Genomic DNA, 72,089 nt, shown 5'->3' with positions numbered 1-72,089 from the left:
TTATTTGGTTCATAAAATGAGAATTTCTCAAATCAACTTGCTGCAGAAAACCTTTGCACACCCCATTTAAAATTAACATTAACAAAATAAAATATAATACATATTATATTAATTTTATTTTTAAAATTATACTATCTTATATAGCAATACAGCACACATGTTAAATCACACTATAATATAATGACTTGATAAAGTTTCAAAAATAAGACAAAAGGGAAAATTACAGGTTGTAAAACTTTTTTCCTCTCAACAATTAAAAAATATTTTTTCTAAGAAGGCAAGTGTAAGACAAGTATTCAATGATTATTCATTCCTGTTTCCTATTGTAGGAGTGGTCAGTGGGATCAAAGGCAAACCCTTATTTTATTTTTTATATTTTTATTGTTTTCAATTACTATTTCTAATGGGATAGGAAAAGAAGAATTTGGATTTGTGTGTAGGGATTTAGGGGGAATCTGGGAGGAGTTTGGAAAGGGGATACTGTGATCATAATATATTATATAAACAAAATATATTTTCAATTTAAAAAATATTAGATAGCAAGCCCAGCTTTTATAATCAGAGCTTCAGAGAAATTCCAAAGGTGAATTCTTGGGGTGGGGGCATGCAAAAATGCTTCTATTTTAATATCAAAAGTTGAGTTTACTAATCCAATGGTGGTATGTTAGCATAGTTGAAAAGACAGGGGGATAGCTTTATATTCTCAGTTATGACTCAGCAAAAAGCCATACGGAAATCTGTTTTCTGAAGTCCTTTTGTGTCTCCTTTTATCTCATTGAAAAATATTAGATGTATTTATATTCAAATCTCCTTCATTGCTTCTGTCTCACATCATCTGCCACTTATGCCCATTGTGCCTTTTCTATGGGCTCTTTATCATGGAATTTAAGTATTATAAGGTTTCTTACCTATTTTAAAGTTTGCTGTATTGGAATTTTCTTTGTGTATATGAACCCTGTAGCTATCTTTGAGAAGAAACATCAGCATGATTCATCTATTTGTTCAACTACTGTGTCAACACCAAACACTCTGTCTTCTGACTTCTATTGTTGTCTACAAAGTGTCCAGCAGCTTTCTTCATGCTGACTTTGTTAAGAAAATGAAGCAAATATTACCTTGTCTGGTTCAGACCAAGGCTTGCTCCTAAGAGATGACTCCATGCAACAGATCCAACTCAAGAGACTTATTAGGATAAGCGGGAGGAGATAAAAACCATCTTAGAGTGGGGACATAAGACAGAAAGACATATAGACTGAGAGAAAAACAGACAGACAGACAGACCAGAATGAGGGAGAGATAAAAACCCTCTTAGAGTGGAGACATAGACAGAAAGACATATAGACAGACAGAAAAACAGATATACAAACAGACAGACCAGGAGACAGAAAGAATGAGGGAGAACAAACTAGATAGTGAGAATGATGTGGGAAGGCCAGGACCTTTTAAAGGGCGTGCCTTTCTGATAGGGAAATAGCAACTTGTACTGCCAGTGGAAATATACTGCACCTGGTGGCTGCTGGCACTAAGTTCCTGAAGGCTGGGTGGTCTGCCTGCAACTGATTTACAACAGACTATGCTTATGACTTGTTCATTATTGGCTTTTGGACTTCTCAGGGCTTTGAGAGTACTTTCTTGTCAGTGTCTCTGTTTGTGCTATAAAAATCTAACTTTGGGAATTCCCTCATTTTGCATGTGTCACAGTATCATTTGATTTGATATTTAATAATATGATTTATTAGGGATTAGGGTAAATGCTGGCAAAAATATGAAAAATGTTCGGTTACTATTGTACTTTTCTTCTTCTTTATTATTATTGTTATTTTTTTTACAGTTTATTCAAGTTATATTCATTTCCTCCTGGTCCTACACTCTGACCCACTTCCTGCCTTATCTCTCTCCCGTAGTCCATTGATAGGATAAGTTCTCCTCCCCTAGTATCTGACCCTAGTCTATCAGGCTGCCTGGATCCTCTTCCTCTCAGGGTGGGTTAGGTTGCACTACCAGAGAGGAGTGATCAAGGAGGAGGCAACCAGGTTCCTGTCAGAAACTGTGTCCTCCCCTTACTAAGGAACCCACATCAGACTGAACAGTCTATGGACTACATCTGAGCAAGGGTTCTAGGTTTTCTCTGTGCATAGTCTTTGGTTGATGCATCATTCTCTGCAGTCTTCCCTGGGCCCAGATTTTTTTTATAATGTTGGTCTCTTCATTGGGCTCCTGCCCCCTCTGGGTCCTACTATATCCCCCTTCTTCCTTAAGACTTCCTGTGCTCTATCCAAAGTTTAAAAAAAATTATATTGGCATGGATTCCAAGGTGGCAACCAGGGCAAACCATATCTGAGGGGCACAGGATCTGAAACACTAAAATTGGTGAGTGGAGTAGCAGCTGAAGCCAGAACATCCACATTGAGACTTCCTGGGCAAGAGAGGACAACCCAGGATTGGAACAGTTTGGATCCAGGTCATCTGTGGAAGTCTCTGGGACTGAGAGTGGAGAATATTCAACTCCCTGCACTTCTCCTTTCCCCAAGCATGGATACCTCTGCTTTGCAAGGTGGCCAGCAGTGCCCTCTGCCCCAAGCACTGAGACTGCTTGTAAGACTGCAGTGATTGTCCCAAGTACAAACCTCCATGCATTCAGTGACTGAAACAGCACAGGCAGGCCTCCTATATGTTGCTGTTGGGACAGGGCAACAGCTCGTCCAAGCAGGAGCCTCCACAATGTCTGTGACTGAGGCTACAGGGGTAGACATGCTGAGCAGCCATACAGTGGACAACACTAAGCTTATGGATATCCTGCACTCTGGTTTACCCCTGAGAGCCCAAATCTGAGAGTAGAGAACAGAAGGACCCCTGTGCTTTCCACTTAGGACTGCAAGCTAGTGAGTGTGCCTTTAAGTGAGTGCTTGCAGAGCTCCAGACCCAGAGTCCCTCTGCTGTAACAGCCAGACATCCTATCCCTCCCACACACACACACACACACACACACACACACACGTTCCCCACTGTGGACAACAAAGGGATAATAGGGACAGCACTCTCAACACTGAAGCCCCTGTGCTGTGGGTCTCCCAGTGGAGTCCAGGCAAATAATTCCTGGAGCCCAGACAGATCTGAATACCTGGAGGGCAGTACCACAGGCCCGTGGGCCACTGAGGGATTCAGGGCACCAGCCCGTGCTCACTGTGCCGTGAACAGCACCAGCACCAGCTCCTGCTCGTGCACTCCACTCTCCCAGGCATCCACATGCTCTGGCACCTCTGACCGCAAGGCACACGGCCACGCACACTCCTGCACTTGCACATAAGTGCCTGCAGTATTCCTCCCTTTGCTACAGTGGAAACACCAGCCTCCAGCCAGTGGACCTCTACACAGATGGACCCAGTCTGAAGCACAGACTCCAGGAACAAACAGTGAAGGTTACAGATAAGCAGATGGCTAGAGGTCTGCCCAAGAACACACCCAACAAAAATCAGGACATTATGGCTTCACCAGCACCTCAAAAATCAATGGATATGCTACTTCATCAGAAACACAGGAAAATGATCTCAAATCTGTGCTTATCCAGTTATCAGAGGTACGTAAAGAGGAAACAAACAAAGCTCTTAAAGAAACACTGCAAATACAACCAAACAAATAGAGGCACAAGTAGAGGCATAATTAGAGGCATATAGAGTGGAAACAAACAAACAAACAAAAAATAGAGGCCATTATTGAAAGACAGGAATCCACATTTCAATAGATGAAGAAAATGGTGCAATACATGAAAACAGTTTTCATAATCAGAATCAGTTTTCAGAATCAATAAAGTAAACACAAACAGAGAAACCCCTGGAGCTGGAGAATGTAGAGAAAATATCAGGAACCACAAAGGTCAATATCACCAACAGAATACAAGAGATGGAAGAAAGAATCTCAGGAGCTAAGGATATAATTGCAGAAATGGATACATATAACCCTAAAAGAAAAAATAAAATCAGAAAAGTTCCAAACACAAAACATCCAAGAAATCAAAGACTGGAGAACTCCTTCAGTTGATAAACACCTTGAGAAAAATGGCTGGATACAAAATTAGTCAAAAAAATCTATAGCCCTCCTGTATACAAAAGACAAAAGGACTGAAAGAGAAATTATGAAAAAATATCCTTCAAAATAGCCAATAATAACATAAAGTACCTTGGTGTGGCTTTAACCAAGTAAGTGAAAACCTGTTTGAAAAAGAAAAGAAAAAACTTCAAGTCTCTGAAAAAAGAAATTAAAGATATCAGAAAATGGAAAGATCGTCCATGTTCAAGGACGATTAACATAGTGAAAATGACCATCCTGACAAAAGCAATCTGCATATATAATGCAATTGCCACTAAAATACCAACACAATTCTTACAGACCTTGAAAGAAAAATTCTCAATTTCATATGAAAAAATAAAAACAACAACCACAAAACAAAACAAAACAAAGAAACAGAATTGAAAGAATAATCCTTAAAAACAACAGATCCTCTGGAAGTAACTCCATCCCTGATCACAAGCTGTACTACAAAGCAATAGAGATAGAAACAGCATGGTTCTGGCATAAAAACAGAATGGTGGATCAATGGAATCAAATAGAAGACCCAGAAATAAATGCACACACCACGGATAAAAGATTTTATGACAAAGATACCAAAACCATATGATGGAAAATAGACAGCATCTGCAGCGAATGGTGCTGGTCCAACTGGATGTCAACATGCAGAAAAATGAAAATAGATCCATATTCATCACTCTGCACAAAACTAAAGTCCAAGTGGAACAAAGGCCTCAACATAAAACCAGATACACTAAATCAGTTAGGAAAAAAGTGGGGAACAGCCTAGTACACACTGGCACAGGAGACAACTTTCTGAACAGACACCAACAGCACAGGCTCTAAGAGCAACAATCAGCAAATGGGACCTCATGAAACTAAAAAGATTCTATAAAGCAAAAGCCACTATCATCAGAACAAAACAACAGCCTACAGACTGGCAAAGGATCTTCACCAATCCAATATCTGACAGAAGGCCAATATCCAGAGCTTATAAGGTACTCAACAAGTTAAACAGCAAAAAAATCAAGTAATCCAATTTAAAAATGGGGTACAGAGCTAAACAGATAATTATCAATAGGGGAATATAAAATAGCAGAGAAACACTTAAAGAAATGCTCAGCATCTCTAGTCATCAGGGAAATGCAAATCAAAACAACCCTGAGATTTCACCTTACATACATCGGAATGGCTAAAATAAAAAACTCAAGTGACCACACATGCTGGAGAGGATGTTGAGAAAGGGGAATCCTCCTCCATTGCTGGTAGGAATGTTAACTTGCACAACCACTTTGGAATTAAATCTGGCACTTTCTCAGACAATTAGGAATATGTCTTTCTCAACATCCAGCTATAGCATTCCTAGGCATATATCCAAAACATGCTCAAGTATACAACAAGGACATTTTCTCAACCATGTTTGTAGCAGTTTTATTGGTAATAGCCATAACCTGGAAACAATCCAGATATCCATCAACTGAGGAATGGATACAGAAATTATGGTACATTTAAAGAATGGAATACTACTCAGCAATTAAAAACAAGGAAATCATGAAATTTATAGGCAAATGGTGGAAAATAGAAAATATCTTCCTGAGTGAGGTATCCCAGAAGCAGAAAGACACACACAGTATATACTCCCTTATAAGTGATTATTAGATATATAATATAGTATAAAAATACTAAAATCTGTACACCTTAAGAAGCTAAGCAAGAAGGAAGACCCTGGGTAAGATGATCGATTCTTATGCAGAAAGTCAAAGGGAATGGACTTTGGAAGACAACAAAACAGGCAACAGGAAAGGAACCTACCACAAAGAGCTGTTGAAAGACTTTACAAGCAAGGTATTGAAGGAAATGCTGAGATTCATAGCCAAACTTTGGGCGGAGTGCAGGGAATCTTATGAAAGAAGGAAGAGAGAGAAGGACCTGGAGGGGTAGAAGCTCCAGAAGGAGAGCAACAGATCAAAAATTCTGGGCACAGGTGTCTTTTCTGAGGCTGATACTCCAATCAAGGACCATGCAGGGAGATAACCTAGAATGCCTGCACACAAGTAGCCCATGGCAGCTCAGTCTCCAAGTGGGTACCCTACTAATGGGAACAGGGGCTGTCCCTGACCTGAACTCAGTGGCTGGCTCCTTGATCACCTCCCTCTGATGGGGGAGCAGCCTGACCAGGCCACAGAGAAGACAATGTAACCAGTCCTGATGAGAGTTGATATGCTAGGGTTAGAGGGAAGGGGAGAAGGACCTCCCTTATCAGTTGACTTGTCAAGGGGTTTGAGAGGAGATGAGGGAGGGAAAGTGGGATTAGTGGGGATGAGGCAGGGGCCACACCCAGGATACAAAGTGAACACACTTCAATTTATAAAAATTTTAATCAAGTTTTAAAAAGTGAAAAAATTTTTAAAAGGTGATCTTTATCCAGAAAAGTATTTTGAAGTAATATAAATGAAAAAATAATAATCTGTGAAGATAAAGAATTATTATATTGGTTGATTTCTTATGTAAAAACATACTATTTCAGAAGTAAGATTTAAAATAAAAGTAATTAAATTTTCAACTATTTTCTAATATCTAAAAATACCAGTATACCTATTAAATGTGTAACCTCCCCTATCAGTGGACTGGGGGAGGGGCATGGGTAGAGAAGAGGGAAGGAGGATGGGGTTGGGAGAGGGATACAAAGGGAATAAACTGTAACTAATAAAAATAAAAGTAAAATATTATATATAAAATGTCAGTTGTACACCTTTGTCTATAACATCAAAACACAAGAATTAAGGGTCAAAAACTACATTTTTTTTCCAGAGGGTTTATTCAGTAATCTTGTATTTAATTGAAATAATTTTTATGTATCATTTAATGATGAGAATATTACTTCATATATTTAAAGATACTAAAAGAGTAATATACTTAGAACAAATTACTTTGATACTTAGGAGACATATTTGTAAGGATTTAAAGAAAAAATTTGAATAAGAATATAATAGAATATAAATTTTAATAATTAAATTGTGTTTTACTTGGTAAGTGTAATTCTCTTCAACATGAAAATCCTTAACATATTCATCATTTTATTATTTACAAACAATTAATGTATTTGTTACTTCCTATCAGTCTTTGGCTATACTTTTCTTAAAATAAAAATGCAGTCCTATATTATTTTACTAATTAGAAAACTTGGTTTGGAGAAAATGGCTTTGGTATAGTGCGACAATGTGTATCTAACAGTCAACAACCAATTTGTTAGACGTAGTCATTTGTGTTGGAGATCAGCTTGGACATCTTGAACAATCTCTCAAAGAGTAATTGAGTGGCTTAGATTTTCAGAGATTTGCACTGAGGTGAAGAAGAGACATGAATGACTTAGATTAATACCTTTGACCATATTTACCATAATATTCACTTCACCTAAAAAGGTTGTAAGGAGTAAAGGAAGTAAGAATACAAGCATTTTCTCTTTTTCATGGTTGTGAATATCAGGATTGTGGAGAAGTACCTAGGTGAATATAAACTACCGAGTTATCCTGTAAATTTTAAGTTAGTAGGCTTTTGAATTTATTCATCATTTATTATTAGACTAAAGTATATGACTGTATGTGAATATTGAAGTAAGAAAATAAACAGGTAAATATTGTGGGCCTTTGCATAGTATACACATAGGTACACATATGTTACAAATTTATCAGCAATTCAGTTCTAATTTTCCAAGAGCATCAGCCATGTCTTATTCTGGGTTTCTTAGAAGGTACATATTGAAGGAAAGACATATGTTGGTATTATGTTAATGAATAGAGTCTCAGAGAAACAGAGAGGAGAGGATCAGAAAGTCACTGCTACTCAGAGAAGCCAAAAGTTACTCATGATGTGATCCTGTAGACCTGCTTGTTGATTCACAATATAAGCAACACTTAAGGAAATCATGCAGAGTCCTGGGGCAGTGAGGTTCTTCCTATGTGTTTATAAAAATTGCCATTTCAGCCTGGGTCCTGCAGTGCTCTAACTTCTTTGCTTACATGGAAGCCTTGGGCACATGGTTTGAACTTGGATAAAAAGTGGTTTGAACACAAAGGCTGCTGGAGATGTATGCTAAAACACTATAAAACTGCACTATATATTGTTTTGAAAACTCTCTTCACTATCTCTCTAGATGTCTTCCTTATGGCTGAAGGGCTGAAATCATGAAGAGACATGTGGAGACAACTGAAATCACAAACCAGGGCTTATAAAAGTGGGTGAATCTGAGATACCTACTATAGCCTGGATTAAACACAATGCTTTAATGCCATCATTCAAAATTTGCATTGAGCCGCACGAATATTACAGGATTTATTTAATATTTAGAGAGCTTTAAGTGAGAAAGATTACTAAATAATGTAGCTTTCCAATGAAAAAGGTAAACTTAATATTTGAGTACTTTAGCTTTTAAATAAATTTTGCTTGTTCTCCACAAGATATGAAAACTAAATTAGAAAGATAATACATGCTGCTTTTTAAATAAAAATGTTTAATTATTTACGTTACTTTTCCATAGGAAGTATCTCAAATTATTATTTATCTTTAGTCACCATAGAGATATCAAAGTCTTTGTTGAAGTTTTGTATCCAGTATTAACTTTGAACCAAGTTTCCATTACCAAACTCTGGGACTGGATAAGAATATTTTATCACCAATTCCAAAAGTAAGACATAACCATTCAATTGAAAAAGAGTATAAAAAAGCAATTAAGTTAAAGGTACTTGAGTGCCCAGGGTGGAAAATTGCACCACAGAATTTTGTCCTTGTTTTTCTAAGGAAAACAAAGGACAAAGAGACTCTTAGTGCTAATCTAAGTAGTTGTTCAAGACTGTGGTGATGGATTGCTTTAAGTATTCACTGGGGATTCTCTTCATGACTTTACAATTGTTTCGAGAAGCAATATCCTAAAAGTGAAGTATTTTAACTTCATACAGCATCACAGTTAAGTTACTTCTGTTTGGCATGTGAGTCTTTTCTGTACTGGTGATTATCTGGTAGCTATATATATAAGAGAGAAGGAGCCATAAACATGGACACCTACTTTGAAAGCATTTATATTTCTTACTGATACAAAACAAACCAATTTGCAGACCACCACTCTTTCCTTCATATAATTTTGTCTCTTGTAAAAACAACATAGTTCTGTTTTTCAACTCCCTTTCTTCTTTCATCTCACCTTTCTTTCCTGCTAAGGTTTAAAACTATGTCTTCATTTAGAAAGATAGGAAAGAGGAGCTAAGGAAGGAAAGTATACATGATGACAACACGAAGGAGAAAGGTAATAACAAGACAAACTTAAAAGTAAAATGCTTTCATCCTCCTTGTGGATATTCTTGCCACTTACTACTCTACAGTCTCCTTAATTTTTCACTTTGTTGGGAGTTTAATCTGTCCACATCATTAGTTATGTTCATTCTGATGCAGATGCACATGGGTTTAAAGGGAAGGCCATTCATCTCTTAACTTTTAAGTTAAGAGGGGATATGTAAGGGGATGTGTGTGAGGGCGGTTATACCAGCACACTTCTCAGGTAGAAGAACCATGTCATCTTTCAATGGATTGGCAACATTTTATATATGAAATAGATTAAATCTGATCTGAAAATATTTTTGATTGAAGTGTTCAAACACTGATATTGTGTTTTATTTAATCCATCCGTTGAATGCCCGGTGTTAGATTGGATGACAGGTACCGATATATATCAAGTGAGAACACGTGCATTTTCTTTGACATGACAATAAAATTTTTCTCTAAAGCTAATAAATATGAAATAAATTGTATGCAATGACTATTTGTGCAACCTTTGTCCAAGATTTCTCTCATAAAACCGCTGTAATAAAAATGATGAAAAGTTAATCCTTTTGCAAAAACATAAAATTCGAATGTGCTGAGAACTGGAATTTTAAAAAAATTAAAGTGAATTGGTTATATTATACCATTCATAATTTCTATACCGAAGAACTCATCAAAGACATTATCCACTATGACCAAGTAGGCTTCATCCCAGGTAGGCAGGAGTGGTTCAATATTCGGAAATCCATCAATGTAATCCACCATAAAAACAAAGTGAAGGAGAAAAAAACCACATGATCATTTGCTTATGGGCTGAAAAGCATTTGCTAAAAATCCAACATCCTTTTATGTGTAAAGTCTTGGATAGACCAATGGTACAAGACACTTACCTAAACATAGTAAAGGCAATATACAGCAAGCCTACAACCGATATCAAACTAAATGGAGAGACATTTAAATTAATTCCACTGAAATCAAGGAAAAGGCAAGGCTGCCCACTCTCTCATACCTCTTCAACATATTTCTGGAAGTTCTTACTAGAGCAATAAGACAATTAAAGGAGATCAAGGGGATTCAGTTCGGAAAGAAAAATGCCAAAGTATCACTATTTGCAGATGATAGGATAGTGTACATGAGTGACCCCAAAAATTCTACCAGGGAACTGCTACAGCAGATAAACACCTTCAGCAAAGTGGCTGGATACAAAATTAACTCAAAGTTTATTTTTCCTATAGGTGTACATTTTTAACTTTTTAATCCTAAATTATTTTAAATGGTAGACACTCTTTTTAAATATAAAATGAAGTTAGAATAAAAATTGTTGTCAAAAGGGTGTAAATATGAAACACATACTGCCAACTAAAGTATCATTATGCAGAAAGACTATTAGAATAAATGCAGGTAACTACTGACTACATATTGGGAAAGACTCCAGCCAAGCCAGGTATTAAAGAGGGAGGGTAAAAATCTAATCATTTACAAAAAAAAAAAAAATGTGAAAATCAAGAAAATAAAATCCAAATATTAAATATGTCATAAAATAAAGCGTGATACCAGAACAATAGTATTAAGACTAAATAAGACCACCAGCAGTTCACAGAGTGTTTTCACTGAAAATTCAAAAAAAAACATAGCATTATAACAAAGTAAAGCCTAGTACATATCATGGATTTTTGTTATTTAAGCATGGATGAAATAACGTTTACACATATTTAAAAGCCAGAACAAAACAAATCAAAAACCAAAAAAACAAAGAAACAAACAAACAAAAAACCAATAGTATTTGATGGAAAAACTATCATTTCCATTTTTTTAATTTGTAAGAAGCAGTTTCTAAACAACAGAGGAAAGCAAACAAAAGAAACGAAAGTAAGTTTAGTGGAGTACATTAAGCAAGCTATTCTGAAATGTGTTTGTTCAGTACTTATTTTTTCCATTATACTTTGAAATGTAATTCAGGAATATTCCTCTTTTTATAGGAATGAGTTGAAATTCTTTTTCATTAAATTTTTATTTTTTTATATTAAATAGTTGATTCGCTTTGTATCCCAGTTGTAGCGCCCACCCTCATTCCCTCCCAATCCTGCCCTCACTCCCTTATATCCTCCTATGCCCCTATCCAAGTCCACTGATAGGGGAGGTCCTCCTTCCCTTCCATCTGACCCTAGTCTATCAAGTCTCACCAGGACTGGCTTCATTGTCTTCCTCTGTGGACAGGTAAGGCTGCTCCCTACGGGGGAGGGGGGGAGTGATTAAAGAGCCAGCCAATGCATTCATGTCAGAGACAGTTCCTGTTCCCCTTACTAGGATACCCATTTGGAGACTGAGCTGCCATGGGCTGCATCTGAGCAGGGGTTCTAGGTTATATCCATCAATGGTCCTTGGTTGGAGTACTAGTCACAGAAAAGACCCCTGTGCCCAGGGTTTTTGGTTCTATTGCTCTCCTTGTGGAGTTCCTGACCTTTCCAGGTCTTTCTAACTCCCCCCTTTTCATATGATTCCCAGCACTCTGCCCAAAGTTATGAGTCTCAGCATCTGCTTTGATCCACTGCTGGATAGGGTCTTTCAGAAGCCCTCTGTGGTAGCTGACTGTACTATTTCCTGTTTTCTCCTTCTTCCCATGTCCATCCCGTTTGTCTTTCTGAGTCAAGCTTAACCAGGGTCCTTCTTTTTGCTTAGCTTCTTTAGGTGTACAGATTTTAGTAAATTTATCCTATATTATATGTCTAACTTATAAGTGAGTATATACCATGTGTCTTTCTGCTTCTGGGATACCTCACTCTGGATGATATTTCTAGATCCCACCGTTTGCCTGCAAATTTCATGATTTCCCTGTTTTTGATTTCTGATTTGTTGTTATTTGACTTCTTTTATTCTTTATATATTCTGGATATTAGCCCTATGTCAGATATTGGGTTGGTGAAGATCCTTTCCCAGTCTGTAGGCAGTTGCTTTGTTTTGATGACGGTGTCCTTTACTTTACAGAAGCTTTTCTGTTTTATGAGGTCCCATTTATTCATTGTTGATCTTAGAGCCTGGGCTGTTGGTGTTCTGTTCAGGAAGTTGTCTCCTGTGCCAATGAGTTGTAGGCTCTTCCCCACTTTTTCTTCTAACAGATTTAGAGTATCTGGTTTTATGTTGAGGTCTTTGATCCACGTGGACTTTAGTTTTGTGTAGGGTGATAATTATGGATCTATTTGCATTTTTCTACATGTAGATATCCAGTTAGAACAGCACCATTTATTAAAGATGTTATCTTTTTTTCCATTGTATGCTTTTGGCTTCCTTGTCAAAAATCAAGTATCTGTAGGTGTGTGGGTTTATTCCTGGGTCTACTATTTGATTCCATTGATCCGCCATTCTGTTTCTATTCCAGTACCATGAGATTTTTTATTGCTCTGTAGTACAATTTGAGAACAGGGATGGAGATACGTCCAGACTACCTGTTGTATAGGATTGTTTTGGCAATTCTGAGTTTTCCTTTTTTCCCTATGAAGTTGAAGTTGAGATTATTTCTTTCAAGGTCTGTAAAGAATTGTGTTGTTATTTTGATGGGAATTGCATTGAATCTGTAGACTGCTTTTGGCAGGATGGCCATTTTCACTATGTTAATCCAACCTTTCCATGAGCATGTGAGATCTTTCCATCTTCTGATATCTTCTTCAATTTCTTTCTTCAGAGACTTGAAGTTTTTTTTTGTTTGTTTTGTTTTGTGTTTTTTTTGTTTGTTTGTTTGTTTGTTTTTCAAACAGGTCTTTCACTTGCTTGGTCAAAGTCACACCAAGGCACTTTATGTTATCAGAGGCTATTGTGAAGGTTGCTGTTTTCCCAATTTCTTTCTCAGCCTTTATTTCTTTTGTATATAGGAAAGCTACTGAGTTTTTTCAGTTAAGTTTGTATATAGCCACTTTGCTGAAGGTGTTTATCAGCTGAAGGAGTTCTCTGGTTGAATTTTTGTGGTTACTCGCATATACTATCATATCATCTGCAAACAGTGATATTTTGACTTCTTCCTTTCCGATTTATGTCCCCTTGATCTTCTTCAGTTGTCTTACTGAGCTAGCAAGGACATCAAGTACTAATTTGAAAGATATGGAAAGAGTGTGTGGCCTTGCCTTGTCTCTGATTTTAATGGGATTGATTTAAGATTCTCCCTGTTTAATTTGATGTTGGCTATAGACTTGCTGTATATTGCCTTTATTATGCTTAGGTATGTGCCTTGTATCTCTGATCTCTCCAAGACTTTAAACATGAATGGGTGTTGGATTATGTCAAATGCTTTTTCAGCATATAAGGAGATGATCATATAGTTTCTCTCCTTCAGTTTGTTTACATGATGGATTACATTGATGGATTTCCATATATTGAATCACCCTTGCATGCCTGGGATGAAGCCTACTTAGTCATGGTGGATGATATCTTTGATGTGTTCTTGGATTCTGTTTGCAAGTATTTTATTGAGCATTTTTGAATCAATGTTCATAAGAGAGATAGGTCTGAAGTTCTCTTTTTTTGGGGGGGGGTGTGTGGTTTAGGTATCAAGGTGACTGTGGCTTCATAGAATGGGTTTGGTAATGTTTCTTCAGTGTCTATTTTGTGGAATAGTTTGAAGAGAATTGGAGTTAGCACTTCATTGAAGGTCTGGTAAAATTCTATGCTGAATCCATATGGCCCAGGGCTTTTTCTTAGAAGGGAGGCTGTTGATGACTGCTTCTATTTTCTTAGGGGATATAGGACTATTCAATCTTTCTATCTGATCTTGACTTGATCTATCCTGAAAATTGTCCTTTTTTTTTTTTTTAGATTTTCAAATTTTGTGGCATATAAGCTTTTGTAGCATGACCTAATGATTGTTTGGCTCTCCTCAGTGTCTGTCGTTATGTCCCCCTTTTCATTTCTGATTTTAGAGATTTGGGTGGTGTCTCTCTGCCTTTTAGTTAGTTTGGCTAAGGGTTTTACTATCTTGTTGATTTTCAAAGAATCAGGTCTTGGTTTCACTGATTCTTTAAATTCCTTTGTTTCTAATTTATTGATTTCAGCCCTGAGTTTGATCATTTCCAGCTGTCTTCTCCTCTAGGGTGTTTCTGCTTCTTTTCTTTTTTTTTTTTTCCCTAGGGCTTTTAGGTGAGCCAGTAAGTTACTTGTATGAGATGTTTCATATTTCTTCTTGAAGGCACTTAGTGCTATGAACTTTCCTATTTGCACTGCTTTCATTGTATCCCATAAGTTTAAGTGTATTTCGCCTTCATTTTCATTGAATTCTAGGTAGGAAGTCTTTAATTTCTTTATTCCTTCCTTGACCCAGTTTTCATTGAGTAGCAAGTTGATCAGTTTCCATGTGTGTTTAAATTTTTTGTTATTTCTGTTGTTTTTGAGGTCCATCTTCATTCAGTCCATGGTGGTCTAACAGGATACAAGGTATTATTTCAGTCTTTTTGTATCTGTTGGGGCTTGGTCTGTGATCAACTATATGGTTTATTTTGGAGAAGTTTCCATGATGTGGTTAAAGAAGGTATACTCTTTTGAATTTAGGTGAAAAGTTCTGTAGATATCTTTTAGGGACATTTGATTTAGGATCTCTGTAAGTGCGGTCATTTCCCTGTTTATCTTCTGTCTAGATGATCTGTCCGTTGGTGAGATTCGAGTGTTGAAATCTCCCACTGTTAAGGTGTTGGGATCAATGTGTGATTTCAGCTTAAATAATATTTTATTTACATATGTAGGTGCTCTTTTATTTGGAGCATAAATATTCAGAATTTTGATGTCTTCCTGGTGGATCTTTCCTTTGATGAAAATGAAATGCCCCTCCTCGTCTTTTTTGATTAATTTTGGTTGAAAGTCTATTTTATTAAATATTAGGTTAGCTACTCCAGCTTGTTTTCTGGGTCTGTTTGTTTGAAAAACATTTTTTCCAGCCCCTTTTTCAGAGGTAGTGTTTATCTTTTTTGCAGAGATGTGTTTCTTGGATGCATAAGAATGTTGGATTCTGTTTCTGCAACCATTCTGTTAGTCTTTGTCTTTTTATTGGAGAGTTGAGTCCATTGATGTTGATAGATAATAGTGATCCTTAAATGTTAGTTTATTTTTATTGTGGAGTTGGGGGTATTACTGTGGAGTTGAGATTCTTAAATTGAACCTATGGACTTCTAGGAAAATGAAAAGAATTGTACCTTTTGCCACAGCTAAGAAAACAAAATGTGCCTTTAAATATTTTAGTTACTCATTAAGTTAAGACTCTGGTTTACATGGATATTATTTTTTTTCTTTTAATTTAACCCTCATTTTCTCAGTCTCTACCTCCTCCATCTTTCTATCTATGTTATGAAACAAAATGTGGTGAGGAGTACCTTTGACAGTCCCATGGCAAGGCATTAGGGCAGAGTTCGGTTGCAAAGACTGGGATACAGAGAACAGAAAGAGAGAGAGAGAGAGAGTTAAGGTGACAGGCAGATCATTTAATACATAGCACAAACTTGGCACACGTGGCAGCAATGGTTTATGTCAAGCAATTGTCTATTATGTATGCGTAGTGTACACGTCTGCATGTATATTTTTATGCAATCATGCTCATAAATAAGGAATTCAAAGGATGATGTCAGGGTTCCTTCTCAATCTCTTTATTTTAGTCCCCTGGGATAGGATCTCTCACTGAGATTGGAGCTGGCTGGCATCCAAGTCACAGTAACCCTTTTGTTTTTCTCCCTCTTATCGAAGTTTAAAACCTACTTAGCTTTTTAAATATTAAGTGATACTGAGGATCCTATTCGAGGCCCTCAAACTTCTACAACAAGCTCCGTTAGCTCCCAGCCCTCACCTATATGATTTTTATATATCAGATCATACCACACATTTTAACTAGGTTTGAATATAAGTTATAAGATTCAAAATTTATAAATAAAGGCAATCTATTTTTTGTATATTTTCATATGCCCTTGTCTTTTTGATAGGTGATGAAAAAGTACACATATATAAATGTTTTATTATTATTTATTCGATATGTATCCCAGCTGTGAGCCCCTCCCACATCTCCTCCCAATTCCACCCCCCTCTCTATGCCTATGCCCCTCCCCTAGTCCACTGATAGGTAAGGTCTTCCTCCCCTTCTATTTGACCCTGGCCCATCAGGTCTCATCAGGGCTGGCTGCATTATCTTCCTCTTTGCCCTAGCAAGGCTGCAGCCCCCAGGAGGAGGTGATCAGAGAGCCTGCCACTGAGTTCATGCCAGAGACAGCTTCTGCTTCCCTTACTAGGGAACCCATTTGGAGATTGAGTCTATGGACTTCATCTGAGCCGGGGTTTTAGGTCCTCTTCATGCACTGCCCTTGGTTGTGGTATCAGTCTCTGCAGTGGCACCATGGCTCAGGTTTTTGTTTGTTTGATTGATTTTTATTTGTGTTTTTTGGCTTTGTTGGTCTCCTTTTAGAGCTCCTGTCCCCTCCAGTTCTTTCTATCTCCCCCTTCTTTCATAAGATTACCTGAACTCTGCCCAAAGTTTGGCTATCAGTCTCAGGCTCTGCTTCTATAACCAATCTGTACAGTCTTTCAGAGGCTGTCTGGCATAGGCTCCTGTCCTGTTCCCTATCTTCTCCTGCTTCCAATGTCTGTCACATTTGTCCTTCTGAATAAGGATTGAGCATCTTAACTAGGGTCCTCCTTGTGGTTTAGCTTTTTTAAATTATATATTTAAAGTATAGAATTTCATATATTTATCCTATATTATATGGCTAATATCCACTTATGAGTGAATATATACCATGTGTGTCTTTCTCCTTCTGGGTTACCTCTCTCAGGGTGATCTTATCTAATTCCCATCATTTGCCTGCAAATTTTATGATTTCCTTGTTTATGTCAATGTTTTATTTCACAAACACACTTGAATAATTAGAAAGAAAAAAGACTTAAACATAAATGATTAGAAAAAATAATATAAGGATTACTATGTTCACTGATAAATTTAAAATTGGACAAGCTACAGCTGAGCAGGTACCAATGGTTGTGCTACAAACCTGAGAAATTCCAATGCAGGTCTCAGAACACATAACTAGCCATAAGTGGTACTTCAGCTCTGCCCAGTGACAGATGATAACGACAACAGAATAGCCCAGGAGTCATTGGCCATCTCACCTGGAATACTAGAGCACCCAGAGACAGAAACAAGAAAAAAGTGCCCAAACAGGATGGAAAGAAAAAAAATTGGACCCTAATGGTTGTCTTCTGACACCCACACATATACCAAGGCATACACATGCAAACACTCACTCCAACATGTCAAAGACAATATATGCACACACTCACTCAGACATATCACACACACACACACACACACACACACACATAAATAGGAAGAAAAAATGGTTAGGCTTTATAAACTAGTAATGTTAATATTATAATACCTTTACATATGACATTTTTGTCTAGTATGGATTTGCATGTGTGTAAAGGCAGTAAGTCAGAGGGTAACTTTGAAGATCTGATTCACTTCTTCTATTATGTGGGTCCCATAGATCATACTCCAATGTTCAGGCTTTGAAGCAAGCACCTTTACATGCTGAGCTATAAATTAGCTCATAAGAAGTCTTTTAAAGAAACTGCAAATAAATAACTTAAACATATAGAGGACTTTGGGTGTAATTATCTAATTTAAGAATGAAAATTCCTTTTTCATTACAATTTATTCACTTTGTATCCCAGCTCTAGCCCACCCTCCCTCTTCTCCTCCCATGCCCCTCACCTAGTCCACTGATAGGAGATATCCTCCTCCTCTTCCATCTGAACCTAGCCTATCAGCTCTCATCAGGACTGGCTGCATTGTCTTCCTCTGTGGCCTGGTAAGGCTGTACTTCCCCCATGGAGAGGTGATCAGAGAGCAGGCCAATCAGTTCATGCCAGAGACAGCCCCTGTACCCCTTACTAAGGCACTTGCCTGTGACCTTCCTGCTTTATATTCATTTTTTAACCTCAGAATTTTAAGAATAATATTTCAAGAAATGATGAATTTATATTCTAGGAGATTATTTCAGTGAGTATGGTATGAACACAGAAACCCTGAACCAGCTACAAAATGTTAAGATTTTCAATACGTTAGGTGGGTTTTAAATTTGAAAACTTGTCCAATCGACATGAACCTGTGTCTTTTCAGGGATTCAACATGAGCTGTAAGAAAGGAAAATAGTTACTCAGCTCTTTGAATGATATTTCTTTGCATTCTTGTCTGTAGACAAGGTCTTAAAGAAATAGGCAAGGAAAGTCTCCAAGGCAGTCTGGTAGCTAATGTGAAATATCTATTTACATTTTTCCTTCTACAACTCTCCTTTTTCTTCCCTAAGCAACCCTTTTCCTATCAGGCAATGAGCTTTTTTTTTTTTTTTTTTTTTTTTTTTTACCAGCTCTTCTACCCCTGAAGTCAAACCAGCACACTTAAAGACAAGTTTATTTTTGTTACAAATACATATTCAAAAATGAGTGGGTTACTTCATCTCTGCATATAAGCCATCAGCAAAAACCTGTACTGTGTTGATTCCATAAATTATAAGGTTCTTTGTAGTGAACATTGAAATAATCATCCACATGTTGTGACTAACCTAAGAATAGAGAAAATAGTGAAAATAGCAGACAAGCTAATGCAACAACATGAGGCGTTAAAACCTCTTCAGTACCGTCAATTCTCAGCTTTACAATCAACTACAACTCTGAATTTCCTAAAATACAAAATCTTTCTTGTTCAAATCAGCATGAACTACAGTTCTTAATACATTCTCACAAACTTCCCAGTGGAATGTTTGAGTTCTGTTTGGGGACTACAAAAATGTGAACTAAAACCATCCTTTAAAATTATAACTCAAGAAACCTAGTTCCAGTGGACATTGTAAAGTTTACAGTATTGCTCAGAAACAACTCAGTTCCCCTCAACCTCAATGTGGATGATGGATAATTTTCTGCTTCCACTGATTTTGGATTAGGAGGTTCTCTGACCACAGGTGCTTGTTGGACACTCGAAAAGACATAATTCATGCTGTTCTCCTATGCCTCTTAAGTTACTATGAGAAGATCATTCATGGTTTCTTTTTTTTTTAATTTTACTTTTTTTATCAGTTACATTTTATTAACTCTGTATCCCAGCTGTATCCTGCTCCCTCATTCCTTCCCAATCACACCCTCCCTCTCTCATCTCCACCATGCCCCTTTCCAAGTCCACTGATAGGGGAGAACCTCCTCCCCTTTCATCTGACCCCATTTTATCAAGTATCTTCAGGACTGGCTGCAAAGTCCTCCTCTGTGGCCTAGCAGGACTGCTACTCCCTTGGAGGGTGGGGAGGTCAAAGAGCCAGCCATTGAGTTCCTGTCAGAAATAGTCCTTGTTCCCCTTACTATGGGAAACCAATTGGTTACTGAGCAACCATGGGCTACATCTGAGCAGAGGTTCTACGTTATATCCATACATGGTCCTTGGTTGGAGAAAAAGTTTCAGAAAAAAAACCCTGTGCCCATATATATTTGGTCCTTGTGGAGCGCCTATCCTTTCCCCATCATACTAACTCCCCTTCTTTCATATGATTCCCTATACTCTGCCAAAGGTTTGGTTATGAGTCTTTGTATCTGCTTTGAAAACACTGCTAGTTAAAGTCTTTCAGATGCCTTCAGTAGACTCCTGTCATACGTTCAATGCACATCCCATCTGTCTTTCTAAACGAGGATTGATCATCTTACCCCATGTCCACTCTCTTGATTATCTTTTTTAGGTATATAGATTTCATTATATTTGTCATATCTTATAGGTCTATATAAGTGAGTATATACCATGTTTGTCTTTCTCCTTTTGGGATATTTCACTCAGAATGATCTTATCTAGATTCCCACCTTTGCATGCAAATTTCATGATTTCCTCATTTTTGATTGCTGAGTAGTATTCCATTGTGAAAAACTACCACAATTTCTATATCCATTCCTCCGTTGATGGACATCTGGGTTGTTTCCAGGTTCTGGCTATTACAAATAAAGCTGCTATAAACATGGTTGAGCAAGTATCTCTTTTGTGTACTTGAGCAAATTTTGGGTATATCCCTAGCAGTGGTATAGCTGGGTCTTGAGGAAGCACTATTCCTAATTGTCTGAGAAAGCGCCAGATAGATTTCCAAAGTGGTTGTACCAATTTACATTCCCACCAGCAGTGGAGGAGGGATCCCCTTTCTCCACAACCTCTCCAGCATGTGTTGTCATTTGAGTTTTTCATCTTGGCCATTCTGATGGGTGTGAGGTGAAATCTCAGGGTCGTTTTGATTTGCATTTCCCTGATGGCTAATGAGGCTGAGCATTTCTTTAAGTGTTTCTCTGCCATTCGATATTCCTCTGTCGAGAATTCTCTGTTTAGCTCTGTTCCCCATTTTTTAATTGAATTACTTGGTTTGCTGCTTTTCAGCTTCTTTAGTTCTTTGTATATACTGGATATGAGTCCTCTGTCAGATAAAGGGTTAGTGAAGATCCTTTCCTAATCTGTAGGCAGTCGTTTTGTTTTGATGACAGTGTCCTTTGCTTTACAGAAGCTTTTCAGTTTCATGAGGTCCCATTTCTTGATTGTTGCTCTTAGAGCCTGTGCTGTTGGTTTTATGTTCAGGAAGTTGTCTCCTGTGCAAATGAGTTCTAGACTGTTTCCCAATTTTTCTTCTAAAAGATTTAGAGTATCTGGTTTTATGTTGAGGTCTTTGATCCACTTGAACTTTAGTTCTGTGCAGGGTGATAAATATAGATCTATTTTCATTTTTCTGCATGTAGACATCCAGTTGGACGAGCACCATTTGTTGAAGATGCTGTCTTTTTTCCATTGAATGATTTTGGCTTCGTTGTCAAAAATCGAATATTCATAAGTGTGGATTTATTTCTGGGTCTTCTACTCGGTTCTATTGATCCTCCTTTCTGTTTTTATGCCAATACCATGCAGTTTTTATTACTATTGCTCTGTAGTACAGCTTGAGATCGGGGATGGAGATACCTCCAGTTGATCTGTTGTTGTACAGGATTGTTTTGGAGATTCTGGGTTTTTTGTTTCTCCATATGAAGCTGAGAATCTTTTTTTCAAGGTCTGGAAAGAATTGAGTTGGTATTTTGATGGGAATTGCATTGAATTTGTAGATTGCTTTTGGCAGGATGGCCATTTTCACTATGTTAATCCTACCAATCCATGAGCACGGGAGATCTTTCTATCTTCTGATATCTTCTTCAATTTCATTCTTCAGAGACTTGAAGTTTTTTCAAACAGGTCTTTCACTTGCTTGGTTAGTGTCTCCCCAAGGTACTTTATGTTATTAGTGGCTATTGTGAAGGGTGTTGTTTCCCTAATTTCTTTCTCGGCCCTTTTGTGTTTGGTATACAGGAGGGCTTCTGATTTTTTTGAGTTGATTTTGTATCCTGCCACTTTGCTGAAGGTATTTATCAGCTGAAGGAATTCTCTGGTTGAATTTTTGGGGTTGCTCATATGTACTATCATATCATCTGGGAATAGTGACACTTTGACCTCTTTCTTTCAGATTGGTAACCCCTTGATCTCCTTTAGTTGTCTTATTACTCTGGCTAGAACTTCACATAATATGTTTGAAGAGGTATGGAGAGAGTGGGCAGCCTTGTCTTGTCCCTGATTTCAGTGGGATTAATTTAAGTTTCTCTCCATTGTGTTTGATGTTGGATAGAGGCTTGCTGTACATAGCCTTTACTATATTTAGATATGTGCCTTGTATTCCTGATCTCTCCAAGACTTTAAACATGAATGGGTGTTGGAATTTGTCAAATGATTTTTCAGCATCTAAGGATATGATCATGTGGTTTTTCTCCTTCAGTTTGTTTATGTGGTGGATTACATTGATGGATTTCCGTATGTTGAATAACCCTTGCATACCTGGGATGAAGCCTACTTGGTCGTGGTGGATGATATCTTTGATGTGTTCTTGGATTCGGTTTGCAAGTATTTTATTGAGTATTTTTGTGTCAATGTTCATAAGAGAGATAGTTCTAAAGTTCTCTTTTTTTGTTGGGTCTTTGTGTGCTTTAGGTATCAGGTGACTGTGGCTTCATAGAATGAGTTTGGTAATGTACCTTCTGTTTCTATTTTGTGGAATAGTTTGAGGAGAATTGGTGTTAGCACTTCTTTGAAGGTCTGGTAGAATTCAGCACTGAAACCATCTGCCCCAGGGCTTTTTTTGGAAGGGAGATCATGAATGACTGCTTCAATTTCCTTGGGGGATATAGGGCTATTCAGTCTTTCTACCTGATCTTGGCTTAATGTTGGAAGATGGAATCTATCAATTGTCCATTTCATTTAGGTTTTCAAATTTTGTGGCATATAGGCTTTTGTAGTATGACCTAATGATTGTTTGAATTTCCTCAGTGTCTGTAGTTATGTCACCCTTTTCATTTCTGATTTTGCTGATTTGGATAGATTCTGTCTGCTTTTTAGTTAGTTTGGCTAAGAGTTTGTCTATCTTGTTGATTTTCTCAAAGAACCAGTTTTTTGTTTCATTGATTCTTTGAATACTTTTATTTGTTTCTAATTGATTGATTTCAGCCCTGAGTTTGATTATTTCCAGCCTTCTGCTCCTGTTGGGTGTATCGGCTTCTTTTTTTTTTTTTTTTCAAGGTTTTTCAGTTGGGCCATTAAGGTGCTTGCATGTGGTGTTAACTTAGTGCTATAAATTTTCCTCTGAGCACTGCTTTTAATGTGTCCCATAAATTTGGATATGTTGTGCCTTCATTTTCATTGAATTCTAGGAAGTCTTTCTTTCTTTATTTCTTCCTTAACCCAGCTGTCGTTGAGTAAGAAGTTGTTCCGTTTCCATGTGTGTGTAGGCTGTTTGTTATTTCTGTTGTTGTTGAGGTCCAGCTTAAGTCCATGGTGGTCAGATAGAATACAAGGGATTATTTCAATCTTTTTGTATCTGTTGAGGCTTGCTTTATGACCAACTATATGGTCTATTTTGGAGAAGATTCCATGCGGTGCTGACAAGAAGGTATACTCTTTTCAGTTTGGATGAAAAGATCTGTAGACGTCTATTAGGTCCATTTGATTTAGGGTCTCTGTAAGTGTTTTTATTTCCCTATTTGTTATCTGTCTAGTTGATCTGTCCTTTGGTGAGAGTGGAGTGTTGAAGTCTCCCACTATTAAGGTATTAGGATCAATGTGTGATTTAAGCTTTAATATTGTTTCATTTACGAATGTAGGTGCTCTTGTATTTGGGGCATAGATATTCAAAATTGTGATGTCCTCTTGGTGGATTTTTCCTTTGATGAGAATATCGTGGCCCTCCTTATCTTTTTTGATTAACTTAGGTTGAAAGTCTATTTTATTAGATATTAGGATGGCTACTCCCACTTGTTTTCTGAAACCATTTGCTTGAAAGACATTTTTCCAGCCCTTTACTCTGAGGTAGTATTTATCTTTGTTGCAGAGGTGTGTTTTTTGGATGCAACAGAATGTTGGATCCTGTTTCTGCAACCATTCTGTTAGTCTGTGTCTTTTAATTGGGGAGTTGAGTCCATTGAAGTTGATAGATACTAGTGACCAACAATTGTTGCTTACTTTTGATGTGGTGTTGGTGGTGTCACTGAGTTTCATTGCTTGTATTCTTTTTTGTTGTTGTTGTTGTGTAGTTATCTATTTCCTCTGTTTCCTTAGATGTAGTTGTTTTCTTTGGTTTGGAGTTTCCCTTCTAGTAACTTCTGTAGAGCTGGGTTACTATGTAGATATTGTTTAAAGTTGGTTTTGTCATGGAATATTTTGGATTCTCCGTCTATGTTGATTGAAAGTTTTGCTGGGTATAGTTGTCTGGGTTGGAATCTGTGGTCCCTTAAGGACTGTATGATTTCTTTCCAGGCCCTTCTGGCTTTCATAGTTTCTGTTGAGAAATCTGGTGTGATTCTGTTAGGTCTACCTTCATGTGTTACTTGGCCTTTTTCCCTTGCTGCTTTTAGAATTTTTTCTTTGTTTTGTAGGTTCAGTGTTTTGACTATGATGTGACGTGAAGAATTTATTTTCTGGTCTAGTCTACTTGGTGTTCCGTAGGCCTCTTGTATGTTTATGGCCATCTCCTTCTTTAAGTTGGGAAAGTTTTCTTCTATAATTTTCTTGAAAATATTTTCCGGACCTTTGAGCCTGATGTCTTCTTTTTCTTCTACTTCTATTATTCTTAGGTTTTGTCTTTTCATGGTGCCCTTGATTTCTTGGATGTTTTGTGTTTGGAACTACTCTGATTTTATTTTCTTCTTTGAGAGACATGTCAATTCCCACAAGTGTATCTTCGGCTCCTGAGATTCTTTCTTCCATCTCTTGTATTCTGTTGGTGACGCTTACCTTTGTAGTTCCTGATCTTTTCTCTATGTTATCCAGCTCCAGGTTTTTCTCTATTTGTGCTTTCTTTATTTATTCTAATTCTGTTTTCATGTCTTGCACCATTTCCTTCATCTGTTTGAATGTGGAGTCCTGCTTTTCAATGACAGCTTTTATTTTTTTGTCCATATCCTCTCTATATATCACTAATTGTGCCTCTACTTCTTTGGCTATATTTGCCTGTATTTCTATGAGAGTTTTGTTTGTTTCTTCTTTATTTGCCTTCATTTGTGTGGACATTTCTTTGAGAGCTTTGTTCATTTCTTCTTTGTTTGCCTCAATTTTCATGGTCATTTCTCTGAGAACTCTATTTATTTCCTCTTTGTTTGTCTCGATTTCCTTGGCTATTTCTCTGAGGGCTTTGTTCATTTTATCTTTATGGGCCTCTAATAGCTGGACAAACATAGTTTTGAAGTCGTTTTCTTGTATATCTAGTGAATCGAAGTGTCCATTGGTTTGTGTGGTTGCTGGTGAGGTCATTATGTCCTGATTTTTGTTGGGTGTGTTCTTATGTCTGCCTCTAGCCATCTGGTTATTTATAACCCTCACTGTTTGTTCCTCGAGTTTGTAGTTCAGGCTATGATCGTCTCTTTCTCTTTTCTGGACTGTTTTTTCAGGAAGATGAGAGAGGTTCACTGGCTTGGGAGTGTGCGTTGTGGTTTCAGTTTTGCTAAGTAAGGAATGTGATGCTGGCACTATTTGCATGCACTTTTAGTGGGCGCAGTGTGCATGAGCGGATTCTCTGACTATTGCAGTGGCCTGCAGGCCACTATTATGCAGTTCTGTCTGAGATCCAGGGATTGTTTGCCTGGATTACACTGATGGACCCACAAGGCAGAGGCTTCAACGTTGGGGTCGCTATCCCAAGAATCCCTATGATGCCCACACTAGGGGTGTGGGTGGCAGGGATCTCATCTCATCTGGTTGCTTCTGTGGAGAGGCTCTGGGTCTGGGGCAATCTCTCCCTAGAAGGCTCACTCACTCTCTTGCAGGACCAGTTGGAATGCACAAGGGTTCCCCTTGCTTTCTACTCTGATTTTGTCCTGCTGCTGGAAATTTGTGTGGGTAGGCTAACAGTCAGCTCTGTGGCACTGTGGCAGCAGGACTCGGTGTCCACCTTTCCTGTGTGCTGCCTCTCTGTCCTTTCCCTCTGCCAGGAGGGGTTATGTTGACTGGTCCCAGGGTAGCACGGGAAAGAGTTGGGTTGAGTGTTCTCAATCCCAGATCCCGGGCCCAGATCTCTCTGCCAGAAGCAGCCTGGTGGTAGAACTTATGTTTGCTGATCCCGAAAGAGTACCAGGTATGGTTGAGTGTCCTCAGATTCAGAGTTTGTGATTCTCTGCCAGGGGCTTCTGGGTGAGCTGGAGAAGGGGTGCTGTGTCCTGTGGCAGGCTGCCTCTCTGTCCTTCCCCTCTGACCTTCCCCTCCACTAGGGAAAGCTTATGGCAGTACTCTCAGGGGGGTGCCAGAAGGGGTTGGGACTTTTCAGTCCTGATCCTGAGACAGGGTTTCTCTGCCAGGGGTCGGGGGCCCCGGGTGTTAGGACTTGGTGCTAGACCTTATTGCGCTGGACCTGGGAGAATCTCAGGATGTGTTGAATGACCACAGTCCCAGATCCCGAGCTGAAGTTTGTTTGCTAGGAGCAGCTGGCAGCACTGGAGTCCGGGCGCTGTGAAGCCACTGTGCGCCTCTTTATCCTTCTGCTCTGCTGCGGCAGGGTTATGGCGGCGTTCAGGGAGTGCCCGAAAGGATTGGGTTTCCTCAGCCCCGATCTCATGATTTTTTTTTTTTTTTTTTTTTGGTGGGAGCTGCAGATCTCGCTGGGGCTGGGGTACAAACAGTGTGGTCTGTGGCAGATTCTTCTGGACGCCTCCTGCCTCCTCCAAAGAGGGAGTAGGGTTTTGGGTGCTGGGAAGTGCCTGGAGATCACCTCTCGGTGTCTCCTCCCGGAGGAGTCTGCCATGACCTGATTCTAGAAGGACTCAGATCATGGTTCGTCTCTTTACTTCTTGGAAGTCTAGATAACTCTGTTCTGGGTTGAACAGCCCCTTCACTCAGCAATTTCTGTGTTGCAGGTCCTCTCCCCTTCAGCTAAGCTGCACACTTGACGCCACCATCTTGGAAGTCTTCCATTCATGGTTTCTTGTGAGTTGGAAGGATGGCAGCCATAACAAGCAAAGAACCTTGTGGGCAATCACTCAACCTACTGCAGCCCAGCAGTTGTATAGCTGTTTCTCCCGCAGACAAAAGAAATAAGCTTAGGACTTAGACACCAGAATTGCAAGACTTCCTGAGAGCTGTTAGTGCCAATCAACAGCTGAGACTGCATGAACTATGATCCTTGCAGGACATGGCAGAAATTACTCTGATAGCTACAGACAATTTGGAAAATGTAACCAGTTGGATTTCTGTGATATCCAAATATGCTTTTATTATTTTTATATATTGATTACATTACATGTATGTAATCAATAACAATGAAGTAAATTTTAACAGACTATATTCACCATGCTAATTAACAATATAGTCTTTTCAAAAATTGTAGCTCATGATAAGAGATGATCTTGAACAAAGGAGGGAGTTAGTAAAATTTGAGAACTGTGTACTGCTGCAGTACTTGATATTTAACAACTTGTTACATATTGTCATTTTTGAAATATAGTTTATGCTATTTTACTTTCTCTAAAACCATAAATACCATGATTTGGAAATAGACAATTAATACATCAAAACTGTAGAGATGCCATCACCTATAAGATCTGCAGTACACAAATCCATTACCAGTTTTTAAAATTAATTTTTTATTTTTATATTAATTACAGTTTATTCACTTTGTATCACAACTATAGCTCCTCCAGCATTCCCTCCCAAACCCACCCTCCCTCTCTCCCTCATCTTCTTCCATGCCCTCTCCAAGTCCACTGATAAAGAGGTCCTCTTTTCCTTCCATCTAACCCTAGCTTTTCAGCTCTCATCAGGACTAGCTGCATTGTCCTCTTCTGTGGTCAGATATGGCTGTCCCCTCTCGGGGGGGGTGTCAAAGGGCCAGCCACTTAGTTCATGTCAGAGACAGTCCTTGTTCCCCTTACTAGGGTACCCACTTGGATACTGAGCTGCCATGGGCTACATTGCCAGTTTTAATAAACAAGGAACCTTGAGAAATTTCATTGATTCACTGATCTGAAAGAAAGATGTAGAAAGTAATGAGTAGGACAGAAGTGATAGGCAGGTGGGAGGCAAAAGAAGTAATCACATAAAGCAAAACTATGTAAAACTGTAAAACAAAATAAAGACCAAAACCAGAAAATGAAATAAGCATAAAGCAATGGTACAGCCTTGCCAAAATCCAAATAAGGGATGAAGACACTCAGACTCGGGAACTTTGACACTGCTTACCCTTCAAAGAGTGAGTGTATGCAGTGAGTCATTCAGCCAGGGAAAACAGGATGTTGAAGTCAAGTAGAAGATGCTAATATAAGGTGGTTTTCAGACATTGGGATAAACTATACCTGTTCATTGAGAGAGAAGACTATGTGACAGATCATAAAAGGGAGGTGGGGAAATACTGAGAGTTAAGTTATTTTCTGTGAATTTGAAAGACTCACTGTTTCTTACAAATGTGTTCTCTGGTTGAAATTAGAAGAAAATATGTATTGACTCATGTTTTTTTATAGTTTTTCAATATTATTGTTATTATTACTATTATTTACAATTTTTGTATCCCAGTTTTATCCTCCTCCCTCATCTCCTCTCAGTCCCACCCTCCCTCTTTTTCCTTCTCCTATCCCTCTTCCCTAGTCCACTGACTGAAAGGGGAAGTCCTCCTCCCCTACTTTCTGACCCTAGCCTATCAGGTCCCAACAGGACTGCCTGGATCCTCTTCCTCTGTGGGATGGCTAAGTTGCCACAACAGGAAGAAGAGATCAAAGCAACCTAGTTCAGAGACTGTCAGAGACTGTCTCTTCTCTTAAAAGGGAGCCAAGATGGGGACTGAGCTGTCTATGGGCTATATCTGAGCTTGGAAGCCTAGGTCCTTTCTATGTATAGTCTTTGCTTGATGCATGGCCCTGCTTTTTGTGGCTTTGTTGCTCTCCTTGTGTGGCTCCTGTCCCCTCCACATCCTTTTATATCCCCCTTTTTCCATAAGACTCCCTGCACTCTGTTTAAAGTTTGGCTGTGAGTCTCTGTATCTGCTTTTAAGCCCTGCTGGTTGGGGTCTTTTAGAGGACATCTGTGGGTCCAGTCTTGTTTCCTGTCTTCTATGGCTTCTGATGTCTGTCCTATTTTCCTTTCTGAATTTGAATTAATCATTTTCCCTAAGGTCCTCCCTGTCATTTCACTTCATTCAGTCTGTAGATTTGAGTATTATTATCGTATGTAATATGGCTAATATCCACTTATAAGTAAATATATACTATGTGTGTCTCTCTGCTTCTGGAATATCTCACTCAGGATGATCTTGTCTAGTTCCATACATTTGCCTGCAAAATTTTATGATTTCCTTGTTTTTAATGGCTGAGTTGCTATTACTTTGTGGTTTTTTTTTAACTAAATATAAATTCCCCCACTGAAATACATATTTTAATATATGTAACTATTTAATATAATATAATTTTCTTAGGAGAACAAAACGTGTCACATGACTTACTTCCAATATATAACAAATGTACTAACTTACAAAGGAAGCCTCAAAGAAATTTTCTTATATTTATTTTTTTTGCAATTAAATTTTGATTCTGTATCAGATAATATGTGAAAATTCATATACTTCCACTATACTACCAATGTAGTTTAAATCTGTTGTCAAACTCTTATTTTCTCTAGATAATATAAAAATTAAGAAATTATAATTTCTAATTTACCTAAAATATTTTCATTATTTCCTGAGGAAAGACCAAGACAAACTTAAAACAAAATTTACACTGAATATATTACAGGAAAAAAAACAGAATAGAATTTAAATAACACATTCTACTTTACAGAAGTCATTGTTGAAGGAACGACCTCCAAATGCTGCTTATTATGTTTGCTTTCTTGTAATTTTTGTTCAAATGACAAAATATACACAAAAACCCACTAAAATTTGTTGAACTTATTATAGAAGTTTTGAGATCCTCTTCTGTATTATTTCTTATATGATAAGCACATTAATCACTGTGCCAGTGATTAATGGTGCCTATACACAAGACCCACGTCAAGCATGTGATTCAGGCAGAACCGAAAAGCAAGAAAAGATGGTGAAAACAGAATGAACAAGGTAAAACACTGAAGCAGCATTGGAGCCCACAGAATTTCTGAGATGAAATACTGACCTTCTGTTATGTCCAGATAAAAAAATATTCATTAAGCTATTCTTAATAATATGAGCAGTGAGGCATTTGTAAGACTCCAGTCATAAGTTAATTAAGAAAAACACACTTTGTTTGCAGACTAAGCTAAGCTGATTATACAGTGCAATATGAGCCAAGGACTTTATGCCATGTCACATTGCCTGGTACTCTGTAGCAAATCTAATTAACAATAATAATAATAATAATAATAATAATAATAATAATAATAACAGGAGTAGCAGTAATAATAACAAAAATCTGTCCTCACACAGGTTGCAGAGGTGAGTGGGTGTTTTTGCAGCCAGTGCCTTGTGCTGCAGAAGGAGGAGTATGTGGTCCACCTAGTTGGCATAGCCACTTCCACAGTTTTAAGGGCTATGCGCTTAGATTCTCTCAGAAATAAACAACAAAAGCCTCGAGTTTACAGAAACTCCCTCCATCATCTTTTAAAGATCTATTTATATACATTTATTGCCTCCTCATGGATACATGTGTATGCACTCATGACAACTGGAAGAAATATATGGAGGTCAGAGGTCAAGTTGTAGAAGGCAGTTCTCCCATTCCATGTGAGATGCAGAAATAGAACTCAGATCTAAAGCTTTACAGCAATCACCATTCGGCAGTGAGCTGTCTCTTCACTCCCTTCCATCTTTTGGTGTACACAGTTCCAGGTGTACTGTGAGGGTGCTGTATTTGATCCTATGACAGTTTATATCATGATCCTCCACAACGTTACATGTTGGTGTTTATTCCCATCAACTCTAGTTACATTACCCAGATTTCAAAGTGAAAATTTTACTTAATTTTTTTTTTTTTTGTCTAGTTGCTCATTGTAGGTAAATGTTCATTAAATCTGACTACAAAACTGTTTTTGGAATTTTTCCATAATTGACTTTCTAGTCGCAATAGTTTTATTTAAGTAAAATAATTGTTTGCACAGCACTGTCTTAGCAGACTTGCATCATAGATGTAACTAATAGAAAGCCATGAAAAGTTGGCTTACAAAGTCATAGAAACTAAACAGAATTAACATGGAAATAAGCATACTGACAATTAGATAATCAAAGGCCTCTTTTAGTATATTATAATTATACATGATTTAATGTTACACAAATTTTATTAGCAAATCATTAATCATATAGAGTATTCTGAAGTTAAGTGAAGAAAATTTAGTTTTACAATTTTTTAGACTCATATTCCAACCAAGTACCATGCATGGAGATAACTTAGAACCCCTGCACAGATGTAGCCCATGGCAGTTCAGTGTCCAAGTGGGTTCCATAGTAGTGGGACAGGGACTGCCTCTGACATAAACTGATTGGCCTGATCTTTGATCACCTCCCCCTGAGGGAGGAGCAGCCTTACCAGGCCACAGAAGATGACAATGCAGCCACTCATGATCAGATCTGATAGGCAAGGGTCAGAAGGAAAGAGAGGGGGACCTCTCCTATCAGTGGACTTGGGGAGGGGCATGTGTGAAAAGGGGGATGAAAGGTGGGATTAGGAGGGGAGGAGGGAGGGGCTTATGGGGGGATTCAAAGTAAATAAAGTGTAATTAATAAAAGTTAAAAAATTAGATCTGTTTTAGCTTTTGTTCTTAAAATAACATGTGGATATTAATCCCTTGCATATTTGCAAAAAATACAATTCACAAAAAGCACAAAAATAAGCTGTAAATTTGCTAAGTTCAGATGTTATTATGAAATATATTGATTCAGCAAAGGGATACCATGCTAGGACATGCCAAGATATGCCCCTGAGGAATTTAGTATAAGGAGATTTGTTGGGTTAAGGGAGAGAAGTAGGGCCTGAACAAGGTGTAGAGACAGACAGGTGGACATGTAGTTAGGTAGACAGAAATAGAGCCATGGGGGTAGAGAAGGGAAGGTGTGTGTGTGTGTGGCACAGAGAATGACAGAGCACCAAAAAGGGGAGAGCACCAGAGAAAGACAAAGACAGACAGATCCTGGGGGACGGGGCAGACAGATGGTCCTTCTATGGGTCACATACACTTGTAACGCCTGGTGGCTGTAGCAGGTGATGACATAAAGAATTGGTAGGCCCCAAAGGTAACTACAGCTGAATCACTGTACACTAATATTGACCATAGGCCTAATAGTTTCAAATGTACACCTAAGGAAAAAAAAATTTCCCTAACCAACTTAACTTTATCTTCTGCATAATGTATGTGTGTGTGTGTGTGTGCTTGTAAGCTACATTTTTCTTCTAAATCCAGTTGTTTCTTGCATCCAAAGCACTTACCCCCAAGCGGTAAGGCCCAGCCTAGCAGACTACTTCAGCTGAGCCTCTGCTTTCCTAACTACAGGTGTTCTCAGATCCTGGACAGAGGTGAAACAGCCAGCTCTCCCAGGACTTTGACATCTCGATTCTCTAAAGAACACAAGGTCCTCATTTCTGCCTCACCACCTCTTCCTAGTTCCTCACTTTTAATCAAAGCAAAAGGGAGGAATGTTAGTGTACAGGTGTTGAAATAAAATGATGAAGATAAAGAAATAATGAGAGAGTGATCATTTGTGGCCTGACTGCAAACGAAACTTGTGAAGCCTGAACTGAATCCATTTTCAACACCGGGCTTTGTGATTTCAGTACTGAATTCTAGAATCAGAGTAATCACTAACCTAAAGTACGAATTTAAAAGGAAAGTAAGGGGGCAAGATGGTGGCGTCAGGAAGACTCTCATTCTGAGGAGCAGCACAGCAGGATTGGCACAGTGACCAGCAATCGGAACTCTCGGCCATAAAACACACGTGATTGTGTTTCACAGGTGAGAGGATACCCCACGGTGGGGGATTCAATCAGCTTTAACTCACCTGGCTAAACCGCAGAAGAGATCCTGGTTCTGCCAGGCGCTTGGTCGCCAGCCCGAAGCTACACGCCAGAGCAATCTGGCCATGGTCCCAGACTGAACTGTGGGCCCACAGCACCATAGATTGGATTTCCCAGTCGAGAGATAACCCCATGGAGCAGGAAACAATTGGGACCGACCCCAGGTTACCCAGACATGCCCTGGAAAAGACTCGGGTTCCACGGGTACCCCAAGAGCCAGCCCGGAACCAGAGCCCGGACAAAGGCGCCTGCACAGAGCCCTGTCTGTGCGCCTGATTCGCCGCCTCAGATAGAACTGTGGACACCAGGGCACCAGAGCACCAGACTGCGTGTCTCTGGCAGGAGGAAACCCCCAGTGGAGGGGGTCAGCAGCTCTAACGCTTAGGACACCCAGCACCAAAACACTTCCTGGACTCACGCAGACTCTAGTGCAGGCAGGAGCGCTGTGCTCTGCTGCCATTATTGAGTTCCCCTAGGGCACTGGGACACACAGCTGCATCCTCGGATCTGCAGGAGCTGGAGAGCCATTACAGCAGCCCTCAGATACTGTGCCAAGGATCAACCAGTTATCCCTAGCTAGACTGTCAAAACTGTGGGAATCCCTGGACCTTCAGGGGGGCTGCACCCACAGCATCTGGACCAGAGCGGTACCTGCAGCCGCCATCCTAGACAGAGACACACAGCTTCTGGTCCAGAGTGAGGCACCCAGCCTCCAGACCAGAGCAGTGTCCCCAGGCACCAACTCAACCTAGGTGCACATTCTCCAGCTCCAGAGCGGAGCAATCAGCCTCTGGCCCAGAGACTTGCTGAGTGCACCTCCCACTTTCCCGGACAGGACTGTGCGCCCCAGGATAACAGACTGAGTTTCCCTGTTGGGAGAAAACCAAACAGCTAGGGAACCAGCAGTTTCTTCAAGAGGACTATACATGGAAATTTAGTGAGCAGCAGCACACTAAATTTATAACAAGAAACCCAGCAGTGGGGCAGCTGTCTTGATAAATTCTATGGGATAAGAGGAAATCCCCCCCTGCCTAACATAGACCACAGCTACTACTCAGGGCTATAAACCTGAGGTGAGCAGTGGCAACTCCTGAGAAACACTGGCCATACAGTGACCATAACCAAAAAGCAGAGAAGGACTCCTTCAGGAAAAATCATCTTCCGGCCAAGGGGATACTCCCTACCTCAGAACTCCAGGAAGCACAGAAACTAACAGCCAACACCTAAATCAGCCCAATGGGTAGAGGTCAGCATAAAGGCTCAACCAACAAAAGACAGAGCAATATGGCATCTCCAGAACCCAGCCATCCAGGGGCGAAAAGCCCTGAACAATGCAGCATAATAGAAAATCAAGAAAATGACCTTACATCTATGTTGATGAAGAGAATAATAGAGGAAACAGATAAAATACGTAAAGAATTAGAGGAAGATAAAACCAAACAGATCATGGCTATCCGTAAAGAAATGGAGGAAGATAAAGTCAAGCAGATTAGGGCCATCTGTGAAGAAATACGAGAAGATGCAGCCAAACAGTTTGCGGCCTTCAGAGAAGAAATAATTAAATCACTGAAAGAAGTAAAAGAGACAGAGTTGAAGGAACTAAAAGAAAAAGAGGAAAATACAAGCAGACAGGTGAAGGAAGTAAACAAAACAACTCAAGACCTGAAGATAGAACTAGAAAAATTAAAGAAAACACAAATGTAGGAAATAATGGAGAGGAAGAATTTAGGGAAGAAAACAGGAACTACAGAGGTAAGCATAACTAACAGACTACAAGAGATGGAAGAAAGAATCTCAGGTGCAGAAGATACAATGGAAGAAATTGATGTATCTGACAAAGAAAATGTTAAATCCAAAAGATTCCTGACACAGACTGTCCAAGAAATCCAAGACAATATGAAAAGACAAAACCTAAGAATAATAGGAATAGAGGAAAAAGAAGACTCCCTTATCCAAGGCCCAGAAAATATTTTCAACAAAATTATTGAAGAAAATTTCCCCAAGTTAAAGAAGAAGCCAATAAGGATACATGAGGCCTACAGAACACCCAACAAATTTGACCAGAAAAGAAAATCCTCCTGCCACATAATCATCAAAACAGTAAGTATACAGAACAAAGAAAAAATACTAAAAGCTGCAAGGGAAAAAGGCCAAGTAACATATAATGGCAAACCCATTAGAATCACACCTGACTTTTCAACAGAAACTATGAAAGCCAGAAGGGCCTGGACAGATATCATGCAGACCCTAAGAGAACACAGATGTCAACCCAGGCTACTATACCCTGCAAAACTCTCAGTCCTCATAGACGGAGAAAACAAGATATTCAATGACAAAAACAAATTTCAACAATACCTACACACAAATCCAGCATTACAGAAGATACTGGAAGGGAAAAAACAACCCAAGAAAATTAGCTTCTGCCAAGAAAACACAGGAAATAATTAACCTTACTACAGCAAAACAAAAAGCAACCAAGCACACAACCTTATGAACACAGCCAACGTCAAAATCAAAGGATCTAACAGCCACTGGTCATTAATCTCTCTCAACATCAATGGACTCAACTCTCCAGTAAAAGACACAGATTAACAGAATGGATACATAAACAAAACCCAGCAATCTGTTGCATACAAGAAACACACCTAAGACACAAAGATAGACATTACCTGAGGGTAAAAGTTTGGAAGAAGACTTTCCAAGCAAATGGACCCAAGAAACAAGCAGGAGTAGCCATTCTAATATCTGATAAAATAGACTTTCAACCAAAATTAATAAAAAGAGATGAGGAAGGACACTTCATACTCATCAAGGAAAAATTCCACCAGGAAGACATCACAATCCTGAACATCTATGCCCAAATACAAGAGCACCCACATTTGTAAAAGAAACATTGATAAAATTTAAACCACATATACATCCCCGCACATTAATAGTGGGAGACTTCAACACCCCACTTTCAACAAAGGACAGGACAACAAAACAAAAATTAAACAAAGAAACATTATCTCTGACAGAGGTCATGAATCAAATGGACCTCACAGACATTTACAGAACTTTACACCCAAACACAAAAGAATTTACCTTCTTCTCAGCACCTCATGGAACCTTCTCCAAAAAAGACCATATAGTTGGTCACAAAGCAAGCCTCAACTGATACAAGAAGACTGAAATAATCCCTTGTATCCTGTCTGATCACCATGGAATAAAGCTGGAGTTCAACAACAACAGAAATAGCAAAAAGCCTACATACACACATGGAAACTGAACAACTTGTTACTAAATGACAGCTGGGTCAGGGAAGAAATAAACAAAGAAATTAAAGCCTTTCTAGAACTCAATGAAAATGAAGACACAACATACCCAAACTTGTGGGACACAATGAAAGCAGTGCTAAGAGGAAAGTTGATAGCACTAAGTGCCTTCAAGAAGAAATTCGAGAGAGCTCATTCAAGCAACTTAATGGCCCACTTAAAAACCCTAGAAAAAGAAGAAGCAGACACACCAAAAAGGAGTAGACTGCTGGGATTAATCAAACTCAGGGCTGAAATCAATCAATTAGAAACAAATAAAACAATTCAAAGAATCAATGAAACCAAGAGCTGGTTCTTTGAGAAAATCAACAAGATCGACAAACCCTTAGCCAAGCTAACTAAAAGGCAGAGAGATACCACCCAAAGCAACAAAATCAGAAATGAAAAGGGGGACATAACTACAGACACTGAGGAAATCTAAACAATCATTAGGACTTACTTCAAAAGTCTATACTCAACAAAATTTGAAAATCTAAATGAAATGGACAATTTTCTTGATCGATTTGACTCACCAAAGCTGAATCAGGACCAGGTAAATCAATTAAATAGTCCTATATCCCCCAAAGAAATAGAAGCAGTCATCAAGTGTCTCCCATCCAAAAAAAGCCCAGGACCAGTTGGCTTCAGCACAGAATTCTACCAGACCTTCAAAGAAGAGCTAACTCCAATTCTCTTCAAACTATTCCACAAAATAGAAACAGAAGGAACATTACCAAACTCATTCTATGAAGCCACAATCACCTTGGTACTTAAACCTCACAAAGACTCAACAAAGAAAGAAAATTTCAGGCCAATCTCCCTTATGAACATTGATGCAAAAATAGTTAACAAAATACTTGCAAACCGGATCCAAGAACACATGAAAGATATTATCCACTATGACCAAGTAGGCTTCATCCCAGATATGCAGGGGTGGTTCAATATACGGAAATCCATCAATGTGATCCACCATATTACCAAACTGAAAGAAAAAAAAAAACACATGATAATCTCCCTAGATGCTGAAAAAGCATTTGACAAAATCCAACATCCATTCATGTTTAAAGTATTGGAGGGATCAGGGATACAAATTACATCAAAATATAATGAAATATAAGTATAATTGTAAAATTCTGTTATATGTACATCCCAAAGTACACATAATACAACTAAATACATAAAATGTGTGAATATTCCAGGAGATGCTATAGATTTACTGTTCAAATATATGAAACTCTAGGCGCAAGTCTTCCGAAAGGCTTTGTCGCCCCGGGTACCCGTGTATCGAAATAAACCTCTTGCGGCTTGCATCCGAAGGCTGGTTTCGCTGTTCCTTGGGAAGCGGGGTCTCCCCATCTAGAGAGGCTCAACGGGAGTCTTTCATTTGGAGGTCCCACCGAGATTTGAGACCCCTACCCAGGGACCACCGACCCAAATTCGGGAGGTAAGATTGCCGGCAGAACTTGTTTGTCTGTGTGTCAGTTGGTTTCTGTCTTAAGTGTTTGCATCCGAATCTGAGTCTTGGCCAAGTCATCCGTATTAGGGCGGAAGCCAGAAGGAGCCGACGGGCTAGGACTTCCCTTCCGCACCCCTGGGAGACGTCCCAGGGGGCCTGGGGAGCTAAGTTTTGGCTCCCGTTTGTTGTGAGGGTTCGAGTCCCTCTTCTGGTAGGGAGCCGATTTTTCAGCTCCCGTCTGTTTGGAGGCACGAGCCTACCCGGACTTTTCTGGGAGACGAGGGATCCGGACCCTCTTCGCAGTCTCCATCTGAAGTTTTGTTTTCGGTTTGGCACCAGAATCGTGTCGCGCTCTGTGTTTGTGTCACTGTCTATTGTTCGTCGGGTTTGTGTTCGGTGTTAGTCTCTCTGAAACCATGAGAGACGTCCCCCAACTTCATCAGTATCTGGAGGTGGTCTAGAACCACCCACCACTCAGGCTTCTGTGGCAGAGGAGCCAGAGCGGGAATCTGAAGGTCTGTTTTTACAGTACCTTACCCAGAAAGGGACTTGGGCCTGGGTGCTCGTCCTGGAGGAATTTTTGTAAGGCCTCAGTTTTGGTCCCGGGAAATTTGGCCAGCTGTTGGGTGTTTTTTTGTCTCAATGTCTCTGTGCAGCATTTGCTCGTGTTTACCTTCTGTTTTCTGTTCTGAAAGGCCTCACAAAACTTGTTTAAAATGTGTGCCTATGTGTTCATTAGATCTATGAACGCATATGTATAGTATATCACGTGGTATATAAAGTGCCTCAGTGCCTCGCCGCCATCTTGACTTTGCCATGTGGGTTGTGGTGTGACCTCCATCTTGGTGTGGATAAAAAAGAGAAAAAAAAAAGAAAACCTTGGTCAAATAATTCTCATTTCCTTCTGGGTTAAAGGGATAAGTTGTTTGGGTTTGGTATTGGTTTTAAAAATTACATTGTTTACACTGGTAAATGCTGGTTTTAAAATCTGGTTTTGACTTTTAAAGACTATGGTTATAACTTGTGACTTCTCTCCTACAAAAGGGGTACTTTATTTTGATATTACAAAAACGGGTTTTAAAAAAAATTGTTTAAATGTTTAAGGCTATAAAATATTTAAAGTTTATCAGGCATTTGGGTATGACAATGATCTTGGGTAATCTGACAAAATTTAAAAGTTTCTCGATCCTTTGGGGAAGAATAAAAATACTTTGATATTTATTTTATCAATTTTATTAAATAAAACCCAGACGTATGGTTTGTGCTAATTGAACAAAATTGCAGTTTTTAGAATGTATTTTATGGAGAGCTGTTTGTTTGTTAAGCTGTTTTGTTTATAGAAAAACATGTTACAACCCTTCAAAAAAAAAAAAAGGAAGTTTCAACAAGTTCCTTAAAGCTTGTTCTAAGTTCCTTAGAGTTTATGTGACCTTGGACCATCTTGTCTGCTACAGGAAAGTAATTTTAGAGAAAAAATTTAGCAGTTTCAGAACTCCTCTTTGTAGTAATGAAACTTGTTTTTGCTTTGCCTATAAAAAGCAAATTGTGGACGCAGGGCTCCAGCAGGATCATGTTAGGATAAAAAAGATTTTGATGAGAGTTTGTAGGTTGTCTAAAAAGCAAGAGAGAGAGAAAAAAAAAAGTAAAAATGTCTGGTTAAGCCAGAAAAAGGAAGCTAGGAACCTGAAGGTATATAGGATGTTGCAAAAGGTTAGTGGACATATTATAAAAAGCCAGAGAGTTAATATGATTTTAAAAAAAAACTGTATTTTAAATATGTTATAGTTCATTTAAAAGGCTGGTGATTCCTCATTACAAAATGTTTTCTTATGCTCTTTTAGGGGGAAAAAATTCTGGCTGATAGGTTTGGTATGGCTAGAATAATTCATACAGTTTAAAATTGTTCTGTACTGTAATGTTATGCAGTTGGTTCTAAAACTTATTTAATCACTAAGTTAAAAATGTTGGTTGTGGGAGATTGTAAATGCTCCACAATGTTTGCTGTATCATCATCAGCACCTAATGGCTATGTTTGGTATTGTCAGTCGCAGCCTGTGGTAGCCTAACACGTGGCTAGCCGCCATGATCTTCAGGGATAGAGAGCACGTGAAGCTGTATTTTTGCTGCCATATCTGTTTAGGGCTTCCAGCTGAGTTCAGTTACACGTGGTCAGCCGCCACGCTAGTCCAGAGAGGAAGAGGGTGGAGCCATGAGTTTGTGATCATTTTTGTTCAGGTATCTCAGTTATGTTCAGTCATCTGATTAGTGCTAAATGCAAAGCTTTTTACTGTTCAATTTTAATGCAAGTGGTAGGAGCAGCAAGATTTGCTAGGCTCTCTATGAACTGTATCTGATTAAAAGATTTGCTATGATTTTAGTTCAGAAAGAGCAGATTTAAAGTTATACTAACAATTGCAGTTGGTTATACCTAGTGTCTTTGTTTAGTTTTTCTTTTACACAGTTTAGAACAGATAATAAAGATAGACAAGAAATAACTCAGATATGCTGGCCCTCAAGCTTGTCAGAGATCTGATGAATATGGCATTTTAACTGTGTGAGCTTATTGTGACAGAAAGTCCCGAAATCCTGGCAGTAGCTCCCCCCAGGTCTCCAAGAAGATTTGGGCACAACGACAGATGACTGCGACTCTGGATTGTGGTATGCTAACCACTGGGCAGTATTGCCTCAACTGGCCCACTGCTAGGGCCCAGCCTAAGCTGTGGACAAAGCCGGGGACATCTGAAGAGCCATTGTCTCACATTGTGAGAGGCAAGGTGAGGTCAATCTCTTCTGTTCCTCTTTCCACAGAAGCAGTAAAAGCAGTCTCTCACCTTCTGTGCCTGGCTGGACAGCCTCTGTTCAGGATGCCATGAGAGACAAGAGCGAAGGACACTGCCTAGGTGATGGACTAAGTAGTCACCTCTGTCATTTTGATTGACACATAGATTGGTATATTTATTTAGCTTATAATTTATCCTTCTCAGGTCTCTGAACACCTTGATGGCTATGCTAAGCTTACGGTAGCTTTGCAGCTAGAGAGAAGACAATTAAATCCACTGTTAGTTCATTAGCTAGAACTACTAGGTACTAGATCTCTTATTTAGAAAGAAAAAAACAGGTTTGCCTTGCTCACAGAATTCATGTTAGTTATCTGTGTCCTAAGACATATAGCTAGATTAAAAAAATACGGAGCCTATGTAGAGTCTGAGGATATAGGAGTTTAGGTTGTAAAAATCTAGAGTGTTGTTATTTAGTCTGAAAAAAATGTTTCAGGGTTGATAAATACAAAAAAAATTAGAGTGTCTAAGTTAATGTTTTAAGATATATAATTATAAGTTATAATAATATAAAAATAATTTAAAACATGTTAAAAATGAGAGATACTTTAGATCTCTCCCCCCTCTTTGCTACTGTTGTGCTTATGTTATGAGATTTCAGAAGTTCAGAGTTTTGACATTAATCAATAGAGTTCCTGATAAGTTGATGGAGCACTGACTGCTTAGTATTCAGTCACCAGGTTGAGATTTTAATTTCCTTTGGTTGGCTTCTGGAGATAGACTTAAAGGTACTTCTCATCATGTTAAAAACATCTGTTTAATGTGTATATCTGACCCAAAAGTCATAGCTTTTAGTATATCTGCCATTTCTGGGGTAGATTTTGACACAGGAATAGCTTAAACCTATTCCTTCTAGTTACTTTATAAAAAAAAAAAATTTAAACATCCAGGGTCTAACACTGGACACACTTAAGTTGTGTATAAAGGTTATAAAACAAACAGCTGATACTTATTCAGTGGGATGCAGTTTTACCTGTTACTCTCAAAATGTTCAATTTGCTGATATGTTACTTTTCTGAGTGTTTAAAATTATATATTTCCTTTTGTGTACTAAAAAAATGCATATGAGTTTCAAGATGTGACCTAGATCTGGCATAGCTCAAAAGGATCGCAGATGAGATTTTCCCTGATCTTTCCCATTTAATAGATAAATTTTAACTTCTGTCTCCAGTCTGAATTTGTCTCAGCAGATTTTCACCTGTTTAACTCTATTCCGGGATCAGCTGTAGACTGCAAGCTGAGATCTGGACTTCCTGGAAACTGACCTGCTTGCTCCCTGCCTCTTCGGGTGGATCAACTAACCAGATGCTTGGGACTGCCCTATTTATTGCCCAGCCTTTGACTGGCATTTCAGCCTCCCTAGCTCCTGATGCCTACGGTCCAACGGTCAGCATCGAAGAAGCTCCAGAAGACGGATCTTCGCCCAAATCCCCCCTAGCAGGCTGAAATGCTAAGTCAAAAGTGGCTCCCTGGCATTAGCTATTATCTTAAACATCTGCTTAGCTGAAATAAAAACTAATATTACAGCAACTGGGCTAAAAGCCTAGAGAGACCCTAAAAAATAATAATAATAATAACCCCCCCTTTCTCTAGGGACCCCTCTAGACTCACTGCTTTAATCAAGTCCATTTTAGTACTGGGTGGTCCTCCTCCCACTGGCCCTATACGGGGCCCGGAACACCCTGGGCCCCCATGGACTCACTCCTTTCGAGATCCTATATGGAGCCCCACCACCGGTCGTTAATTTCTTTGATCCCTATATAGCCTCCTTTGCTGACAGCCCCTCTCTAAAAGCTCATTTGCAGGAAATGCAGATTGTCCAGAAAAAAGTCTAAAAACCCATCGCCGCTGCATACCAGGAACAGCTAAACCGACCGGTGGTGCCGCATCCGTTCCAGATCGGAGACACAGTTTGGGTCCGCCGACCTCAAACCAAGAACTTAGAACCCCGCTGGAAAGGACCATATACTGTGTTGCTGACAACCCCGAAGGCACTCAAGGTCAACGGTATCGCAGCGTGGGTGCACGCCTCCCATGCCAAGGCGGGTCATCGCGACGCAAAGCAAGATCAGACTCCAGCGTCCTCATGGAAACTCCATCGCACCCAAAATCCACTAAAGATAAGACTGACTCGGGGGGGGGCCCTAATAGGTTTATAAGTAGTCTTGCAGAACAAAAGGGGGCTAGATATCCTCCTCTTACAAGAAAGAGGACTGTGTGCAGCTTTAAAAGGATAAATGTTGCTTTTATGCTGACCATACTGGATTGGTAAGGGATAATATGGCTAAACTCAGAGAAAGACTCAGACAGAGACAGCAATTCTTTGAGTCAGGACAGAGCTGGTACGAGAGATGGTTTAGTCGGTCCCCCTGGATTACCACCCTGACGTCCTCCATTATGGGTCCCCTAATCATAATTCTCCTGATTCTACTAGTTGGGCCTTGTATCCTAAATCGGCTAGTTCAGTTTATGAAGGACCGGCTCTCCGTCATACAGACGTTAGTGCTAACCCAGCAGTATCATCAACTCAAGCAGCTGGAGACGGAGATTGACTCTCCCTAGACCCGTAGAATGAAGGATTCCATTCTAAGCTAAAAAAAAAAAATGGGGGAATGAAAGAATAAAGCCCTAGCATAATGCTGTCAACACTATTTTACAAGACTGGAGCAGTGCAGGGTCAGATGCAAGGCGGGACAGATGCCCAACAGCAGGATATCTGCTGCGGTTGGGCGCCTGAAACACTCTGGATAAGAACCGGGTACGTGACTCTACCCACATCTGCCTTCCCGCCTTCCCTGTTCCGGGTGCGTGACTCCACCCACTGCCTTCCCGCCTTCCCTGTTCCGGGTACGTGACTTAACAATGGCTTTGTTCAAACCGCCCAATCAGATCCCTGTAACTATGCTTCTCGCTTCTGTAATCGCTCTTCTTGCTCCCAAGCCCTATAAAAACCCGTCACCCCAACCGAGAGGCGTGCAAGTCTTCCGAAAGGCTTTGTCGCCCCGGGTACCCGTGTATCGAAATAAACCTCTTGCGGCTTGCATCCGGAAAAAAAAAAAAAAAAACAAATATATGAAACTCTAGATTATTAACAACATGGCCAGCATATGGCCAGCATACTTAGTCATCACAATTCCAAGACTAAAAGACCTCAGTCTAGAAACTTACCAAGTATGTGTCTGAACTTTCTGTCATTGGCTTTTTGGAAAATACCAAAACAAAAACACAGAACACCTTTATGTAGGGCAGTGAATGTGAGGCAAGCTGACAGGTAGGAATTTGCTCAAGACAGCAGCTCTTTCTAGAAAATGAAGCATGGCTCTGCATGTACTTTGTTTAATAGAAAGCAGCAGTAACACTCCCCCGCTCCTCTGGAATATATTGGCAATTTCTCACAGCATATACCCTGTGGTTTCACTTCAAGTTACTTAACCACTATACAAGTGACCTACTGAAAAGTGACTTGTATCATCACTATTTTTGTTTTATGATAGTATCTTGCTTTTTTTAAAATTTGGTTTTTCTTTTTTTTTATGAATTACACTTTATTTACTTTGCATCCCCCCGTAAATCCCTCCCTCCTTTCTTCCCAGTCCCACCCTCCCTCCCCCTTCTTCATGCATGCCCTCCCCAAGTCCACTGATAGGGGAGGTCCTCCTCTCCTTCCTTCTGATCTTAGTCTATCAGATCACATCAGCAGTGGCTGCATTGTCATCTTCTGTGGCCTGGTAAGGCTGCTCTCCCCTCAGGGGGAGGTGATCAAAGAGCAGGCCAATCAGTTCATGTCAGAGGCAGTCCCTCTTCCCATTACTATGTTACCCACTTAGACACTAAACTGCCATGGACTACATCTGTGCAGGGGTTCTAGGTTATCTCCATGCATGGTACTTGGTTGGGGTATGAGTCTCAGATAAGACCGCTGTGTTCAAATTTTCTGGTTCTGTTGCTCTCTCTTGTGGGGTTCCTGTCCTCTCCAAATCTTACTATTTCCCACTTCTTACATAAGATTCCATGCACTCTGCCAAACAGTTGGCCATAAGTCTCAGCGTCTGCTTTGATAATCTGCAGGGCAGAGCCTTTCAGAGGCCCTCTGTGGCAGGTTCCTAGGTTGTTTCCTGTTTTCTTCTTCTTTTGATGTCCATCCTCTTTGCCTTTTGGGATGGGGATTGAGTGTTTTAGTCAGGGTCCTCTTTCTTAATTAGTTTCTTTAGATGTACAGATTTTAATAAGGTCATCCTATGTTATATGCCTGTATGAGATTTTATTCTCAAAGTTTGCATCTCCTGTTTTAAGAAGGTTGAGATGTAGTACAGCTTTATCTACATAATTAATTAGTCATCATTTCTATGACAATTTTGTTATTGCTCTGAGACAAAACCTCATTCTATGAGCTATGCTAGTGTAGAACTCATGATACAAACCAGGCTGGATTTCAAATCATGTCAAAATTTGTTTCTAAATCCCAACTGGTAATATTATAACAATAAGCCAGCAAATTCAGTTAGCCAAGCATTTCTTGTTGAAAAGGTACTCATAAATAAACATAAAAATGTATTAGTAAGATTTTCACATAAAATGTCATCATAAATGTCCATTTTTGAATTTCAAATTAAACTTGGTTCAACACAATGGAAATTACTTGTTAATTTCATTAAACACATTTTAATATATGAAATCTTATACATGAGTAGGTGTAACTATATGTAGACAACACTATCAAGGGCAGTTTTTAAAAATACTTCACATGCAACAATTAAAAAATAATTAATTGATTTAAATTATATTCATTTTAAAAGACAGTTTTATTTTATACACTTTGAAAATCTGGAATGAAGAGTGATGACATTTTACACGTACCCAAGAGGAAGAAAGAATATTTGAAAATTTTCTCAAAATGTAATAATGGACTCTGAGTCCTTGGTATCATTCATAAAGATGTCAACAAAACAAGTCATTAACACTCTATTTCATATCTGGCTCAGTATTTGCTTTCAATTGAGATGTTTTCTTTCCTTGCAGAGTGGCATTCACATACTTCCACTCTGGTTGGAAATGTAGGGATCATGCAAATTTTTTGAGAGAAAGAACCAAATGCCCAGAGACTCATTAGATCACCACCACACACCAGTTTTGTAGATTTTAAAGCAAAACATAAGTCTCTTGCATGTCTTTCTACCATGGGCGATGTTGAGCAGGTTCTTAGTTTGGGAAAAGAGTATTTTTTTCTTGGCCTCATGACAAGTATAAAGGTTTTTTTTTTTTTTTTCTTCCATACTGTGACCAACCTGATTCTTTGTTAGACAGTATTAATTGGAAAATGCAAATGCAGAGATTAAAAATTTCTTAGATGTTTAAAAGCTCAGTCAGCAACCCATGAATGAATGGCTTAGAACAAGTGCTGACACTGAACATAAGGACAATATAATTGGACAAGCAATAGCCAATCAAAATGTCTACTCTTTTCACTGTGGGAGATGGGTTATTTGAAAGGAGATGATAGACAAGGCTTTTTTTGAGGCTTCTCTAGGATACCTCAGCATTCTGGAATTTGTAGAAGGTATGGTAAAGGTAGGCATTGGAGTGATGGATGCAGATCAGCAAGAGATATGTAAAGTAATATCTATGCTTTATTTTATTTTATTTACTAGGTTACTTTTATTAATTACAAATTATTCACTTTGTATCACAGCTGTAGCCCTCCCTTACCCTCTCCCAATCCCACCCTCCCTCCCTCTTCTCCCACCTTGCCTCACCCCCAGTCCACTGATAGGGGTGATCCTCCTCCCTTTCCATCTGACCCTAGCCTATCAGGTCTCATCAAGACTAGCTGCATTGTCTTCCTCTGTGGCCTGATAGGCTGCTCCTGCCTCATGGGTGGGTGGTCAAAGAGCCGGGCACTGAGTTCAAGTCAGAGACATCCCCTGTTCGGCTTACTAGGGAGCCCACTAGGACACTGAGCAGCCAAGAGCTACATCTGTTCAGGGGTTCTAGGTTATTTCCATACATAGCCTTCAGTTGGAGTATAAGTCTCAGAAAATACCCCTGGGCCCAGATTTTGTGGTTCTGTTGCTCTTCCTGTGGAGCTTCTTTTCGGTCCAGGTATTTCTCTCTCCCACTTCTTTCATAAGATTTCATGCACTCTGCCCAAAGATTGGCAATGAGTCTCACATATGCTTCCATACCCTGCTGGGTAAAGTCTTTCAGAGGCCCTCTGTGATAGGCTCCTGTCCTATTCCCTATTTTCTCCCTCTTCTTATGTCCATACTGTTTTCTTTTCTGAGTGAGAATTGATCATCTTACCCAGGGTCCTCCTTCTTGCTTACCTTCTTCAGGTGTACAGATTTTAGTATGTTTATCCTATGCTATATGTCTAATATAGACTTATAAGTGAGTATGTAGTATGTATCATGTGCATCTTACTGTTTTTGGGATACCTCAGTCAGGATGCTCTTTTTCTAGTTCTCACCATTTGCCTGCAAATTTCATGATTTCCCTGTTTTTAATTGCTGAGTAGTATTCCATTTGTAAATGTACCACAATTTCTGTATCTATTCCTCCTTTGAGGGACATCTGGGTTGTTTCCAGGTCCTGGAATATGGTTGAATAAATGTCCTTGTTGTGTACTTGAGCCTATTTTGGATATATGCCTAGGAGTCGTATAGCTGGATCTTGAGGTAGCACTATTCCTAATTGTCTGAGAAAGTACAAGATTGATTTCCTATGTGGTTTTACAAATTTATATTCCCACCAGCAATGGAAGAGGATTCCTCTTTTTCCACACTCTCTCCAGCATATATTTTCACTTTAGTTTTTGATCTTAGCCATTCTGATAGGTGTAAGGTAAAATCTCAGGGTCATTTTGATTTGCATCTCCCTTATGACTAAGGACATTGAGCATTTCTTTAGGTGTTTCTCTGCCATTCTATATTTCTCCATTGAAAATTCTGTTTACCTCTGTGAACCATTTTCAAATTGGATTACCTGATTTGTTGCTTTTTAACTTCTTGAGTTTTTTATATATTCTGGATATTAGCCCTCTGTCATATGAAGGATAGTTCAAGATCCTTTTCCAGTCTATAGTGTATTGTTTTGTTCTGGTGAGTGTCCTTTGATTTACAGATGATTTTAAGTTTTAAGATTTATTGATTGTTGATCTTAGAGCCTGTCCTTTTGTTCTGTTCAGGAAGTTGTCCCCACTTTTTCTTCTAACAGATTTAATGTGTCTGGTTTTATGTTAACATCTTTGATACACTTGAAGTTTTATTTTTATGCAGTGTGATAAATATGGATCTGTTTGTAGTTTTCTACGTCTAGACATCCAGATAGACCAGTACTGTTTGTTGAAGATGCTATCTTTATTCCCCTGTATGGTTTTGGCTTCTTTGTCAAAAATCAAGTATCCGTAGGTGTGTGGGTTTATTTCTGGGTCTTCTATTTGATTCCATTGATCCACCATTCTGCTTCTATGCCAGTGCCAAACAAGTTTATTACTGTTGCTCTGTAGTACATCTTGAGATGAGGGATGGAGATACCTTCAGACAATCTGTTGTTGTACAGGATTGTTTTAGCAATTCTAGGTAATCTCTTACTAATGGGAAACTCTTTACAACATAATCCTTCAAATATTGGAAACTTCCTAAGTTTCTAAAAGTTTAGAAATGCTACCACAATGTATGTATACATTCATAAAGATTTAATTGTACCTTGAGAACCAGAAAGGGAATAATATTGGCTGACAGACAATATGTTGTTAAAATAAAACAAAAAAAAGAAGAGAGACAAACAAACAAACAAAAAACACACTGAATTTGATTAACCTGTGTACTTTATTTTTTGTAGTTTTTAATTTATTATTTCAATTTACTTACTTTACATTTCAAGGGTGTCGCCTCCTTCCCCTCCTCCTAGTCCTCCTCTTCCCCTGCATCCCCCTTTCCCTCTCTCTCTCTCCACCACCCCAGGGAAAGAGGAGTCCTCCCTACTCCAGTATCAACCCTCCCCAGCACATCAAGTCACATCCGCACTGAGCATATCTTCATTTCCCAAGGCCAGGCAAGGCAGCCCTGCAGGGGGATGGGAGGTGATCCAAAAGCAGTCACTATAGTCCATGATAAAAAAGCCCCCCACCTTCACTCGCCAGGTGCCCCATATGAAGACCAAGCTGCCCATCGGCCACATATGTACAGAGACCTCCAGACCATGCATACTCTTTAGCTGGTGTCTCAGTCTCTCTAAGCACCCTTTGGACTGGATTAATTGTCTCTGGTGGTCTTCTTATGAGGTTCCTGTTCCTTCCAGTTCTTCCATCTCCCTCCCTCTGACAATTCCACAGGACCACTGGAGCTCTGCCCCATGCTTGGGTGCAAATCTTAGCATCTGCAACCGCTGTGCTTTAAATGTTTTAATACCTGAATGAAAGATGGGGAATGTGTTATACTGGGAAAGTGGTTTTACCTATATTTCCAGAAGTGATGAGAGTCTACGGGTTCCATCAAAATTGATAAAGATCAAGTTCAAATAAAAGAACTTTCCATTTGAAAGACAAGCCTCAAGAAAGGAAATGATGCAGAAAGACAGCAAAGGAAATGAGGCAGAAAATTGATCCCCGATGCAAACTGGCTGAAAAGGGATCTATCATTCATCAGGTTGGCAGACTGGAAAAAGTTGGTGATATAATGGACATTTGCTGAAGGATAGATGATGAAGACCCTAGTTATGAAGGATCATTGCATCAACTGATCTTCAGAAGGACATTTGGACTGATAAATTTATGGGATTGATATTTGCTCCTGTTATATTTGTTAAACTCTATACAGAGAGGGGAGAAGATGTAGAGGAAATTTAATCCAGAAAAATGATAGCACTGACCTGAGATCTCCTAAATCTATATGATCAAGCCAGAGTACAGACATACCCTTAGTACATATCTTTAATATCTCTGGCTTGAATACAGACACACTGTTAGTGCACATCTTTAATCCCAAGTATTGCTCAGTCTAATTGAGGAATAGAGAAAGTGATGAATGATTTAACAGGATGAGTCACAGATATGATACACCCAACTCTCATGAGAACAGACAGGAAGGAGAGGCTTCTTAAAAGCTATGCAGGGAGAGAGAGGGAATGGAGTTCAGTAAGGTGCAGTTCAGTGCAATTGAGTTCTGTTGAGTTCAGGCCGTTCAGTTGAATTTGTGTAGTCAGGGAACTCAGTGCAGTTGAATTCCTGAAATTCAAAGGCAGTTTTTTCAAGCAGAGAATTTCAGTGAGAAGTTGAGAGAAGCCTGTTTGAATCAGTCAGCTTGGAGAGGAGTTTTGATCCAGAACAGCTGAGTTAAACCAGTTAGCCAGAGTTCAGAAAGAACTAGAAAGTGTTAGCTTATTCAGAAGCAAGTCTCTTTTTTTATTTTATTTTATTTTTTTTCTTATCAGTTACATTTTATTAACTCTGTATCCCAGCTGTATCCCGCTCCCTCATTCCCTCCCAGTCCCTCCCTCCCTCCCTCATCTCCACCATGCCCCTTTCCAAGTCCACTGATGGGGGGGACCTCCTCCCCATTCATCCGATCCTGTTTTATCAGGTATCTTTAGGACTGGCAGCAAAGCCTTCCTCTGTGGCCTAACAGGACTGCTCCTCCCTTCAGAAGCAAGTCTCAGAGGCTGATACATTCCTTGACTAGGTTAGCAAACAGAGGCTGGAAGCTGAAGCCTTCAAGGTCCACGCTTGCAGAAGACTACATTGTATAGAGGCTAGAAGCTTCCAGGCCTAAGGATCGTTAGATAGATGTGATCTGAGCTCAGCCCAAATCATGTATTCATGAAGCTTGGTTATGGCTCTCATCACTTCATCTGAGGAAATAAAAGCAATATTTACTCTCTCTTTCTCACTCCCCCCGTATGTTTGTGTGCCTGTGTGTGCGTGTGTGATTGGGCATCAAACTTTTTTGGTTCGGCCATTCTTGGCATTCACTGTACTTTGAGCTATAATCCATCACTGAGTTTTTAGAAGGTATATTTTTATGTCGCTCAGGCTAGCCTTGAACTTCTGAAATTCATGTTTCTGCCTCCTGAGTTACGAACAGGCATAGTTTATTTCCAATTCAATTATTTGTTTATTTTAAGTAATTGTTTTATTTATGCATTAATTATGTGTGGTTTTGGTTTTTGCTTCCATAACAGTGTGTCTATAACTTGTGTGCAGAATACATGGGGTAAGAAGAGTGTTTTAGATCTGCTTAAACTGTAACTACAGCTGGTTGTGAGAGCTCCTGTGCAAGGGAACTGAAACCATGTTCTCTGTGAGAGAGCTAAGAACTTTAGCTATTGAGACATCTCCTTAGCCCTTGAATTCCACATTGGATAAAATGTTTAATAAAGAATAATGCAATTTTGAAGAAGGGACTACACAATCAAAAGAACTTGTGGGGACTCAAATGAATATTAGAAACACTGGTGAGTAACACTTGTTTTTTTTATTTTTTTATTATTTAATTTTATTTTTTTCTTATCAGTTACATTTTATTAACTCTGTATCCCAGCCGTGTCCCGATCCCTCATTCTCACCCAATCCCACCCTTCCTCCCTCATCTCTACCATGCCCCTTTCCAAGTCCACTGATGGGGGGGACCTCATCCTCATTCATCTGATCCTGTTTTATCAGGTATCTTCAAGGCTGGCTGCAAAGCTCTCCTCTGTGGCCTAACAGGACTGCTCCTTTCTTGGGGGGTGGGGAGGTCAAAGTGCCAGTCATTGAGTTCCTGTTAGAAATAGTCCTTGTTCCCCTCATTATGGGAAACCAATTGGTTACTGAGCTACCACAGGCTACATCTGAGCAGAGGTTCTAGGTTATATCCATACATGGTCCTTGGTTGAATGTCAGTCTCTGAAAAGACCCTGTGCCCAGATATATTTGGTCCTTGTGGTGCTCCTATCCTTTCTCCATCATACTAACTCCCCTTCTTTCATATGATTCCCTGTACTCTGCTGAAGGTTTAGTCATGAGTCTTTGTATGCTTTGAAAACACTGCTAGTTAGAGTCTTTCAAATGCCTTCAGTAGACTCCTGTCATACGTTCAATGCACATCCCATCTGTCTTTCTAAACAAGGATTGATCATCTTACCCCATGTCCGCTCTCTTGATTATCTTTTTTAGGTGTATAGATTTCATTATGTTTGTCATATCTTATAGGTCTATATAAGTGAGTATATACTGTGTTTGTCTTTCTCCTTCTGGGATATTTTACTCAGAATGATATTTTCTAGATCCCACCATGTGCCTGCAAAATTCATGATTTCCTCATTTTTGATTGCTGAGTAGTATTCCATTGTGTAAAAATACCACAATTTCTGTACCCATTCCTCCATTGATGGACATCTGAGTTGTTTCCAGGTTCTGGCTATTACAAATAAAGCTGCTATAAACATGGTTGAGCAAGTAGAGACTTTCCATATTAGATTCTTGCTAATTGCCTTAGCCCAGCAATCCTTTATACTTTTACATTTCATACTATTCTCCCACATAAGAAACACCCTCATACTTGGGATTGTTCATCTGTAAAATTAAGAATGTGAAATTTGCTTTGATACCCTGCTGGCGTATGTGCCTTCAGAGGCCTTCTGTGGTAGGTTCCTGCCCTGTCCTCTCCCGCTTCTGGTGTCTCTACTATTTGCCCTGCTGAATGAAGATTAAGCATCTTTCCTAGGGTCCTCCTTGTCGATTAGTTTCTTTAGGATAGACTTTAGTATGTTTATCCTCTATAATGTGGCTAATATCCACTTGTGAGTATACACTATGTGTGTCTTTCCACTTCTGGCTGCAAATTTCATGATTTCTTTGTCTTTAACTGCTGAGTAGTACTTCATGGTGTAAATGTACCACAATTTCTGTTTCCATTCCTCAGTTGAAGGACATCTAGGTTGTTTCCAGATTCTGGCTATTACGAATAAAGCTGCTATGAACATAGTTGGGCAGATGCTCTTGTTGTATGGTTAAGCATCTTTCAGATATATGCACAGGAAAATGCCATGTCTTTTCAACTTGAACATTTTATAGAACTGTAAATGCATTTTTATATTCGTTTAGGATGAATTGACAAATCAGAAATATAAACACCCACATTTGCTTCTATTTATTTATTCTCTTAATGGTCTAAGGGTGAGACCAGTTACAGGCTAAATAACTCTATTCTGCCTCTCTCTCTTTTGCTGGGGGCTTCTCTAATACCACTTTCCTTAGTGTGCTCCTGCATTCTGGAAAGAAAAAAAAGTGATCCACTGACATTTTTTTATCAGAGGTTAACGGAAATCACCCCCAACGGTGAGCTCTTTAGGTCAGAGAAGCCCATGATAGGACCACCCCATTCAGAGTCAGTTACCCCCTGCGATGAGGGTGCATTCGTGAACAAAATTAATCATTTTATGGAAATGTGGTTGCTTCTCTCAAGGAAAGAGAAGATCTGATCTACAACTGATCATACATGTTGCAGAACCAGAACTGACAATGGTCAGAATGGAGACGTGACCAAAGTAACCTGCCTTGTGAAATATGCAAATCTCAGAACCCACATTTGTTTCACTCTTTTATAAACTAAAACTCCACAATCATAGCTTGGGACTGTTGTCAACTCCACAATCATAGCTTGGGACTATTAAACAAATAGCACATTGAATAACTCCTTCCCCACCCTTTCCTCTCATTGCTATTATTCTATGGCATGTTGGGATGAACAGTTGAACATAGTCAATTGGGACCTCCAAACCTTGAGTTTTGCCTTAAACATCTGGCAGACTCTAGTATTAGATGCACAAGGATGCTTCTAGAAATAAGTTTATATGCCCAAATTCAAGGCAAACAAACTTTCTTCAGTATATTGAACCAAATTTTTACATTCATATCAGTACAGAATAAATTTGAGAGCAAACATCGCGGAATTTGCAAACTAAAGAAAAGGCTTTCTAAGAAGCTTCTTTATCCTCAACATCAGTGTATGTTAAATAACAGGTGTATCTACATAACATCTCCTGAGTAAATAACTGTGTTAACAGTGTATTAATGCTGAAAAAAAAATTCTTTAGAAAATATTTCACTGAGGTTTTTTTTTTCTGCTATAACAGAAATATTTTTAGAAAACACTGAATCTTCAAATAAATGCATATCTGCACAAGAAAAGCTTGTCCTTATTTTGTTTACAAGCTTTGAAGGCCCAAAGCATATATATTTCCTTCACAGCTTGTCATAACTCTGTATAAGAAAAAAAAATAGATAATTTGTCTCCCAATAGCCTAAAAAACAGAGATGCTATGTATGATTTTAAAAATGTTCTTTGTTGACTCAGGTATTTGAACACTTGACTCGTTTTTAGGGGACAGTGCATTCTAGGGGAGGTAAATCTTTTGGGGTGAGTCCTTCTAGTTTTTACCCGATCCCTAACTCCAGTTTGTTCTTTGTTTTATGTTTTCAGTATGATTTCTCTGAACACCAGTTGCCATGCCTAACTGACACTATAAGGATAACTCTAGGAACCAGAAGTTAAGATGTTTTATCATAGCAATTGCAATCCAGCCTACATATTATGTTATGATTATCTTATGAACACTGTCGATTTCAGCTGGTATAGCTACCACTTCTTGCGTTGGTAAATTATGCGCTCATCATTTAAGTTATAATTGCTGTTGTTGTTGTTGTTAGACCACATCTTCTTCTGAGACCCAGGGTGACCTGAAACTTAATGTTCATTAGTGCTCATAAAGCCCTCAAACAGTTGATTCTCCTGCCTCAGCTTTCGGGTTGCTGAGATTACAGGTTTGTAGTTGTAAAACTCTTTACTATTGTTTTATAACGGGAAAGGGAAAGAAGACTTGGTAAAATCAACTCACAAATTTTAGGAAGAGATTGTGAGGTTAGGAACATTTGAAGGGAAGTAGAAAATCAATGAGCAGAAAATATAAAAATGATACAGGATCTAAACTGAGAAAATGGTAGTTAGTATACTAATGCCTGATTCTCAGTCAAAACCATAATGATCATTTTTTTTTCACCCACTAGAGAATGAAAGTACCACCTACCTTACACATAGCACTAACTCATGTATTCATTTATTTCAGAATAGATGTAAAGGTCATTTTTAAATAAAATTGGTACCTAAAGAGAATATCTGATAAACTATGAATATCAAGACAAATAAGCAAAAAGTAAAAACAAGGGAACAGGAAAAATTATATTTTAAAAAATATTGTGGGATCAGTACACATAGGAGGAACATAAAATATAATAAAGGCTAAAAGCCCTTTTTGAAAAACTCACCTTGAGTTTTGACACTTTAGATTTGACTATTGAGATGAATATGACAAATTCAAAATTATCTTAGCAGGGTTAAGTATACATTACTTATGAATTATTTTGTTTCTACATGTTGACACATGAAATATGTCTGATCATAATATATATAATTAACAAGTATGGTATAGATACATGCATCATGAAGGTATCTGTGATAATCCTTAACTTATTATTTCAATACACTTATAATCAAACACTGATAAATTACTCCAATAATGCTAAAGATTTAGATTATTCTAAATCAGGATGAAATAAAGTTGTATCTATATCCAAGCAGTAAAGTATCACAAAATGGAAATTCTACTTATCCTAAAATATTGCTCAAATAAATAGTAGTGTCAGTAGGGAATAATGTAGTTTCTATTTTCAAAGACTTGCCATGAACTAAAACAGATTGAGGGCAAAAATATAATTCAAAAATGTTAACTATAATAAGAAAAATAGAAAACTGTCTATCATTTGATATAAGAAAGCTATAAAAGAAAATATTTAAGTGCATTGCACATCATGTTCTGTATTTTTCAAATGTCACAACCGTCATGTAAGAAAGAAATTAGCATGTGATTAGGTAAAAATGTGGGAAATACTATGTATGGAGCATTGTCCTGCAGCCACTGGTGATATAATTTACTCCTTTAAATCTTCGGGCTTATCTAGTAAAATACCTGCCTCTATGGCCAAGCACAGTCAGGCTATACAACTTTCTCAGTAATAATGTTTTGGAAAATCTGTGCATCTCGTTGAAAATTCCAGGTCTTCTTTTCCTCCACCCATTTATCAAGACTGTGAAGTTTATGTTAGTATAATATTGTTTAAAATTATGACATAAGGCTTTCTTTTCTTTTTTTTTCTTTGATGCTCAGATTTTGTGTACCTTCTTTTATTTTATTTTATTTTATTAATTACACTTTATTCATTTTGTATCCCCCCATAAGCCCCTCCCTTCTCCCCTCCCGATCCCACCCTCCCTCCCCTTTCTGCATGCATGTCACTCCCCAAGTCCACTGATAGGGGAGGTTCTCCTCTCTTTTCTGATCTTAGTCTGTCAGTTCTCATCAAAAGTGGCTGCATTGTCCTCTACTGTGGCCTGGTAAGGCTGCTCCCCCCTCAGGGGGAGGTGATCAAAGAGCAGGCCAATCAGATTATGTCAGAGGCAGTCCCTCTTTCCATTACTATGTAACCCACTTGGACACTGAACTGCCATGGGCTACATACATCTGTGCAGGGGTTCTGGGTTATCGCCACGAATAGTCCTTGGTTGGAGTATGAGTCTCTGGGAAGTTCCCTGTGTTCAAATTATCTTGTTCTGTTGTTCTCCTTGTGGAGTTCCCGTCCCCTCCAGCTCTTACTATTCCCACTTCTTACATAAAATTCCATTCACTCTGTCCATAAGTTGTCCATCAGGCTCAGCATCTGCTTTGACAGTCTATACTGCAGAGGCTTTCAGAGGCCCTCTGTGGCAGGTTCCAAGGTTGTTTCCTGTTTTCTTCTGGCTTTCAGAGGCCCTCTGTAGCTGGTTCCGAGGGTGTTTCCTATTTTCTTTTTCTTCTGATGTCCATCTTCTTTGCCTTTCAGGATGGGGACTGACCATTTTAGTTAGGGTCCTCTCTTTTGCTTAGTTTGTTTAGATGTACAGATTATAATGGGTTTATTCTATGTTGTATGCTTATATGAGTGAGTATGCACTGTGTGTGTCTTTTTGCTTCTGGGACAACTCACTCAGGATGTTCCTTTCCAGGTCCCACCATTTACCTGCAAATTTCATGATTTCCTTATTTTTCATTGCTGAGTAATACTCCATTGTATAGATGTACCACAGTTTCTGCATCCATTCTTCAGTTGAGGGGCATCTGGGTTGTTTCCAGCTCCTGGCTATTACAAATAAAGCTGCTACAAACATGGTTGAGCAAATGTCCTTTTTGTGTACTTGAGCCTCTTTTGGGTATATGCCTAGGAGTGGTATGGCTGGATCTTGAGGAAGCGCTATTCCTAGTTGTCTAAGAAAGCGCCAGATTGATTTCCAGAGTGGTTGTACAAGTTTACATTCCCACCAGCAGTGGAGAAGGGTTCTCCTTTCTCCACAACCTCTCCAGCATGTGTCTAAGAGCAACAATCAATAAATGGGACCTCATGAAATTGAAAAGCTTCTGTAAAGCAAAGGACACCGTCATCAAAACAAAGCAACTGCCTACAGATTGGGAAAGAATCATCACCAACCCTATATCTGACTCATATCCAATATATATAAAGGACTAAACAAGCTGAAAAGCAACAAACCAAGTAATCCACTTAAAAAATGGGGAACAGAGCTAAAGAGAGAATGGCAGAGAAGCACTTAAAGAAATGCTCAACCTCATTAGCCAGTAGGGAAATGCAAATCAAAACAACCCTGAGATTTCACCTTACACCCATCAGAATGGCCAAGATGAAAATCTCAAGGGACAACACATGCTTTCTTTTCTTTTTAAATTAACTTAGGATTTTTATTTTTTCCATGTTATATTTTCTTTTCTTTTTTATTTTATTATTAGTTACATCTTATTAACTCTGTATCCCAGCTGTAGCCTGCTCCCTCATTCCCTCCCAGACCCTCCCTTCCACCTTCATCTCTTCCCTGCCCCTTTCCAAGTCCACTGATAGGGGGGACCTCCTTCCCTTTCATCTGACCCTGTTTAATCAGGTATCTTCAGGACTGGCTGCAAAGTCCTCCTCTGTGGTCTAGCAGGATTGCTCTTCCCTTGGGGGAGGGAGGGGAGGTCAAAGAGCCTGCCATTGAGTTTCTGTCAGAAATAGTCCTTGTTCCCCTTACTATGGGAAACCAATTGGTTACTGAGCTACCATGGGCTTTCAGTATGCCAGACATAATAGACATCTAACATTCTTAAAATAATCATTATGCTGATGAGAAAAGCGAAAATCATATTCAAAATAATTAGATACAAAGGCAAAAATAAGTAAGTGGGTGAATTCCATGGGTAATTCTCAAAAGAAATTAGGGATGTGACAAAGTCAGTGTGGACTTTGATATGAACGTAGCTGTGTGGATGGAGACAAGCAGCTAGTGTTAAGTGTAATAGCGGGCTCAGGTCTGTGACTTAGGGAGGCTTGGAGTTTTGCTGAAGCACCTATTTGATGTGTTACTTAGCCTTATAAATTACATGATGAGTTACTTAGCCTTATAAATTATTTTAGTAATGCATTTATAGGCTCATTAAGAATCCAAAGGGATCTCTTAACAGCTCCATGTTTTACCGAATTTTATGAGAGGAATGCATTCTCTTACAGTATTGGGAGATTTTAAAGATTCATGAAATTATCAGTGCAGGTCCCTTGAGAAGAATGTCAGAGATCTACTATAAATGCAATGTCATTTCATTGTATTATGGCTCTGAACCCTCAATTGACAGTAAGGAAATTAAGCTAAATTGCTTTATGAAGATAGTAGACTGATATTATGTGAACTTTAAGGAATTACTTTAAATGGTATGATGAGCGAGCTTACTAGGAAAAAAAATGAGAGAAAAAAATTTTTTTGTTTGCCTCATAGATGTTAGTTCACTTGCCCTTAATACCGGATGGAATTTAAAAAAAAATATTACATTTTTGTTAGACACATAGATGAATGTTAATGCACACCAGGGATGTTAGCAAAATTAACATCATTTAGTATAACTAATGATATGATATGATATGATATGATATGATATGATATGATATGATATGATATGATATGATATATGTGTCTTGCAACTTACAGTGATACATAAATCAGTACAGTGGGTTGCACCTAATTATAACATGATTAATGAAGTATTAATTTATTTACTTATGTGGCTATTTTAAAAGTAAAGAGTTTGGTAGTTCATGGATGAGAACTTATATTACTGTAGAAAGAGACAAAGTTTAGAGTGTCTAAGGAGTCCAAAAATGAGGTTGAGGGGAAGGAATAACAAGTAATGGTGCTAGTCATGCAAGCTTGCTGGTACTAATTCAGTCCCCAGAACTTTCATGGTAAAAGGAGAAAATCAACTCTCCAAAATTGTCCTCTACCTCTACCATTGCAAGTCTCTCTCTCTCTCTCTCTCTCTCTCTCTCTCTCTCTCTCTCTTTCTCTCTCTCTAACAATTCTGAGCAAGAAATATAATTGTAAGACAGACTGAATGGAGATGAAATTGTATCATGTAATGAAGACTTTAAGGATGTTTTGTTTTGTTTTGTTTTGTTTTGTTGGTGGTGGGGTGCTGTGCTGTTTCCTGGAATCATCAGAGCTACTGATGGTGAAATTAATAGAAAAAATTATAAGTTTGTGGATAATAATGATCTTCAAAACAGGAGACTTGTTTTTATTACTTTTTATATTCCAGAATTTGGATTTGGAGATATTTGTGTGATTACCCCAATTAATCATGAACTCCACAAATTTGATACAACTAAAATAAGAATTTCAACTGAAGAAAAGATTGTATTTGCCAAGTTTATAATCTAGATATGCTGTGAAAAATTAGTTTAGATTTCCTGTGAATTGTGCTTTGTAGTGAGACCAGACTAAGTTGGAGTGAGACCAGACCAATTGCAGATGAAGTGATAGGAAGCTTTCATGTTACAAGTAGGAAATTAGGCAAGCCTTGAATGAAGTAGCCACAACACAGGTAGAAATGTAGGAGCAAATTAAACATATTCTAATAATTATGAAACTCAAAATTGCAGTGAGTTTATGTAAGATAGAACAACACATAGAAAAGCACAGCTTGCTGGTATTGGTATGACCAAGTGATTAGAATTTCATAGAGGAATAAATTATCAAACACATATATATATGTCATAAGTTTGAATATATATGTATATATATATATATATATATATATATATATATATATATATATACACACACAAAAGTTTAGGCACATGTTAACATTTAACTAAAGTGCCCATTATAAAGATAAAACAATAAATTTGAACTTTAAGAGAAAATATTGGAGTTCAACATGAGGAAGTGCATGTGCAACTCTCTATATCACTGAAAAGTATTTGACCTGGGAAAAATAAAAAATATAACTAATGAAAAATAAGTAAACAAATGGCATCTTATGTCAAATACAAGGTACTTAAGCATTTGAATGTTCTATGGGAAAATACAGAGCATAAAAAGAGCATAAAATATTGAAATGGTGGTATTATGGAAATCTAGAAAACATGGTTTTGGAAAAACAGGTGGTAACTATCATTAAATATTTTTAGGGTTATCAGGATGAAAGTGTTTTATAACCTTGTTTAATTATCTTTGAAAAGAAGATGATTTTTAGTGATCTTATTCAGTAATTTTGATAAAAAATATAAATTTAGTGACAAAAAGAAAATTGTTACAGTTGAAAATTGAAGGACAAGTCTGATTTTGGAACACATTGTAAGATACTTAACATTGATATAAAAGTAATATGAGATAAGACAATAAGAAAAGATGTTTTGGGTTTAGAAAGAGTGCTGTATTAATGGTAAGTCCCCATAAATAAGTGATGTTTAAAATAAAACAGTAACAAGGGAACATTTGAAGACACAGATGAAGTAAAAATTTTGTTATCTCACTCAAGGAAATAGAAGTCATGCAGATTTGTGAAAAGTCAGAGTCAGTCTTTGCTTGACTCTGTTTAGCACTAGACAAAATTCTGTGCAGTCATATGAACCTAAAGAGGCAAAGGAAGAAAAGGAACTGTCCATGGTAGTGTGAGCACTCAAAGGAATGATCTATTGCATATGAAGTTCTAGAGAAGGTTAACGAATGCTTAAAATAGCTAAACAGATGTCTTCAAGGCTAAGTCAGTTGTCAGGTGTGGCAAAGAATGTCTCAGAAATGAGTAGGAGTAAGTCACAAGAATTCTGTTTTAATAGGAGAACTAACCCTCAGAGACCAAAGTTACCCTAGAGGGAAAAGTAAGTTGATTATAATTATCTCACACTGCAGTAAACATTATTTAGTATGCTTGAGGAGAAAAGAGCAGTAATTCTGCTAGAAGTTGGCTCATATTACCCTATTCTGCTGCTAGGACATTGTGGAAAATATAATCAACCATATGTTATGAGCAAAATATATTAGTAAATCTGAAACACCAGTTTCATTTAAAACATCTGGAGGAAAATGATTACAGAACTGATCCTCCAAAGAAAACAGAACACGTAAAAAAGAGATAAACGTTTCATGCATTGCCTATGAGAACAAGAAAATTTTACCTGATAGAGATACAGAGTCATAGGTAAAAGTAACTGGGAATGTGGATGTGAAAAATGAGAAAGGAGGAGATGAGGTTAGAAAGACTGCTAAGAATTTTGCTCAATATATGTGAATAAGAGTTATCACCAATTTAGGAACTAGTATATGCCAAACAGTCCAAAGTGCTTTAAATACAGCACTAGCACTTTGAGATTAAATTAAAAATGAGATTTAAATTTGCCATAAAATATTAAACACTTTTAGAAATTATGCTGATGTGAAGAGCCTGGAAAGGGTTTCTTGCTCCAACAACCAGGGTCCTATAGCTCTTTTCTTCTCTTGCCTGCACAAGGTTCTGCATGTACTCAGTACCCATAAACTCAGACAAACACAATCTACACATTAAAATAATAAACACATAACTACGTAAATAACGAAATAAATATTTAAAAAACTCAGTATCATCACTCCAATTTTAGATATCTGTCAACTTAAACTTAATCATTTTATCTGATAGTGAAAATTGGCAGTTTATAGGAGTTGAGGAAGTTTTAACAGTTCATAGATAGTTTCTAGAGAGAAAGATTCATTTTTTCTTTTAAGGCTGTGGCATGAATGTACCCTAGTGGATAGCCCCATACTTGTGAATATATGAACAGCAAAAATTTCACTTGGTTTTAATAATAATAATATTAAAATTGTAAATGAAGTTGGGAGAGAGTAGGGAGATGCAAAATAAATTTGGGAGCAATTGAGGGAAGAATTGGAGTTGAATGTAGTCAAAATATATTGTAAGAGATTCAAATATATAATAAAACATTAATGCTTCTAAAAGAAAAAGAAATATTTTAGTGAGTCAGAGCTTAGTAGTGTTTGTAAGTTGTAGATTTCGAGAGAAACCAAAACTCCAGTTTGTATTATGGCATTATATCACTATGACCAAATGAACACATTGTTCATTTTGCCTCATGTTGCCCTCATTGTCCTCACTGCTTCCTTTTTCATCTATGAAAAAAATAAAGCTATAAGCTTCAAAGTGAATAAGTTGTAATAAATAAAAATTATACTTAAAAACAAATAAATCCATATATATATGCACAAAAAATTAAAAAATAAAAAAATTCAAAATTAGAAACAAATGCTAAGAGGAGTCCTTGAAACATGATGATCAGAAGACAGCTGCTTCCACACGGAAGGTTCCACTCACTTCCAGCATATGTACAGTAAATGAAACACTCCTTGTGACATATTTATATGTTTCTATATTGTACTTGAAAGATGTCATAGGTAGCACTGCAAAATATATTATGTTTAATTTTATGAATGTATATCTCTAGAAAAAGATGTTTTGTTAATACCGTATTTCCCTTATTCTAAGCAAAAGCCCCATTCACTGTCACTCATTTTTAACCTTGTTCATTTAAATAAGATACAGAATTTACTTTTTATATCTTTGTTCAGAAATTATGGTTATTATTACCCTTAATTACATCCCCTTGTGGCTTTAAATTTAAAATGTCTCTGCAATTACTTTCCCTTGAAATTTCTATGGTAAAGTTCAGCAGCTAAATGTGAATGGCTTTTAAATGAAGACATTTGGTCTGGGATAAAAGGTGGTTTATTTATATCTAATAATTGAGCAGGTAAAAAACATAGTTTTATTTAAAATAACGCCGCCATCTCTTTTTACTCACACACTTATCATTTGAGAACTCAGTCCTGAAATAAGCTGTTTGGAAATGGTGATTCTGTGCAGTAGGTTGTTACCATGGCAATTAGGTTGATATTAAATAATTGATGCAACATTTGAAATGAACTATTTAATTGTTTGCACATAGTTTCCCAAGACGTTAATAGCTAACACTTAAAATTGTCCTTTCTTGTGACAGACATTATGAAGTGATTTTACATATTTTCATTGAGATGAGGCACAAGCAACCTGGAGCTACAAGGTCATAGGTCTCAGAAGAGGCATGAGAACATTTGGGGAAGACAAACCACACAGATGGCAACCAAAAACTATGCCTAATGCCACTATGTAACCATTGGATACAATGACTATTTACCACAGAATTTGTTTCAATTGAAACAAATATATTGATCCATATGTACATACACAAACAGTTTTTTAATTTTTTTAAATGTAAAGTCATTTTTTATAATTTATTCAATTTTTAAATTTTTGTTAATTATTTATTCCAATTTATTCACTTTTTTCCCAGCTGTGGCCCCCTCCCTTTTCTCTTTCCATGCCTATTATGTCTCATCAGGACTGGTTGCATTGTATTCCTCTGTGGACTGGTAAGGGTGCTCCCCCATCGGGAAAGGTGATCAGAGAGCCTGCTACTAAGTTAATGCCAGAGAAAGTCCCTGCTCCTCTTACTAGGGACCCCACTTTGAGACTGAGTCTATGGGCTACATCTGAGCTTGGGTTTTACGTCCCCAGAATGCATTGTCCTAGTTTGGGGTATTATTCTCTATAGGGTTCCCAGGGCTCAGTTTTTATGGCTGTGTTAGTCTCTTCATGGAGTTCCTGTTCTCTCCAAGTCTTTCTATGTCCCCCTTCTTCCATAAGATTCGCTGCACTCTGCCCAAACTTTGGCTATGAGTCTCAGCATCTACTTAGATACCCTGGTGGGTAGAGTCTTTCAGAGGCCCCTGTGAAAGATTCCTGTCCGGTTTGCTGTCTTCTCCTACTTCTAATGTCTATCCTGTTTGCCCTTCTGAATGAGGATTAAGCCTCTTCCCTAGGGTCCTCCTTGTTGTTTAGTTTCTTTAGGACTATAGATTTTAGTATGTTTATTCTATATTATATGGCTAATAGCCACTTCTAAGTGAGTATGTAAGTATGTATGTGCACGTGTTCTTTCAGCACATAAAAAAGACATGCTTGCAGGCACACATGTTGTTTGAAGATGGCTTACATGACTGTAGTTGCTCTAAGCTTATTTGTTACATGGCATCTAATAGAACTAGCTTTTCCTTTTTTTTTTTTTGAAAAGTTTATTATAAAGTGTACTACTCCTGCCTTAATAAAAAAATTATTCACATATGTGTAATAAATAAATTGGAGGTTTAAAATGTGTAATTACTCTCATCTTTAGTACATGATTCTGTTGGCAAAGAAATTTAATGATAGTTGTGTCATATTGACATAAATGAATGAGATTATTGATAAAATTTTATATTAACTGTATATCTTATATTAGTCATTACTAGTATCTTTACTTAAAGGCATTTTACCTATAAAAAGCAGTATCTTCTTTTATTATTTTACGTCACTGAAGATGAAATTTAGAAATAATACTTTGTTATATTTGAAGGGATGGATGTATAAAAGAATTATCTCAACAGAGAGTCAAAAGGATCACAACATGAGACTGCCATTAAAGTTAGGGCTATTTCCTCCAGATAAGTAAATTGAAACCTGGGTGGTGTGGCTCCCCTGAAATACCAGTAAGATGATATTGAGGCCAGAGCATTGTGAGCTTAAATGTATCAACCTAGAGAGAGATCTTTTTTAATGAAAGAAGAAAAATACCTTACATATGAAACTGATTTTTAACTTGTAATAAACATTAATAAAAATAAATCTTTACTTACAGCATTAAGAAAATTATTTTCTCTGCAAATATTTGTTACTGCTACATAGCTTGATGCAAAGTGAGTTTTCTATGGGCTATGTTTTGCACTCATAATTCTTAAAGATTACACCTCCAACACTGCCATAATATATGATGAAACTTCCTATCTAATGTTAAGATTTCTCCATAATTTTCACTGACAACATTTTATTTCTTAAATTTAAACTTTCACAAATGAATCTCAATGTATGTTAGCCATATCTCTGGTAAATATCTATACCAAAATCACTTTCTTTAAAGAGTCCACATGCTTTGGGCATTGAAACATCTAGGTTATTTGTAGATTTTCTAAAACTGTGTTCAGGGCAAATAAGAACATATGTTAACACAGAGTTATTTTTTATATTAACTAATAGTATCAATATTTCCTCATCAAAGATACATAATTAGCCAAAGTGCTTAGGTTAAGAGACTGGGTACTCTGTTCTAAATGTGATAGGATCTTAATTTTTAAAAGTTAGGCATATAGGCTACTATCTGTAACCTTAGCCTTGGTAATTAGGAGTGTGGGAAGCAAGAGTTTCTCTAGCATTTTTACCAGTCAGTCTAGTCAAATAGGTGCAATTAAAGCTCAATGAGATACTTTGCATCAAACACAACAAAAGTAAAGGGCAAACAAGAAAAGACACATGATTTCTACTTCCTGTGAACTTTGGCCTATGATTCTCTAGAGTGTATCACCCTGGAACCATTGAGTTAACATGTATTCTTACTTTCCTGAAAACATATGTAGAGAATCTACAAAGAACTAGATGTTTTAATGCCAAAAGCATATAAATGCTTTAAAGAAAATGATTTTGCAATAGACATTTACCAAAAATATGACAAATAAAAAGACGTTATCAATGGAGAGTATGGAAAAATAACATTAAATAAGGAATATTCATTATATAATATTGCAGTCTTGAAACGTATAATCTTCTAGAATTATAAGTGCAAAAAAAAAGTTCATTTCCACTGAGAGTGAGATATCAGATATAAACAGAGAGAAGATTCTGGATACATTATCAAACATATTTCACATTAAAAGTTATTACATGAACAACAAAAAAGAAAAGAAAACCATTAGTCACTGCATTTACAGTAGCCTGTAATGTAGCAAGGGTTTGTTAGGTAGCCAGATTTTGTCAAAGAGAGTGATTTCTTTTTATGTTTCAGACAGAATAGTGTTATTATTTGTAAGGCTGGTGGAACCTACTTGTCTTTCACTTTACCAGACTTAAATGGCATATCTACATATAATCTAACATGGAGCAATTTCAATAAATATACAGAGTAATAAATTAATATTTATTCATTATAATTTACTATTGAACTAATTGAACGTTATTAGAAATAAAGGTAAACTATGAACATAGTTTTTTATTTATATGATTATGTATTTGGGAAATGTTTGTATATCCACCATTCAGTTAAAACGCATATGTACAAATTTAATAAATTTATTGAAACGGAACAGACACTGTTATGCCCAGTTTGTGAGATCCGCAAAGACCACCAGGAATCGACTCCACTGCAAAGCACATGAGTGTTTATTGGATACAAGCTTGAACCAGGATTGCAAGGTCCATGTGGAAACAGACAGGTATGCTCCTGGAGATCTAGAGGAACAAGGTTTTTTTTATAGGAGGGGTGGGGAGTAGGGATGGGGGAGTAAGGGAGGGGTGTAGGGGTAGGAGAATTGGAGATGGATGTAGGAGCTCAGAAGGTGGTGGGGGTAGGGGAGTGGGAAGTCAAGGGTAGGGGGGCGAGAAGTGGGGGGCTCCAGGCCTTAGCATTACACAATTGGGTAAGGGAAATTAACTTTTGAAGTGATTGGGCTGGTTTAGTTTAGGAGCCAAGTCCATAAACGGTTCTGGCCTGGCCATTTGGGTGGGTTGCCAGGAGACAGTATCTCTTTAACTGGTTCTGGCCAAGACATCTAAACCAGTTTCCTAGCAACTTACCCCTAGTTGGCAAGAAAAGAATGCAGTAAGGCTGGTTCTTCCCTGCAGGTGGCTGGACATGTCTCCATCTGGCTGGCCTTGGTTTAGGCTTGTGCTTTAAATTTTAATTCAATAACCCCCCAAAAACCTTAATTTTTAATTCTTTGGTCTTTCAATACATTAAAAGTAAATGATAACATCCCTAAATTAAGAAGCAAAACAGATCTTACACTGAAGAAGATAATCTTGGCAGACATATATATCTGTGAAGCTTATGAGTAAACTATGCAAGTGAAATGCAGCTCAAAATATAGTAATTAGTTTCTTCTGTGATCTATGGACCAGATTATATTTTTCTAATTTAAAATGTGAAAATTAAATTACTGTTGAATTTATAGAAACTGTTATTAGCATTCTATAGGCTAATATGTTTATAAAGATTCTTTATCTTCTGTAAGTTGTAGACATCCCCCCTTTTGGGAAGTCATAGGATTATTTAGTATTTGCTTTGTATCTGTATCAAACCTTTCAAGAAATGAAAAACAGAAGAGAGTCTGCTCAAAGTTTGGCCTTGAGTCTCAGCATCTCCTTCGGATCCCCTCTATAGCAGGCTTCCAACCTGTTTCCTGTCTTCTACCACTTCTGATATCTGCCCTGTTTGCCATTCTGAATGAGATTTAAGCATACTACCTAGGGTCCTTCTTAGTGTTTAGCCTCTTTATATGTAGATGGCTATCCTATATTACATGGCTAATAACTGCTTATAAGTTAGTGTATACCATGCCTGTCTTTCTGTTTCTGTGTTACCTCACTCAGGATTATCTCTTTTATTTACATCCATTTGCCTGGAGATTTCACAATTTCCTTGTTTTTAATAGCTGAGTTGTATTCCATTGTGCAAATATACCACATTTTCTGTATCTATTCCTCTGTTGAGGGACACCTAAGTAGTTTCCAGATTCTGGCTATTTACAAATAAAGCTACTATGAACATACTTGAGCAAATGTCAGGGAGTATTATGGAAGAAGAGAGTGGTGGGAATAGAGGGACATGGAGAGAACAGGAGCCCCACAAAGAGACCAACAAAACTAAAAGATCTGAGCCCATGGCGTCATGCAGAGACTGATGCACCATTGGAGGACCATGCATGGAGAGGACCTACATCCCTGCTCAGGCAGCTCAGACTCCATGTGGATCTCTGATTGAGGGGATCAGGGGAAGCCTCTATCCTGAACTCAGTTGACTACTCTTTGATTACTCACCCCTGATGATACAGTCTTACCAGGTCACAGAAGAAGGGGATCCAGGCAGTTATGATGAGACTTAATGAGCTATGGGCAGATGGCACTAGTGGAGAACTGCCCCTAAGGAAAGGAGACGGGAGGAAGATGGAAGGAGAGTGGACACGGGGGAGTTGAGGGAAGGGGTTTCAATCGGGATATATAATGAATAAATTGTGAAAAAATTAAAAAATTATATGTAAAAAAATTAAACAACTCAAAATTAAAAAAAAAAAGAAATGAAAACCAGAAACAGGCAATTAAATGCGTAAGCAATCAAACAACTCAAATTTTCTTTTATGAAATATATAACTAGTTACAGAAATCATTTGAGAACACTTAAAGTTGTTGATAATGTTCAGAGAATTAATGATACACAGGAAATATCTTCTCACTAATTTTTCAAATTATCTTTTAAAAGTCAGATATTTTGGCTCAGAGAAGGATAAAAACATTATTTGTTCATGTTTTCCCCAATCTAAACAAATGAATGTGGTGGAATAAGCCTTGAAACTGATGCTTTGGGACTACAAAGACCGAAAGCTGCATGAAATGTGCAGGTGGTCATCATCTCTACCTAAACCTGCACTGTTTTTTCTCTACAGAATGAAGTCAGCAGTCACCGTAATACTATCAAGTATGCTAAAATTTTATATATAAGAATCGTTCACTTTTCACAGAAACCGAAGACTATCTGGATTCTTCTAAGCTAAAGCTTATATTATTCAGGCTTAACAGCAAGTTCTAAGTTGACTCTGCTGCTGTATTAGATAACCATTCCTTCCATGCAGGAAAAAAAATATATATATATATATTTATATATATATATATATATATGTGGTGTGTGTGTGTGTGTGTGTGTGTAGAAAAGATACTAACATTTTTAATCAGGCCTTATAAGGGTATAAAAGTGAGTATCATTCTACTAAAATTTCATTGGGAAACAAGTGTATTAAGTGCAATAACTTGAAGAACTTAATGAAATTAAACAATGACTTTTTAAATTTAGATTATAATTGCTTTATTTACCCTGGGCCAGGCAGATATTTCACTTACACTATCTCAATAACCTCACTATACATCACGCAGCCCTAAGCCAATGACATCTGCCTTAATCCTTAATCCTCCTTATCTGTCTACTTCCTATACATTATTCCACCGTACTTGCTTGTATTCTTCATTTGGGCCTTTTCACGACATTATTGGAGTCCCTGCTCTAGGCCCACATGTAAACAATAAAGCTTAATTTCTCTCCAACATTAAATTTCCTGCACTAGGTAAGTTATGATTGAATCCTGAAAATAAAAAAGCAAAACTGCCATTTGATGGTGAAATGTTAACATTTAATTTAAAATTAAAATATGAAACTGTAGATACAGCATAATATTTTGTAATTAATAGGAATAACTTTTGCTTACTTATATTTTATAGCAAATATAAATCAAATTAATTTACATATTATGGGTATAGTAAGTGCTGACCTGAGGTAAAAATATCAAATAAATGTATTTTAATGAAAATCAAAGACTGTATTTTTTTAATTTAATCAATAAAACTATAGAAGAATGGAATCTTTGGCTTGCATTAATGTAGTGTTTGGAAGTTTATTCCTGAGTGCTACATCAGTACCAGGTGGTGGGTATATGTCCATCTATGTGAAGAATTGTCACACTGATTTTTATGGTGGTTGTAGCATGTCATACTCCCACTATCAGTGAATAAGTGCTCATGTGCCATACATTTTATCATCATCATCATCATTTTAAATCTTGACCAATCCGAATGCAATGAGATGAAGTCTCAAAGCTGCTTAGTTTTATTTCACTGAGATCTAAGGGTCCTGATCAATGTTATAAATATTTCTCTCAGCCATTTGCCTCTTATCATTTGAGAACTCTGTTTAGATCTAAATCCCATTTTTTTTTATATTGGGTTATTTTTGTTTAGTTTTTCTGAGGTCCTTGTGTATTCTATATACTAACTCTCTGTCAAATTTATAGATGTTCCTTATTTTTTAAATACTATAGGCTTTCTCTTCATTAAAATGATGATAAATTATGATGTACACAGGCTTCGTAGGTCCCACACTCTAAAGGGTCAATTATTGGAATTATTGACTGTGTTATTGGGTCCTGTTTAAATGTCTTTTCCGATGATTGTAAGTTCAAATGTATTTTCTACTTTTTCCCCTGTTAGATTCAGTGTTTCAAGTATGATGTTTAGGTCCTTGATTTGTCTGTAATTGAGCTTTTCTTCATGGTAAGAGATACGTATCTAGGTTCATTCTCCTATGTATAGTTACACAATTTCCCCAGCGCCATTTGCTAAAGACATTCTTTTCTACAGTACATATTTTTGGGCCCTCTGTCAAAATTTGCACTGTCGTTCTTTTATTGTGGAGTCATATTTGGGCCTTTGGTACTATTTTTCAGTGTACCTGATTTTATGTGAGTTTATACCATGGCGATTTTAGTTCCATAGATTTGTAATGTAAAATTAACCCAGGCATAATAAGCCTGCAATAGTTCATTTATTGTTTTGAATTGGTTTGGCTATACTTTTGTTGTTGTTGTTGTTACTGTTGCTGTGTGTATTTCCATGTGAAAATTCAATACTTTTTTTTTCACTATAAAAGTTTCATTGGAATTTTAGTTTTGAACACATACAATCTGTAGTTGCTTTAGGTTGGCTGGTTAAGTACACAATATTAATCCTACATAGAAGCATAGGAGATCTTTCTATATTCTATTGTCTTCTATTAATTCTTTGTGATATCTTAAACATTTACTCACACAAATATTTCACATTTATGGTTAGATTTATTTCTAGGTAGTTCCAATACTATTGTGGATGGGATTGTTTCTATGATTTCTTCTAAGTGGGTTTGCTACTTGAATGAACAATGATTTGAGCTGTTCATTTGTATCCTGTTCCTTTGCTGAATGTGTTTATAAGGTGCAGTAGTTTTCTGACCAAGCCTTTAGAGCATCTTATGTATAGAATCATGTCACCTACAAATAAGAATTGTTAGACTTTCATTTTTAATAGTTGTATCCCCTTCATTCCTTTCATTTTCTTACTGCTTTAGCTAGGATTTCAAGCATAATATTGAACAGGAATAGAGAGAGTAAATGCACATGTCCTGTTCCTGATCTTAGTGGAAATACTTTAAATTTTTGTGGTTTCACAAGATATTGGATTTGGGTTTATTGTATATTGCCTTTCTTATAGTGAGATATATTCCTTGTATCCTTATGTTTTTTAGGACATTATTCATCAAGAGATGTTGAAAGGCTTTTTCAAAGGCTTTTTCTGTATCTCTTATGTTGAACTTGTACTTTAACCTGTTTATATAGTAGTTTGCATTTATCAATTTACATATGTTGAACCATTTCTGCATCTCCAAAATGAAGATGACTTTATTATGACTGATAATTTTTGTTGCATTCTGCAATTCAGTTCACAAGATTGATTGCTATCGGCTTTTTTTCTTTTCCATGTATATTCATTCCAGAGAATAAAGTTTGTGAGACAGACTTGTCTTCCTAAGAAACTTTTAATGCTATCTCAGATTATTAACCACAGGTGCATGCTAAAGATAACAAGAAATGATAGCAAAATATCAGATTGTTATTATTCACAAATAAAATAGGTTTTAATTAGCATTTTCTATGTAATGTAACACTGAACATAATTATATCAGCTGTGATAATGGCCATTTTACTCATTTGAAATCCCAATCTCATACATTTAATATTACATTTTTGATATACCTGAAGAACTTAGTTAATAAATGTAGATATGAATTTAAATTGTTATTTGTTAAGAACAATATTTATTCTACTACTCAAAAATGTCAGTGTATAAGTTCTGTAAGTTCTTACACTGGTATGCATTTGGAATGTGTAAATCAATGTGATATAGTTGGTGTCTCTACCCTAGTCAATTGAGTTGTAGTGATAAGCACGGTAACTCAGTAATGAGGTGCCTTAACCAAAACTAAAGACCTGAATCTCTATGATTCATGATTCACATATTGGTGAAAAGAGCTGTGTCCTGCAAATTATCCACAGATGTCCACATGACAACTCCATAGCCTTCACTAAAACACAAACATGAGTAAATGCAGAAAATACAGTGAATAAATTACATTGTACACATTGTCGTTTTCAAATAATTCTTCAT

This window comes from Psammomys obesus, unplaced genomic scaffold, assembly GCF_907164565.1.
Source record: "Psammomys obesus unplaced genomic scaffold, mPsaObe1.curated_primary_1811, whole genome shotgun sequence".
NCBI lineage: Eukaryota > Metazoa > Chordata > Mammalia > Rodentia > Muridae > Psammomys > Psammomys obesus.
The sequence above is the reverse complement of the archived record's forward strand: the minus strand, read 5'-3'. Positions refer to the sequence as shown.